Below are 60,948 nucleotides of genomic sequence, written 5' to 3'. Positions count from 1 at the left end.
CCTTTATTCTTCCTCTTTTTCCCTGGTGCTGTCCTACGGTAAGGGCAACTCAGTACCGATTGATGAGTTGGGTAAAATTGTTGGACAGAGAGGTTTTGCAGGGCTAATGCAAATGTGACGTTACAGGTTGGAAACCAGAGTGGCAACCGCTTCCCTAAATGGGGAATACAGAGGGGAAGATGGAGGTGTTGTCTACCTGGTATTGACAGCAATGCCTTTAGTGCAGTGTCTTCGACAGCAGTGAATACCTATCGTGCCGCAGTAGCACGGAGCTCGGCTTGTAGCCATCGCTTGTACTTACCTTCCTTCTCAGAGAGGTTTTGCAGCTGTCCCCAAGAGCTGCTCCTGTCATTGCCACCTGAACAGGCGAGCCTGGAGCTTGGCACCACGTTAGTGGCACCGCTGTGGTAACGAGGAGCCACGGGACACCACCAGCGGGTGTGCATCCGGCTGTTGTTGGCCACAAACACCACAAGCTGCTGAACCAGACATCGCAAAAAAAATCATCAAATATAATTCTTGAAAGTCACGGCGTTGCAGATAAAGGTTGCAATACAAAATCTTGGATTTCCACCCCTGTTTTCTGAGCTGCTAAAATCTACTTTCAGTCTTTCTCCGCTGGGGGCTAGGACATGAGAAGAGGTTCTGGTTTGAATCACCACCGGGGACTGTGGGGAAAAGGGCTGAGGTGACCGCGGAAGGCATGGAAGAAAAGAAAGCGCCTCCCCGCCGAGAGGGAGGCGGCAGCCCGCCCAAACATGCCGCAGCCAACGGCGGCCTCCGTGAGAAGAGCCGCCGCGCCTCAGCGTGCCCTGCCTCAAGATGGCGTCCAGCGCTTCACCTCCTCACCGCGCAGGCGCCGCGGCCCCAAAGCGGGTGTGACGACGCCGCTGCCGCCGGGCTGAGGCCGCCTCCGCAAGGCGCTGGCAGGGGGGAGGTAGTCGAGGCTGTCGCCTGGGCTCATGGTGCCTTCGCCCCTTCAGGCTGGAAGATGAGGCTGCTGACGGCCGGTCTGTTGCTGGTGGCACCGCTCTGCGCCGCTTTCTACCTGCCCGGCTTGGCGCCCGTCAGCTTCTGTGAGGAGGGAGAGGAAAGCGAGGGCTGCAAGGTGAGAGCCCTCATGGGAGGGCCCGACACGGGCGGTTCCCCCCCCCGCCACCCTCACCGCGGAAACCCCCTTTGGGTGTTTCCGCGGTGAGGGTGCCGGGGGGGAACCGCCGAGTATCCCCTAACCCCCTCCGTGCGGGCCCCGGGCGGTCTCCCTCAGGCGGCAACCTTTGCTCCGGGAAGCCAGCCACCCCCCGCTCCCTTTTTCTTTGCTGCACCTGGTGTTTTTATTACAGCGAAACCTTCCCTTTCCAGTCAGGGCCGGGAGGGTCCTTCCCCGGTGCTTGGTTCCGTGTTACACAGCCTCCCGTGGCGGCGGCGCTGCCGAGGGAGGGCGGCTCCGGCGTGGGCCAGCGGTCGGGGCCTGTCAGAAGTCTGTGGTAACTCTGCCGTGGCATAAAGAGCTCCGAAACTTGTGACAGTCCTTGGCGTGCGTTTCGCGTTGGCTGCATGTTTGGTTTCGCGAGTCTGTATTTTAATTCTGGTTTTGTGTTTGGTTTTTTTTTTTCTCCCCCTGCCCTTTCCCGTTTCAGTCGCTGATTGAGCTCTTCGTGAACAGACTGGACTCGGTGGAATCGGTTCTGCCGTACGAGTATGATGCGTAAGTACATCGCCACAGGCTTCTGGAAGCGATTGGGAAGCCTCTTTGCTTCTCTAGGTGCAGCACGCGTGTTTCTTAGTAAGCAGTGTTTTTGCTGTAGGGATGGAAGCGTAAATGCAGTGCTCAGCGGCAGGAATGAAATAAAAGAGGGTGGAAAGGATGAAGGCCACACCTGTGCCTCCTGACTGCCCTTGGTGGTTGTTAAAGACAAAGCTGTTAGCTTTCCAATGGGTGCATTTTTTTCAGCTGAGTACTGGATTTAGTGTTGATTTTGATACATTTGAAGGTTCTTCCTGTTAGTCAAATCTAAGAAGTCAGGAGCTTTGCGTTCCTTGTTTCTGGCAACTAAAAGAAATTGGAAGGAGCATCGTTGTTATTTTTACTTTTTTCACAAAAGCTCTGTATCTAATTCTTGGGGGTTTTATTTTAATTCTTGTCTGTGAAAACTTAGGACCTGCTTTTGCAGATATTTATAAGCCTGCTAAGCAATGATACACAATATGATTTGCAGTCTTGCTGTTGGGCGTGCAGAAAAGAGAAACTTGCTGGTGTTGTAGGTCTTACCCTGTGCAGTGCAACAGTAGCAGCAAGACCAGAGACTAGCTTGAAAAGCCCACAATGTCTCTCTTTGTATTAAACTTTATGGAAGCCAATGAATTTAGGACCACTTACTGACCAAAGATAAGTGACTTTTATTTTTTTTTTTTTTAAAACTTACTGCTATCAGTGTTTAAATAACGAAGATGCGGAATGGTTACATTCTCTCTCCTAGATTCAGCTGTTTCAGACTGTATGTAGTTGAAAAGAATTGGTGAATGGCATTTGGCAGTGTGGCACATTAATATTAAAACCACTTCCCTTCTCTGGAACATGTTTCACATTAAATGCTATTTGTAAAGACTCCTTTAAGGAAGGGGTGTAGTTATTTTTTCTGAAACTTTTTTTGCAAGAGAAATGCGTGGTCCGTAGCAGTCTTTTTCTTAATATGAAACATTCTATTGTTTGTTTAAGTTGTCATTTGAAAAGGGTGCTTGGACTATGCATCGTGCATTTTGTTAAAGATACTTCAGCCATGATATATCTTGGTTGAAATTGATATATAGAAATATTGCTATTTTGATAATATATACCAAATTTCTTTGCAAAGGCACTCAAATTTTCACGAACAGTGGCTGACCCACCAGAAGAAGCATGAAAGTGACCATGTTAAGGACGTAACTTAAGAAATTGTTTTAGGCTGATATTTACGGTTATATGTCAATTAAAAATTAAAGGTTATCTTTTCCACTTTTTTCCAGTTTTGACTTCTGTCAAGATACAGAAGAGAAAAGGCCATCAGAAAATCTTGGACAAGTGCTGTTTGGGGAGAGAATAGCATCGTCTCCATATAAGGTTAATTTATCCCTTGAAGTTGATCCTGTTCAAATTTGATAGCTGTCATTCTGATGGCTGTAATCCACAGATATAGCTGAAGATTTGATGACTGTGTCATTATTTTTATTTATTTTTTTTTAATGTAGGCTTTGTACTGTTTATGTAAAACAAACAAAACCCCTCCCAGTCGCAACTGATTCATATACTTGGTTGTACTATTGGGAACTCCCAGAGTGGGAAAGGGGAGCCAAGTTGGGGCTCACTTTCAGCTTTTCTCTGCTTGAACACGCTTGACGTCTGTTGTCTGAAACCAAATTTTTCATTGTTCATGCATGTCACTTGAAATCTTCTGTAAAATAAATGTATGGAAGCATTTTGTAGGTTAGATATGTAATATTTTTCTGTCTCATGCCCTGCATTAGCAATAACCAGATGTAGCATCTCTAAAAAGCTGCCCAGTCAACTTGGGAAAATGATTAGCGGTAAAGGGCATGTGGTCAAACACTGGATCTTAAAGCTTGAAAGCTGTATACAGTTCAAGTGCAGTTTGCAGACAGGAATTTGCTGGTGAAACTGAAACCTGGGCTATGTTTGTGTGTGAGGGTTGCTAGATAATCCAAATCCCTGTGAGAAAAAGAGGCAGCAGAGTTTGAGTCTGCTGCTGCTCAGTCATTAGGGACCCAGTCACATCTTTTCATAGTATTTTTAAAGAGATTATGCGTCTTCCCTTGTGTGAACCGCTCCTAGAAGTTTGTTTTTCTTGTACTCTAATTTTAAGTCTAAATTAAGACTGCTGGCCACAAGAAGCTAACATGATGGGTCATTTGGGCTGGATACCCATTGAATAAATTATTATAAGAATTACTTGTTTGAAATGACTGCCAGTACAGTAATTAGAACATGCTTTGTTATTGGTTAGCATTCAGGCCTTGATAACGTTAGAATTTTCAGTCGTGTTCTAAGTGTGTTAGCTCACTAACAGGTAAATCCTAACTGGGATAGAATAAAAGTTTGGTACGCAAATGTGAGCACATTTGTGTTTAGGTGGTATCTGCGCTTGAAGCATAGATACTGTGCAACTTGTTGCATTTTTGGCAGCTTTGTCTCAAAACTTAGTTATCATGGGGGAAACATATTAACTGAAACAATCAAACACATGTGTAGTTAAAAGTCTGGTTTAGCAGATGATGAAATTACTCAAATAAAACAAACTGGTGAAAGAAAAAAGGAATACCTTTTCGCTAATTTTCAAACTTCAGTCTTCAAGGTTTATCTGGAGGTAGTTTATCTGGGCTATTGAAAAGGTTTTTAGCAATGTGAAAGGGCATTACTGCTGCTGGATATACATAAATCTTGAGATTTGTTAAAGCTGTTGTATGGGAAATCCTTGCTATAAAAGTTTCTAAAGCCAGAAAGTGAAGTATCTCAATGTCAGATTTACATGGAGGAAAAAAAAAAAAAAGACAAAGATTTTTGAAGCAAAACTGAAATTACTCTTTGTGTGCTTCTTTAACAGTTCACTTTTAAAAAGCAAGAAACATGCAAGAAGGTTTGTACAAGATCATATGACCCAGGAAACAGTGCTGATAAAAGCAAACTGGCTTTTTTGAAGAAAGGAATGCAGTTGAATTATCAGCATCACTGGTAAGCTGAGATATGTGCTTGAGGCTAGGATTGTTGGGTTGTTTTTTTTTTTGCTGGCTTTTTACATTGTTATCTAAGTTTTAAGGGGTTGCTTTCTTCCTTCTTCTACGTGATGGTTGTCCTCTACTGTGCATCTTGTGCGTACTACTGAAAACTATGTGCATTACATGAAAGTTAAATGTCAATGTGATATAAGGTGCATCCCTTTCTGAGGATGTGTTCTTTGATGATTTCTGTCTAGGATTATCGATAACATGCCTGTAACATGGTGCTATGATGTGGAAGATGGACAAAAATACTGTAATCCAGGATTTCCAATAGGATGTTTTGTCACTCCAGATGGTAGAGTTAAAGATGCTTGTGTTATAAATGTAAGTGTTGGAACTTTTTTCGTTGGTATAGTAGTTGTAATTTCATTTACAGTTTTATTTTTAATCTTTCCTTTCCTAAGAAAGAACAGATACACTTGTAAACATGGTTAAGGTTCAGAACGTGGGCATTGACAAAGCTGAATGCTGCTTTGTATGCAGTGTCTTACTGGTACAATTGTCCAAAAAAAAAAATGTTCCTATTTTGACCAATATAGACAAAGCTACGAAAAAACTGTATTGGTGTCTAAAAGCCTTAGAAAATTGAGGGATTTGTTCTGAAATTTCTTGTATATCCATCCCTGTACCTAATCATTCTTTGTCCATGTCGTCTTTGTGTGCAAGATCTTCTATTGATTTCAGATAGAAGCTTTCTAGTGAAGACCTAGAAATGAGCACTGCGTTCTAGTTGCAAGAGTTATGTCTAGCACAGTTTACAAGTTAAATGTGTCAGGATTTTCCCAGATGGCTAGAAGATAACAAACACAGCTGTGACACAGAAAGAGTTACATTGACAACAATTTGAAATGTGTCAGTCGTCCTGGGAGTTCCATGGTGAACTAGTACAGTTACAGATAATAGTAAGACAGTTTTATCTCTCATGGGGTGAGGGACCGCACTCCTCTCAGTGAGAAGAGAGCTCTCTGCTACAAATCTGCTCTGCCATGTGACTTACCGCTTGTATACAGTGCAGTCTATTTATTTGTATTTGGCCGGTCTGATACTTTTTGGAAGTGATGCATTTATCATGCATGTTCAGTTTACTCTGTCTACAGTCACCTTCCAACTCGGTTACTCTTCAGGTTCCCTAGACTATTGAACACAGTCTGTGAATTAAATAACCTGTTCCAGATAGGCGTCCAACTTTATTACTTTGTATGTGAAGTTGGTTTTATGTTAAATTGATACTGGTGTATGTTGTGGTGGAAGCTATCTGGTGCACAGAAAATGGTTGTAGCAAAGTCAACAACTTGGATGAAACGTTGGTTGGTTGTTTTTTTGGGTGTACATAGGCAGCAATGGTTGAATTTCCTAGTGAGTGCTTAGGGAGCTTGTACTGTGTATCCATGAAGTGCTGTGCAAATTATGTGTGCTAGTTGTGGTGTGGATGCTCTGCCAGTGTAGCTGTTGTATCCAGTGTCAATTTTAGTCTGTAGATTCTAATTGCAATGAGAATGTTGTGTGGCATAGCACTAGTGGGATGATTGTTACATGGGCAAATAAGAATGTAGCACCATGGATATGACTGTAATCTCTGGTCTGAGTTGGCAAACGTCATTCTCTTTTAGAAGTATACCCAAATACCTATTCCGGCAGACATAATTATCTCTTTAAAAATGGGGCAGAAAAGGGGTTGTTATCATGCAGTGGCACAGCTGCAGTTCATCCTTGTGTTTATGCAGCTGATGAGCTATATTATTGCTTCAGCTGCTACTTTGGAAATGGAGGAAACAGGTACCTAAAGGTGGGATTATAGTATGACACAGGTATGATTCCAGTCTTCTCCCAATGGGAATCTTGATCATAGGTAAAGAGTCTAGATAAATTTAACACAAGACACCTTCATATTTTGCTGGGAGGGGGCAGGGGACAGAAGGTGTGTGGCAATTGGAAAATGGCTAATACACACAAAAAATAAAGGATTTTTTTTACTTTGAAACTCAATTAGCGGTCTGTCATCCTGGTCCCCTAATTCAAATTAAAGTTCAAGTTTTTTAAACAATGACAGTATTGAGGAGAAAAGGAAATCCAGGTCAACTTAGTTGACTCTGGTATCATCTGAGCTTTATATAGTTTATAATTCCAAATTCTGAAAGGATAGATATGACAAAGCAGAATAGCTACTGAAAGTGAAAAATAGTTTTTTGAAGCAGAACCTAGTTTGTGAGCTTCAGTAGCTGGAGTGTCTACCAGGGAGACTGCAGGGGGGCATGGAGAGAAACGGTGAATCTGAATTACTTGTACCTTGAATAAGTACATCTTTGAACTTGTTTTGTCAGCTTTTTGCAGTAAATACAAAAATGGGGCCAGTTTTACTAGTAACACAGATGTGATACTTTATTATGTGGATTTTATTTATATAATACAATATACTATACAGGAATATATTTAAATATTTGATGCAGGTATATTAAAAAATGTTACTGTTGAAGTATTTCCTTTTCTTGCTCCTTCATTGGACAGTAGTCTAATTGTAAAGTTCTTGACTGCTTGCGCCCTCTCCTGTTGAAGTTTCTCAATCTCTTGATGATATTTTGTAGTCTGAGTTTAACAAGAAGAACACTTTCTACCTCTTCAACCACGTTGACATAACAATCATGTACCATAGTGGGAAGGATGAAAACTGGCCTGGTGCAAGACTGGTGATGGCGAGGCTGAGACCGCAAAGGTAATTGTGCTTTAAAGCAGCTAGTTCTAGTAAAAGGGAGTCCTAACAGTAGTTGCAAACATAGAAATGATACCTGGTGTCAATATGGTGTCAATAAGTTCTGAGGAACTGGTTATTCTGAATTCTGTTAAAGCTTTCAGTATACTGGTTCAGGGCTGGGATTGTATTTACAAAGAGTAGTTCCACGACTGTAAATGCCATTTAACGTTGCTTTTAAAATGTTCTCCAAGGTCCTTCCTGATGGAAAAACTGCATATGCAGACTCTTAGAATCTGACACACACAATACAAGCTTTCTCAGGTTTTTTTATTGATTTGTGTTTGGGTGTGCATTATGTTCTTTTAAAAGACATATTTTCAGATACACTGAGAAACATCTTTTAGCTGAGTGATAGTTTCCTATGTCATCTCTCTTAATGTTGCTGCGTTGCCTCCAAAATGTACTTTGTATGAATGTACAGTATTTGCACAGGTGTACTTTCTCCTGTGTTAGTTTGGATACTGAGGTGTAGGTGAAATATCAGGTTAATACTGGTATTCAGAACAGCAGAAGGTGACGACTGATTTTCTAAGAACACTAACTTATTTTATTAAACAGTAGCTTCTGTGTTTCTGTGTTGACCAGGGAGGAGGCGCAGCAATTCAGAGGTCAGAAACAGACTGAAATGATTACTTTGCCCCTTGTTAGTCTGTTCATGCACAGTTTATACTTACCTATATTTGAAAACTGCAGTCCATTCATAAAATTGCAAAACAGGTTGGGTTTTTTAGCTAAACTCTTACCTCTTTTCTGTAGAGATTAGATACATTCCTAAATTATGCTACCACAGTTTCTCAAGTTATATAGCCATGTATGGTACAACATGACTTGGGTATACTTGTTTTTTCTGTTGCAATCGTATAGTGTGTTTTTAGTGAATTGTACTTGCTATGCAAGTTTATTCCTTCCGCTTACCTCTGTTCTGATATGGTAGCAAGAAGACTCTACCAAGCTTCTCCATTTTTGATTAAAGCTTTATCAGTTGCATGCTGAATGGCTGAAAAATGAGAATTTGTCTCCTTACCAGTAATGTAGACCACAAGGGGGCACAGTTAGGTTGCACATAACCTTAATTTTGTCATTCTCAGACCGGGTGTTTTACTTGGTGCTTTGCTTCAACCTTGAAGCTCTCCTGATCGGGAGTAATTGTGGTTGGAGCACCCTAGGCCTTTCATGAAAGTTTTTATTATCTTGTGGCTTGACTTAGTTGCTGACATATAATAATACATCTAAGGTAGAATTGCTTATCTAAATTGGATAAATACAACTTACCCAAGAGGGTGTAAGAGGGAAGCTATTTTCCAGTGTTAGTGGAGGTTTACAGGAGTGAATTCAAGCAAACCATAAGGTTTCTTTGACTTTGTGCTTCTATACCTGCAGTATCTCTTAAGGTAAGGCAGAGAAGGGTTTGCATATTTGGACTCTAGAACATGGAATGTTGTTCTGAGTTGTTCTATATTTTTCAGAGTACACAAGACTGGCGAGAGGTGAAATTATACCACTTGTATAGGAATGGAAAATGGAAAGGTTCCCACAGCCACTTCTTTTGCCCCAGTGTAAAAAAAAAAAAAATAATAATTGTAATAATAATAAAAAAGACACTCCCAAATCCACCAAAATAAAATTAAGTAAGCACCCTTCTCCTTTTGAAACTTGAGGGAAGGTGAGAACCTGTGGGAGATAGAGAATTTCTTAGCAATCTTCTTTACTGATGAGCACACGCTGAGGTTAGGTCCCTCACCAGTAATGCAGTCTCGTTAAACTATAGAGGGGAGGCATGATGGCAGAGTGGTATTTTGTGTTAAAACATAGTGTCTTACCAGGTAAAGATCTCCAGACTTCACAGCCTGCTTAAACAAGCAGCGTTTTATCTTAGGACTAGGACTTCATTCTGATCATGTCAGAAAAGTGGGTAGGGTGAAACCACACCTCATGACCTTTCAGAGGTCTGTGGTTCTAGTCTCCCACATGCTTAGCAAACAACTTTACTTACAATGCTTTCAAATGCCTATAAATGTGAACCGATTTTAACTGAACGTAGGATAGGCATCCAAGTTCTGAATAATGATACCTAATTATATATGGGATTTTATTTTTCTCATATTATCTCTAGCTACAAACATAAGTATTAATATAAATATATTTTAAGATCTTCAACCTTTGTTGGTAGGAGAACAGGAAAAACAGGTTCTCAAAGAAGTTGAATAGCTGGTACAAAATTATATGCGCAGCTCTCCTTGGTTGTGTTTTTTAAAATAAAAACTTGGTTTAGTTATCTTAGGAAAGAATTTGTGAAAATTCATCCTGTAAGGCATATGCAACTTTAAGTTGTTTTTTTGTTTTTTTTCCAACTTAGCTACAAACATACAGATGAAAACAACTTAAGTTGTGAAGGTCCACCTATGGAGATTCCTGGAGAATTCACCAATAAACTGAATTTGATTTACACTTACTCTGTGACATTTGAAGTAAGTATTGAATCTGTTACATGCATATGCAATTCCCCAAAAGAATGAAATTAAAACAGCTGTATAATTTGCTAATAGCCAAAACTGGATTAAAGCAGTGTAAATTCCATAAGGATGGTCTTGTGAAGCAGTTTTCCCAAAACTTATTACTTTTCCATTACTGTAGTTTAAGTGACACTTGGAATGTATAAATAAAGCCTTTTTTTCCCCGTTTTATTGCTAACAGAAAGGTAGTAGATTGAATAACTGCAAGAGTTGTCTTCCTTGAGGTATGCTTTATGTTTTCAGAGTTCAGTCAGGGTACTCAGTCTCATGTTGAAGGAATGTTTATATTATATTTGGAGATGCTTTTGTGTTAAATGTTAATTTTAGGATATAGTAAAGTTGTTTTTTTTTTTCTAAGGAAGTTGCAGGTTTTGTGTGATTTTTGTATTGCTTTTATTTTATTCACTAGCTTTTTTGAGTAGGTAGCCATTTATCTTTTAGAGTTAATACTCTAATGTTTACTAATACTTAAGTGCTTTATTCAGCCTGTTCTGATTTAGGAGGAAATTAGGCTTTCTTGCATCTGGGTCTTTACCCCAGCACAGAAAGTGAACCTCCTTTGGGGGTGAGAATAATTTGATTCAAGCTACTTCAAACCTTGGTACCTTGGTTCCAGTCTGTCCCGAAAGCATGGTTGTTTTTCTGATGTAAGGCACCAATCTTACAGGATTTGGCTTGAGACCTCCAGCTTGTTTTGTATAGGGAGTCAAGCAGCCGTCATATGGTAACAGCTTTCATGCTACCAAATTGAATTTGATTTGAACCAGTGACCTTGAGGTGCAAGGCTCTGTATCCTGTTACTTTTCCCTTGAGACACCCAGTCCTCCCTAGACTCTCTAATTTTACTACATGAATGAGCCTCCTGTCTGTTAACATTTTTGTTTAAATCTTGGTGATAAATTACAATTTAGAGTTGCAATGTGAACTTTGTCTGGTTATTCACACGATGTGTTACGCATTTGGGCTGCCTACTCCCTTTTTCTCAGGTGTGGAGCAGGTGAGGCTTAGCTGTCCTGGGTTCAGGCACTTCCAGCAGGTGGCACTCGGCACGTCTCAATTGCCAGGCACTTCCAAGCTGCTTATTTTCTCTGTTAGCCATTAGCTTTGATTTGAAATAATACCTGATACGTTTTATTTTTTATCAGTAGTTTCAAAGGGAGAAGTATCTTTAAATAGGAGACCATTAGTTTCAGTAAGCCTGAATACATAAACCAGTAAAATGTGTAACTGTTTTATGGTACTTTCTAATATGGCAGGTGACTTCTGATGAGAAAGCTGTGGTATCTGCTTTAATTCATTGAAATGGGCAAGGTATTTGGCTTTGTGTGTGTGAGAAGTATACATGATTGTGCCTCTAATGTGTAATACACAAGCATACAAAAATGTAAGCATGTGAGCAGTTTGATACTCAAGTAACACACTTTAGAACCACACTTCTGAAATTCTCTCCCAACTAGTGATTGGGCTGATACAGAGCAATTTAGGGCAGTGTCAGCCACCTTGTTGCGTTGGTGCAGTTCTTCATTGTTACATGTTCTTGATCCAGAACATGAATCAGAACTTAAAAATTCTAGGCTGGAGACATAGTCTAAATTTTGAGAATTAATTGTACAAACTTGCCACCTGGTGAATAAATGAAAAAGTTCAGCAGAACGTCATGCCAGTTGGGAGGTAGAATTTGGTAGCAAGACAGCAGGCGTATGTCGCATGAGACAAGCTGTATAGAGGTCAAGGCTTGGGGGTCAGAAAGAATCATCACTTGTGTAGCTCTCACATGAAGCATTTAGAGGAGGAGATAAAGAGAATGGAAGCATCTTGCAAAGGTGAAAACTGCTGAATGGTTTCTTCTTCTTAAATCCTTCACAGGGATATCTGGAAATGAAAGTTGTCTGCCAGGAATCAGAGTGGAAAATAGTCTTTATCAGACAGCATTATGGCAGGGAGCGAGGAAGCCTATACTAAATGCATTAAAGATGATGAGAGAGAAAAATTCCGGGGGAAACTAGAAACACAGAATATGTTTAACAAAGCTGAAGTTTCAAGATCAGTGTGCTATGCTGGGAGTATCTTGTACTGATGGCATGATTGTTTTTTCAGCATGCATTTGGGAGCTGCAGGCAGCTACATACCAAATCATGGAAAGATGAGGCTTAGTGAAGCCTCAGTTGAAGGTAGAAGACATGGATAGGAGATTTCAATGAACAAGATATTCTTTGAGAGGCTCAAGAGATAAAAAAAAAAAAAAAAATTAATGCAAGAGGGAGTTCTAACATCCAGGTTTGATACCAAGCTTAGATATTAATGCTGAATGGAAGGTTTGTGGAAGAGATTTGGTGTGCTTATTCCTTCTCAGAGACTGCAACAAACTTGTACTTGTTTCTATTAATTGCTATTTAATTTCTTTATAGGAAAAGAATAATATTAAGTGGGCTTCCAGATGGGACTACATTTTGGAGTCCATGCCACATACAAACATCCAGTGGTTTAGGTAAGATTTGCATTTATTCAGTGAATAACCTTGCGGGTGAGCACAAAGAGTTCTTATTTGTACTTCTAGGGACATATAACTTCTGCTGTGGTAGAACAAAGTCTGTTAGTTTTCAGGCAAGAAAACTTTCTTGTTTTCATATGTGAAGTAACTTTTATCAGTCTTGTGTCTCTTGGGAGCAACTGTAGTATTGTGTTTCACCAAAGGAATGCACTATTAGTGTCCGAAAGAAAAGCAGCTTCCATCATTTTACTTTTATCTTCTCCATTCTGTAGAACTTTTGAGATGTTGCTGCTCTGTAGTGTTCTTATTGTTACTGTCTTTCTCTTAACTGCCAAGTGAGAGGTGCATGTGTACTGCATGTTTTGTATGTGGCAGCTGCTTACAGTAAAAATAAGAGCTTTTTTTACGAGTAGAAGTTGTATATGAAAAGCTCTTAATTACTCCCCTCTGTACCACACAAATGATATCAAGTAAATATATAATTTATGTTGAAATGTTAATGTTTTGCAGCATAAAGTGTTTGAAAAGGCTAGTCTGATTAAATATGTCTCTACAGAATACTAAATGGCATGATGTAGATTCCATTGGCTGATAGATATAAAATCTGCTTGACAAAGTCTGCTTTAAGAGCTATTTCAGTAGGGAAATTACTTCTGAGCTATATTAGGAGGAAAATAAAGAAAAGCAATATGTAACTGTCTTAAGAATTAACAATATATCATAAAATGTTATTCTTCTCACTTCTGTCTCCTAAGAGATCATAAAGGTACACAACTTAAAACTGTGTATCTTCTATGGGCGGGAAAATACTAAAAGGTCTGAATGACTTAAAGTCTGGATATCTAAGGCTGTCCCTCGAACTTGAGCTGTGCATGTGGTATGAGTTGGAGTGCACAGCCTGAAACCTGAATAAAGTGTATTGAAAGTTTGACTTTTTCTTTTTCTACAGTATAATGAATTCCCTCGTAATTGTTCTCTTCTTATCTGGCATGGTGGCTATGATCATCCTGAGGACTCTTCATAAAGATATTGCAAGATACAACCAGATGGACTCTTCTGTGAGTAAGATTTACAGCTTTTACATGAGCACATTTTTCTGATGATGGTGATGTCTATCAATTAGTTTTGAATACAATCTAGAGAGATGTAAAACTATCAATAATTTGATACATGCTAGTATATCTGGGGTTAAAAATAGCTTTATTGCTATTTCATGTTTTCTAACAGCAGGAATACATAGGCAGATGTGACAGTCTTAATTTTGCTAGCATCATTTGACAAACTTGTAATATGCAAGGACAGACCAGGTTTTAGAAGTATGTGGACCGATTCACAGAAACTTTTTGGTAGTGAACAAACTCACATTTGAAATTTAAGTTCCTTTGTTCCAGTGTCTCAACCAAGGAAAGACTCTTTTTTTTTAATGAATACTTTCATGGTATACCAACAGCCACAATACACAGCGCAGACACTGAAAAGTGCTCTGGCGTTGGTTCACCATCACAACGTGGCCATTGCTCCTGAGTCCTGTGGTTGTATTACAGAGTCAGTCAGGACATGTAGCTGGTGGCATGACATTGACCGAAGCAGCTGGTGTATTATTTATAGAATCTCCATCCTCTGAGATATTCAAAAGCCATCTGGATATGGTTCTGGGTAACCTGCTTTAGGTCGCCGTGCTTGAGTAGGGGGTTTGGACAAGAGGACCTCTGGAGGTCCCTTCCAGCATCACCCATTGAATGATTCTTTGACTCTGACAACCTGGGAGTATACGTAAGATACTAAAGATGCACCTTGTCAGTGCATCTCTGTTTTAAGTCACGTTATGTGGCCTTAGCACAGGGCCTGCACTGTGTCTGTTGCAGAGACATCTGTAGCACAGAAGCGGAGACTTTGCTACCCACTCTGGCATATTTTCTCTTTAAAAATGTGTTTTATAGTCTGAACAACCAAACTTCTGTACTTTTGTTGATAATGGTCTTTTCCTCTCTTCAAGAGACCAGGCTTAAAACTACTGCAGCCAGGTATTGTCCCCATTGTAATAAATCTGCATTAGGAACCTCAATTGCTGTAATTTTTACAATTCCAAGGTGGTATTTCTTTATAATAGTTTGTAGTATAGCTTGTCCAGAAAGCAAGTGTGCTAGCACATGACTTGTGAAGTTTGGAAAGTTTGTGGTCTGAATTTCATGAGAAGTATGATGCTATGCAACTTCATAAAGCTAAGTATTTAAAAAAAAAAAAAATCTATCAGATGATTATTGCAAAAAGGATCAAAAACTAAACCAACAGCTAATAATGGAGTGAAATTAGTGTGAGGATCAGTAGCTGTCATGCCAAATGTTGTGGTAGAGATACTGATTAACATAGACTAATGTAAATTGACATTGCCTTTTGTGTGTGGCTAGAAAGGTGTGGTGGAATCACGTACTTTGTCTCCGGTTAGGAGATCATAATATTGCAATTCATGTGCAATGCAACTTCTGATCTCTAGCTCTGTTAGAACTCCTTGGTGCGTGCATAAATGATTTATTTGTTTTAATTCTGGTTGTCACTGTGCCAATCCAAGCCTGTTTTGTCTGACTTAAAGTATTGACTGGAGCTTGTTGCCATCCGACTGAACCTGTTGTGAGTTCTTTTGAAATATTTACTCCTTAAAACAGGAAAGGGGCAGGTCCCTATAGTGGCTTGCTGCCTTGGTGAAAGAGACTGTAACTGATAGCAAGTTAAAAAGACTTGACCAGTTTACTGTGAGTGAAAGGCTGAGTAAAAATTACTCTTTCTCATTGGTAAAAGTGGTATCTGCAAGTCAAAGATGAGAAATAATGTCAGCTACTACAAAGGTTTGAATTTTCACTGTTGTTGCTGTCTGTCTGGATAAAGAAATACTTTTAAAATGCACAAAAATGTTTCATATTGAAACTAAAACATCTGAAAGTACTTTTATTCTTCTTTGTGGTTTTGATATTTAATATCTTTTGTTAATGCAAATCCAGACAGTAATTAAAGTGGAAGAATTTTTCACATCCTTTAACTGATTGTTTTTGTGAAGCTCCTGTTTGATCTCTCAATTAAATTATGTTCAATATCTTATCCTGTCTTGTCTTTATTAGTTGGTCATTCTTAATGTGATAAAGAGCAAGACTTGTAGAAGCTTGATTAGTTTTTATGGATAACAGCAGGGATAGGTGTGACTTTCAAAAAAGCACAATTTTTTGTTTCCTTGCCAGTTGTAAGAGACTTAAAGATCAGTTGCAGTACAAGGAGCTGATTTAAAAAGGTGTGAAATAATTGTGCAAAAGAGGGCCTGGGCTGAGGAAGCTGCAGTGAAGTAAATTAGTATCTCACACTTTGGGAATGCTGGTGATTCTACTTGAAAAGAGTTAGATGCACAAACCAGTGATTGTGGTCTTAGTATGTGCATTTAAGGTTCAGCTAATACCAGGTGGCTTTTAGTGTGATGTAGATTTAGTGAGACATACATTAATGGAGTGTTTAGAAATCTTAGATTACTTTTAGGGTCTTATAACTCAGAGAAGATCCTGAGCTGAACTTAAGAGAATTCATGTCAATATCTTTTCAACAGTGAGAGGCAAAATTCTTGTATTGTTTTTTTTAAAATCTGTTTGATCATGACTGAGTGTAGGACACTTGCATCTTTGTTAGAATATTTTGAGAGTTAAGCTAAATTAATGGATAAGGTGAGGATTACTGCAGATATGCCGTAATTACTGGGTAGTTGGGTTTGGGTAACAAATGTGTAACATACTTTACTTTGAGAATTAAGCAACACTGATAAATTCATACAATTTGGTACTTGTATCTGCAAGGCTTTCATTATAAATGTTGCATTGGTCAGTTGCCCCAGTGAATTTACATTCTTTAAAAAAGTGTTAGCAAAACTTTTGTCATGTTACACTTAAATCTTTAAAAAGTGTGTGTCAGGTTGTCTTCCTGTTTACAAAATGGTATTCTTTATTTGCCTAGCTGGTAGTGGGAGCCAAAGTGAAGACAGAAGACAGAATGATGCAAAAGAAGCATTTTCAGTATGACCTCCTTCTGCTACAAAATATGCTTTAGTCATATAAAAGATCCTGGAGTCCTATCTTGGATCTTAGTCATATAAATGAAACTGGAGGTTTGAGGCTTTGTTTATAAACACTTTTTTAAAAAATTACAGTAATTTTTAGCATATTGGCCAAGATTCAGAAGTATCTTTTTAGATTTTGCTCAATTATTTTTTTTATAACTATAAAGTGTAGCTTCCTACTTGGATTAGTTGTACAATTCTTATCCTCATCTTTGAATGGTAAAAGTTAGCAGTGTACAATACTGCTGAATTCTTTAAACAACAGTCTGGAAAATACTCCAACTCATAGCTAATTGGCCTGTAATGGAAGACTTTTATTAAAAATTGGTCTTTGAGATGAACACTCTGGCCCATAGGCCCATACAAGGTATAAATCAGGAGTCTCAATCTGCCAAGCTTGGTTTCTCTTTATTTTTCGTAAAGCAAGATGTTTACCATGTAGCTATATGTTGTAAAGTTTGTATTAAAACCAGAGGGTAACTTTTGAGTGTATTTGCCAGATTAGGTGTTGATAAGAAATCTAATACCAGCCATTCCAAATTTGCACAACGTTTTCCTTGTTCTGTCAAGAACTAAAGTATTAAACATTTATCTCTACTTAGTGTTCACCATTTTGAAAACATAAAGATTTGTTTCGGATAGTAACCTTTTAAATTCTTCCATTCTTTACAACTATCTGGGAAAAGTGTTTCTTCTGTCTTACCGCAACAACTTTCTCATTGTCTGAGCTTGAACTAATTGTGATGACTTATAGGAAAGTGTGGTCTTCGTGCTTCTTTAACCAAACAAACCTTTCTCTACTGGAAGAGCACTGATGTTTTGGAATTATACCTAGGTACCTGGTATCATTTTCTTTGCAGGCATTCTTTTGTGTTTTGTTTTTTTTATCAAAGTGCTATCTTGCATTTAATAGTTTTCAGTTTTTATAGTAGTATATCAGACTTCTGAGAGTAATTTCTAGCCAACAAATGCAAGCAGAGGTATCAGTATGGGGAAGACAAAGGTAATCTTCCAAAAAAAAAAAAAAACCACACACACATAATCTGTCACAAGTTAAGATGTTCTGTGTCGTTGGCCAGTTTGGTCTGTATTTTTTCTTAGTCTGTTTTTTCTGTGTTGTAATTCGAGTGGTAAGCAGTCCATTGAGCTAAACTCAGTACTTCTAGGTTGAATGAAACCTGTAGCTTTTAACTTTGTGAGGGAGAGAGTGGTCTTCTTGAGGGTTGTTTTTTTTTTTTTTGTCATCGTGTCTGTTTGGCTTTTTTTGTGAGGGGAGGTGTTTGTTTTGTGTGACTTTATTGAAAAGTTTTATTCTTCAGCAGTGGTTCCTTAGAGTTGCTGGGCTGACGATCCTCCCTGTGCTATCCATCCATTTATCTCTGACAGTGGCACAAAGAATGTTGGTACTTGCCCCTAGTAATTCTAGGGAGCAGGCTTTCTTCTGGAGTATAGGGACCATTTAATTCTCTCCCAGTATTGTCATTGTCTGTTTGTCAATTGTCATATTGTCTGTTCAACGTCTTTGTCAGCGACATGGACAGTGGGGTCAAGTGTACCCTCAGCAAGTTTGCTGACGATACCAAGCTGTTTGGCGAGCTAGACACGCTGGAGTGGGGGGACGCCATCCAGAGGGACCTGGACAGGCTGGAGAGGTGGGCCCAAGCCAACCTCATGCAGGTTGAAACAAGGCCAAGTGCAAGGTCTTGCATCTGGGTCGGGGCAATCCCAAGCACAAATACAGGCTGGGTGAGTAATGGCTGGAGAGCAGCCCTGAGGAGAAGGACCTGGGGGTGCTGATTGACGAGAAGCTCAACATGAGCCAGCAATGTGCAATCACAGCCCAGAAGGCCAACCGTATCCTGGGCTGCATCACAAGAAGTGTGGCCAGCAGGTCAAGGGAGGGGATTCTGCCCCTCTACTCCACTGGACCCCATCTGGAGTACTGCATCCAGCTCTGGAGTCCCCAACATAAGAAGGACATGGACCTGCTGGAGCATGTCCAGAAGAGAGCCACGAGGATGATCTGAAAGCTGGAGCACCTCTCCTATGAGGAGAGGCTGAAAGAGTTGGGGCTGTTCAGCCTGGAGAAGAGAAGGCTCCGGGGAGATCTTATTGCAGCCTTCCAGTCCCTAAAGGGGACCAACAGGAGAGCTGGGGAAGGATTTTTTACTAGGGCATGTAGTGATAGGATGAGGGGGAATGGCTTTAAACTGGAAGAGGGCAGGTTCAGATTGAACATTGGGAAGAAGTTTTTCACTTTGAGGGTGGTAAGGCACTGGAACGGGTTGCCCAGAGAGATTGTTGAGGCCCCATCCCTGGAGGTGTTCAAGGCCAGGCTGGACGTGGCCTTGGGCAACCTGGTCTAGTGGGAGGTGTCCCTGCCTATGGCAGGGGGTTGGAACTCGATGATCTTCAAGGTCCTTTCCAACCTAAACCATTCTGTGATTCTATGATTGAGACAGATGTGCTTTGTAATGGAAGCAAAAAAAAGTTAAATGGGTGAACTAGATTGAAATGCTATAATCCAAGTTAAATTAAATGGAATGCTTTGTTTTAGTTTAAATTTAGAATGATGTTATATGGCTTGGCTAATTACATTTTGTTTTTTCTTGCTCTAAGAGATGAGGATTTTCTTGATAAATCCTGCCTTTTTCTTTCACTGAACCATTAGGGGGTTATAAAATCAATGCGTGATGAATCAGATGCAATTAGTCTGTCTTTGGATCTAAACTGGAAGTTAATCTAACTTTAAATATGTATTTTGTATCTTGTTTGTGTTAATTCACTACTGCATTATGTATCTTTGCTAAAGACATTGTTGATTTTATACAGGAAGATGCCCAAGAGGAATTTGGCTGGAAGCTGGTTCATGGAGATGTGTTTAGACCTCCAAGAAAGGGAATGTTACTGTCTGTCTTCTTGGGCCAAGGAACGCAAATTTTCATTATGACATTTATTACTTTATGTAAGTAACTTTGTGAAAGCGATGTGTTGGTAGTGCAGTAGTATAAGAAAGATGTAATATTATTAAACAAATGACAGATGCCACCTTTGGAAATGAAGTCCGTCCTTTAGTAAAATAAAATATTAATGCTGTTTCATAACACTAGTCCAGATATCTTCAGTAACGCTGTTGTAGGCAGAGTTGTTCAAAGCGTTGTGGTATCTGGGCTAATTCAGATTCTTCATGATTGCAGAAATGAAGCTTCCTTGTTACAAGTTTCTTAAAAAACAAAAACAGTTTGTCATGGTGTAAATTATCCAAGGATCCAGTAATGCAAGTTCAAAGACATGTAATCAAAGCTTTAATGTTCTCAGAACACTTTCTAATATGTTTGACACAACAGCCTGCAGCCATGCAGAAATAAGAGCAAGAATGCATGCCAATGAAATAATACTGACACAATATTGAGATAATATGAGAGCCTACCATAAATAGCTATATATACATGTGATGATGTAACCTGTCACAAGTTGGTGTTTTATTATACGTTATCTATAAATTCTGCTTTCCAGGTTTTATTCAGATTTTTTTCTCTTTCATATAGGAGCTGTTTTTTTTTTTCTATTCATTACGTGATGCTATAAGATTAATAGAATTTTCTTGATGGGCTTCTCTTTCATTGTTGATCCCAGCTCTTTGTAACTTAATTGCAATAAATTCCTGTGCAACTAGTGTAGTATAGAAATAAATTGGGGGGGAAATAACCCTTTTTATGTTTAAAAACAAAAATTCCCACTAGAGATCACTGACAAACTCCTTTTTGGAGAATATCTCTGGGCTGGCCTCTACAATTAGTTCAGATGCAGGCAACCTTCTTCTATTAAAGAGGCTTATTTTTAAGATAGCACATTCTGGAGTAAAGTTTTGTCCATCATGGTGGCTACTAAGATCTTCTATCTTCACACTTATTTCTACCTTAAAAAAAAAAAAAAAAAAACCAACCAAAAAAAAACCCAACCAAGCCCAAAAAGCCCCACCAAAACCAAACCTAAAAAAACCCGACAGCTTCCTCCCCCAGCAAAACCCCTTAGCTCTATCAAAGTTTTTGGCTTCTCTATTCCTACTCTTCTCGGATGTCCTTTATGCCATATATTAGATGTCTCTTGTTACTTGGAATGCATAAGTGTTGGCCATATGTTTACAGGAGGACTATAGGATTTTGGAAGCAAGCTGAAATTTGGTTTGGGTTCATTGTTCATCTCTGTGTGGCATTTTATTTTTCAGCCTTTTGTCTATGAGAAACTATCTATTTAAAAGATGAGGTGGAAATAATGCATTATTATGAATGAAACAGTGACATTAGAGCTATGGTCATGTGATGGGGATATGGGAGAGCTTATGCACATAGTCTTCATTTAACTATCTGGTAGTGAAAGGGATAAACCTGTACAGTGATACATGTTACAAGGGAATTTTGACGTGTGTCCACAAATAAGTAAATCTTTTTCTCTCTTTAGTCCTAGCTTGCCTTGGTTTTCTTTCTCCTGCCAACCGTGGTGCTTTGATGACCTGTGCAGTTGTATTGTGGGTCTTACTGGGAACTCCAGCTGGTTACGTGTCTGCTAGAATGTACAAGAGTAAGTACATGTGTTTGTTTAATGTGACGCAGCAGATTAAATTCAGAATTGCTGGGCTTAATATAAAACTCAGACTGGAGCTGATGTCTCGGACAACAAATCTGCTTCTTGCTGCTGTACTGCAGAACAGTTGGGAAAAGCCTTGAACTTGAAATTGTTTTTACTTATTCCCTCAGCATTTAGAGGCGAGAAGTGGAAGACAAATGTTTTGCTGACAGCTCTGCTTTGCCCTGGGTTAGTATTGTTTCTTCTCATGCTTTCCTTTATTCTTAAGTATAAATGAATCTGAGGTGGGAAGGAGTAGGGGAAAAAATTAATTGTTATGATGTTTGTTTGTGTGATTATTTTCTTTGTTGTACTCCGAGTTGCTGTTCCTTTGGTATATTGCCTATCTGTGACTATAAAGAAAAGTGAATTCTGGGGAGCTGGAGCCTAGTACTCTAGAACACAGCTTCTTAACATCTTGATTTGTAATCAGCTGTGAGGCAGGAGAGCCACATCGTTCCTCCTATCAAGGTAGTGTCGCAGCCTTTGGGAATCCCTGCACCAGAACGTGAGGCGTAGTGGTGGGATAATTCCAATTTGGTACCACAGCACTTGGTGTGTTCCAGATAATCCTGTCTTACCTGGTAATAGGTGTGATCACTTCGTTAGGAAGTACGTGGTTTTGTGATAACTGTGGAGTGTCTGTAGTGCTCTTCTGTAAACAGGGAGAGACAGCCCTTTAGACAGAACTTCTGTTACCTTAGTTAGAGTATTGGTGTCTTCCTGTAACTGTGTTATAGGAAAGGACACAGGAAATACAATTTAGATTATTTTTCTTTTTTAAGTAAATAGCTATATACTGCTATACTAAGCAGTAGATGTTTAGTATGCTTCTGGGTGATAATAATGCAGAGAGTCTCTTAAATGGGTTATAATCTTTTATATAAATGTAGGTAGTGTCCAGTTTCAGATATGGCTGTAGTGTGTATCATATTATGGCCAGTACTGTCATGCTTGGGAAGGGTGATGGCTCTCCTACTTTTTGTTTTCTCAGAGCTATCAAGGCCTTCTGTGAGAATTAGGGCAGTGAAGAAAGGGAACAGAAACTGATTTCTTCTGCAAGTCTTCCATATTTCTTGGTTGCAACTTTGGGTACATGAAGCTACACTTTGCCAAATGTCCTTGGCAAAAGTTGAGGAAAAGGTTATAAATAATTTCTTAAGGTATTTCTTCCCCTCAAAGAAAAAAAAAAAAAAAAACAGAATGAATAAAAGATGACTTGGTTTTGAGTATAGTAGAATTTCATCAAATGAAACGTAATGCATTCAGTAACAACTGAGGGTAGTGTTTCTATGAGGAAATCTTATTTCTAAACAAATGTGCTTCAGTATCCCTGCTGTCATTTAGATATTATCTTGAGAGAGAAGAAAATATTTATCGGTGGCAGAAATATTGTGCTGATCATTTAAACTCCCAAATAAATTAAGTTTCACAGAGGAAGTAAAATGATTGGGGATGGTAGAATAGGAACAGATGTCTTGATTATGCTATGCTAGTTCAGTGAATTTGCATAATATCATAAACAGCCTAAGGCCATTATAGTCTCAGTAGACTGATGTGAGTTCATATTTACAATAGTGTTTTTTTTTTTAACTTTGGAGCGGGTAAGTGGGGTCTGTGTTATGAGCTTGAGCAGATGATGAAGATTAGCAAGGCTCCTAAACTGGATTTGATTTTTATTTTTTGTTCAACAAGATGCTTACACCAGGGGTTGCATGGGTGTGCTTACTGAACAAATCTAGTCCCCCAAACAGTTTTGGCAAGTGTAAGGCCTCTCCTAGGAAAAAAGGAGCCTGTCTATTGCTCTAATCCTTCCTTTTCAAATTAAATAGGAGTGGAGGATGCATGTTGACTTCAAGGCAGTTTAAATTCAGCCTCGGGAACACTTTTTTAACAAACCCCAGACAATGGTGCACTTTGCAGGGGCCCTTCCTCAGGCTGAATTTTCCATGATGCATCTCTGAATCCATGAATGATGGCAATTCAAGCAGGCTTTTATATGGGGTTCCTTTGCAGTATGTTTTGCTTGTTTTCAGAATGGAATGTTTGAAATCATCCGATGTCTTGGCATTGTTTTCTAGTGTTTTCCCATGATGTTTACAAAATGAGGCAGATGCACTTAACTGGGGAGGGAAGAACAGGTCTGGAGACATGTCATGACTGATGCAGCCTTTATTTAAATTCTCTGAAGGTGTGGACTACTTAGCTGTGTAACTCCATGAGGTGTTAATTCTTGTAGGGAAGAGCCCTCTTTAACCCATCCTTCCACGCATGCTGTGGCAGGGTATACATTTGTTGTGTGACTTCCCAAATAAGAGATTTTGCTCTCACTGTGATTTCTTCAGAGGGAATTTACTGGTTATAAAGGACCTAAATAAAGGTATTAAATGACTAGCAAAAACAGGAAAGGTGATTCAGATAAGAGGGTCTTTTATTTATTTTATCTTCTTTGCATTCTTTGTATGAATTTTTACAATGGAATGTTTCTGTTAATTTTTGGTTTTATGAGCAGGGTCTTTATTTAAATAATGAGTTTACCATAGATACTTGCATTAGAAGCATTGGATGTTGCAAGCATTTTTGCATTAACTGCACTATTGCTGAAAGTAACTGGGACTGTTAGGGAATGAAAGATTGGAAGAAGATACATTTTTCTGATGCAGACTTTTAACAGGTTTATGGTTTTTAATACTAACTGATATTTATTCTTTCCTGAATATTTTAATATCTCTTCTGATCTTTTTTCAGGATTGTCTTTGCTGATTTCTTCATTATGAATCTCATTCTGTGGGTGAAAGGATCCTCAGCCGCCATTCCTTTTGGCACTTTGGTTGCTATCCTAGCTATGTGGTTTGGCATTTCAGTCCCACTAACCTTTGTTGGTGCATATTTTGGCTTCAAAGAGAAGGTGGGGCTCTCTGAATACAGATTGGAAATACACCTGTCCTCTGTAGTTCAGCCATTGAATCCCTAAGCATACAAGAACTGGTTGGATTGAAACATCTATGGCCCTATGATTGTAAAATGATGTTTCACTTTGTCATGATTTTGAAACTGAGTATATGCTTGTAATGTCACACTAAACTTTTTTTTCTGTCCATTCGCTAGAATCAGAATGTAATAGCACTCTTGGAGGTCTTGCTTGCCTTTTGTACTTCAGCAATACCTCAGCAGTTTCATTTTTGAAGTAGTACTTCAGAAGAACTGCAATTTGTACTTCACTAGTTTGAGATAATGCCAGACAACTAAGAAAAAGGTGTTTGTTTTTTTTACCCTTTTTTCGTTAAGAACTGAATAGATTTCTTTCCCTCATGTTCTGACTTGCTTTACTGACCAATAGTGGGAATGTCTAAAGCATATGTGTTTTCCTCGCCCTGGATATCAAATTTGTAGGTTTTTTGGTTTGGTAACTTGTGATGACTTATGGATGAAAATGAAGTTATATTATCAAATCTTTAGATGCTAGTATTGGGGAAAAGTAATCTTATTTATGATGTAACAACTTATTTTTTAATTATATTTATTTCTTCTGAAGCCTATTGAACATCCAGTTCGTACAAACCAGATTCCCCGTCAAATTCCGGAACAGTCCTTTTTCACAAAGCCATTGCCTGGTATCATAATGGGTGGTATCTTGCCCTTTGGCTGCATTTTTATTCAACTTTTTTTCATTCTGAATAGCATTTGGTGAGTATCGCTTTTTGTTGTTGTTCTAGTTTTGCTGGTTTGATAATAAGCACACAGTGAGTTTTGAGCATCCCAAACCAATTAATATAAGGAATAAACCAATTTTTAGAATTTTTGATCTGCTTGCAAACTTTTGTGGAATTTCTGGAATCTGCATATTTATTCATGTGCTTAGAACTTATAAAGCTAGTTGTTCTTATTAACAACTGCAAAGTGTAAATTTAGAGACCTGTTTCCTTGTTTTAACTTTCTGGCTCTGAACAGCGCAAACATGGTTTCATGCTGTTGTGGTTAGGTGGAGCCTAAACTGTTGTGTAACTAGGTTGTGATTTATGAAACTAACATGATCTAGCAATTTCAGCTGTTAAATCAGAATCAGGTCAAGATCTTGGGATTCCATGTTCTGCAAGACAAAGACTCCTCCCTGTGAAACATCCACACTTAAATCATGTCAAAACCTAGTCAAGCAAGTGCATGGAAAAACAGTGCAGTCTGTCTTAACTTTGGCAATGAAAACATGAAATGTTTTCAGAATTGTTTCTCATTACTTATCCTACAGAAGGGAAGCATGGAAGGAATATGCAACTAATACTTCCTCTGTCAAATCTTATACTGCAGTAGTTGTCACCATCACTCAATAAAGTTGATTTGGTTACTTCCCTTACCTGAAAGACATCAGAATAAAGGAAACAAACATAATTCCCTTGCATTTATTTTTGTGAGCATTTTTGTGTTTGGTTAGCCCCTGGATTGGAGTCTGGTCCAAGCCTGGTCTGGGGCTAGACTGGGAGTGGAGGAGCATCCGGTTGGATGTAGTGAGGAGATGCAGAGACACCTGGAAAACTTAGCTGCAGCGGAAGGAGGGAAGTGGATATTGTAACTAGGAAAGAGTACAGGTGATGCAGGGATCAGGGAAGTTAAAGGTCCTCTCAACAGAGACCTGAAGTGGTAAACATTTCTGGTGGAAATTGTCCATAATGGTTCTTTGTGAAAGTTTATAGATGCTAATTTCAGGGGAAGCATAGTTGAAGACTCTGAGCATTGCTCTGTAAGGCAGTGGTTTTATTACTGCTAGCTTAAATGAATGCATATTTACAGACTACGTTCAGGTAAAGAAAACTTTTTATGAATCAGCCAATAGTAGTATAGACAAAGTTACTCCAGTGGTGTGGGGTTTGGGGGATTTGGGGTTGGTTTTTTTTGGTTTGTTTTTTGATTAGCTTAGCGCCTGGCAATGTGACACGGTACATTAACTGAGAACTTCAACCAAAAATGAGACTCTTGTTCCTATTCTTTTAATTTTAGGTCTCATCAGATGTATTACATGTTTGGATTCCTGTTCCTAGTTTTTATAATTCTTCTAATTACGTGTTCAGAAGCTACAGTTTTGCTGTGCTACTTCCATCTGTGTGCAGAGGTAAAAAGTGCAGTTTTGATGTAGATACTGCTTTTAGCTGGAAGATGTTAGATGTAGACTTGAGGTATTCGCGTATACTGTGATGTCCTGGACACTGTGAATGGATTGTACTGTCAGCCCTTGACATGGCTATCTTAGCCGCTCTTCTGGAATGTGCCTTTTGCTTCAAAATCCACCACTTGCAGCAGATAAGCAAAAATAAACAGCTGTAATCTTAGAATAATTTCATGTTTGTAGTGGAGGCAATACAGCTGACTTTGAGAAAGAAGAGAGCTATGTGCTATATTGGAATTTTTCTTTTTTTGAGATAAATTTTGAAGAATTAAATGTATCTCATAAGACAATGTTATTTTTTTAGCCAGTTTATTTATGTTCTGTTGTCTATGTGATATCTTTTACTGAATGGTTTCTTGGTTCTTTCAGGATTATCATTGGTGGTGGCGATCATTCTTGACGAGCAGCTTTACAGCAGTTTATCTCTTTATCTATGCAGTTCATTACTTCTTCTCTAAACTCCAGATAACAGGAACCGCTAGTACCATTTTATACTTCGGTTACACTATGATCATGGTCTTGATTTTTTTCCTTTTCACAGGTAAGTACAGTGTTCAAACTAAAATGAATGCAGGGGTTTCCATTTTTTAAATGAGAAACATTGAGTGAAATTTAGCCTATCTGAAACAGGAAATACAATTTATGACTCTTTAGCAGTGCTACTTTTGTGGTTTGTGACACCACACATCACAGTAAGGTATTCTTTAAGTTTTTTTTTTCCCTAACTTGAAATTACACTTATTTATAGTTTAATTAATTTTCCTTTGTTGCATATTATATTAGCAGTGAGTTCAAACCATTAGATTTTCAAAGTGCCATTCCTGTTCACTTTGATATCAGGTGTTTAACTTGATTCTGGAATTCATAATTGGTTCTAGATGTTCTATAGTTAGAGATAATTATGCTCTGCATATGGAGAATAAAAGATGTTTTCAGCTTCCACTATTAGCAAGTGAAGCGGGCTGGTGCTGGGAATAACGTGAATGTTGACAATAGAGAGTTCTAGTAATATTAAAGGTGGTCTTACCTGCTCATTAAGCACCACTTCTTAATGACAGGAATGTACCCTAACTGGAGGAACCTATTTGAAATTTGGCGCTCTGTTTTTAGTAGTCCAACTTTTCTGATGTTACTCATGCAGACTGTCTTCTACAGAATTCTTCTAATGTTCATAGTCACTTAACTCAAACTATAATTTCAAGGTTGATTTGATGAGAAAGCTGTGCCAGATTTACCATGTGTTAGATGAAATTAGAAGCTCTTTGAAGGGTATTGGCCCTTAAAAATAGCCAGGACCATTTTATATTGGTGTTCATCATACTGCTGCTGTTGTGTATGTAGTTTTAACCCATAAAGTCAGATCTTTTATGTGTCACTCTGCTTAGCATCATGAAGTACTGCAGTGGTAGAACTAGAGAAAATGCTGGTTTGTAAAACCAACCTCTATATTCCTTCCTAAGATTTGTAATAGAGGATCTCTTTGTGGATGGCGTGATGGTTCATATTGTTATTCTTAACATCTTCTGCCTGATTATTGAAACCTGCTGTAATTACTTTGTGTTGGCTTTATGAAATGCATCACTAGACTCCCTTGATGCAGTTAAAAACAGTGGCTAAAATAAGTAATGAAAGTATGTCTTAGTATCTGACTTCAAGTTTGTCAGTTTAGCAGTGAGAACGAACTCTTTCATCTTTATAGCCTCTAATACTGGTTAATATGAGGCAAAAACCCCACTGTTCATAAGAAAACACTGAAGAAAATTACTGTATGTGTTTGAACAAAGCAATTACCCTGTAAAAATTATATTTAATAACATTAGTTGGCACTTACTGCTAGATTTTTTTTTTTGTTATTTAGACCCATGTCTTCAAAAGAAAGTAAAAAAAAAAAAAAAGTGAGGGGAAAAAAGGGGAGCATTTAATTCTTCTAATTTTTAATTGTTAGAAGGCAAACAAAAGTTGGCATATTGCCAGTTAAACCCCTGCTTAAATCCTGGTGAAACAGACAAGCTCCAGATGTCCTCTATAGTAGATATCTATATATATTTAAAAAAAACCCCAAACTATAGTCTAAAATGTTTTAATTACTTTTAAACTGAAGCAATATGTTAATGTGTGTCTGGGTTTTAGCCTAGATTAGTTGCTATTCTGCCAATTTCAATTTCACTTACAAGATGCAAATTGGTAGAATTAAAAATATCCCTTTCATATAGAAAATGATAATTGAAATTGTCATGGCAGCTGCTGAAATGATATTAAAAGCTTCAGATGTGCTGATCCTGGAGTTCTTGATGTGGAGACCAGTGAGGCCTCAAAAGTACAATAGTAAACTGTGCTGCTGTTACTTTTGCAGTGTCTCTGCACAATAGCGATGGCTATGCTGCATTTATAGTTCATCAGGAAAGCTTACTATATGGTCCCTTTGGTCTTTTTTAACATTTAATAGCACAGCTAGTCACTAGACAGGTAATGGGGGTAATAAGTATATGGAGTGTGTAATAAACCCTTACTAATGTAAAGTGCTGTGATAAATTTCCATAATTAGTTTGTTTGATATTTGGGCTGAAATGTAAGCTATTCTAGATAGATAACTCAAGCAGAAGACACCTAACTTTGCTTTATTTTGTAAAGTATTATGATATAGAACTTGCTTTGGAAAACAAGGGCTCAGTCCTTCGCAAGTTTAAGGAGGTGAGGGATTTTGCTAACATAACTTCACATGCTGTTTGCATTAATAGTAGTGTTCTTGTGTGTGTGTTCCCAAATGGGACCTTGATCTGTTCCACTTAACTTAGCACTAGGTATTTTGGTTTTCTCTATTCTTGCTTATTAGGTCTCAGCAACTGTGACAGAAATATAAAGGGCATCGTTAATACCTCCTACGTGGCAGTGTGGTGTGGTACTGTGGACATTACAAAAGAGATCATAATGAATAAGTAAATAGGAACTGAATGCTTGTATGGCTACAACAGCAATAATATAATCTGATCGGTGAAATCTAACAATTAATGTGCACACCCAAACAAGACAATTTTATTTTAATATACAAAGTGTATCTAATCTTTCAAGAAATAATAAGTGTGGTTGAATTGGGGGTAGCTACGTGATTACATGCATTTTATGCTAGGAGACGAAAAAATTCTGAACATAGTCAAAGCATGTTGCTTTACAGTGACCTCTATTTTTGAACATCATTTTCACTTGTGAATTAATGCCATTTTCAAAATTGAGTTTTGATCTTCTGGGTAGATTGTGTTTAGAATCTGAGATTCTGAAGCACCCACCACTGTGCGGTGATTGAAACCAGTATGATACAGAGAGCTTTTAAGGTACATAAGAAGTATCAGCCAAGTGCAGAGTGCTTTTCTATTTGCTTTCTTACAATCTGTTCGTGCTTTGAATTCTTTTTTCTCCATTAAACAATAAAGCTAGAAGAAACGAATAGAGCACAACAGTCTGCTTAATGCACTTTGGCATTATTCTGTGCAATAATCCTTGTTTTTAATTTTGAATTTAAACTAGTTTACTAATAACTTTCCCTTGCCCAGTTAGACGCTAGCTTTCTGCGTATAAGATCATCTTTCTGTGTGTAAGAAAACTGTTGCTGGGTGGTAGTATACATTGTATACATATACATGTATACATTGCAGACCAGAGTAAGCAACAGTATATAAACTGGAGGACAAAAAGATAAAAAACAACTGTGGTGTCAGTGTCTCCCTCGTAAGTATAAATGGATGTATTGGACATATTTTGCTTCTTGGCTAGAGAAATGACTTGAGACATCACAGCTGGGCTCTTGAATTTTAAATAGCTCCCACAAAAATGATCTTCTAGCTGTACCTCCCCAGGATGATCAATGATGTACAGTGGGCTGCAGTGCAGTAGGATGGCATCGGTTTCCTAGACTAGTAAAGGTTATTTAGAAAGGCAGAATCTTAAAATGTGAAGGTCACCCACGTGGGGGAAAAATAAAGGTCTACCCCACAAGAGTAAGTTCTGAAATGCATCCCCCTTGAGATGCTTTTTCGTTTAATTTAAGCTGGTGAGTGGTTAAGATTGGGTAAACATTAGTAAGTAACATTACATTACATAAGTAAACATTAGCCACAAAACTAATTTCTAATATTAGCTTAAAACAAACAAACAGATTTTACAGTCTCATTGGGGGAATTGGTGTCAGGCTCGGCATCTTTGTGCTGTGTCATTTGATAGAGATGTGCATATGAAAGCTGTAAAAACCTTACAATGGAAAGGAGTTTAGACCAATCAGAAAATAATTTTAGAGGTCTCAACTCTTAGAACGAGTGAGGTTTTTTGTGTATTTGTTTGGGGGTTTTGAGTTTGGGGGGTGGGGTGGGGTGTGTGTCTCTTTTTTTTTTTTTTTTTTAATGGCTTTAAAAAAATCACCTTTAGGTATCTGTTTTCTGTCACATTTTCATTGACGTCTGTCAGCAAAGCAGTAAGCTGAAGAGGTATGCTCCTTGTTGATAGTGCTTCAAAACTTTGGTTTCAGTTTGAATGTGTTTTGAAAGAAACAAATATAAGCCAGATCCTTGGGTGGTCTTATCTGAAGCTTACCTAAATAGTCCTACTATTCTAGCAAGAGGCATATTTTATATAAGGGATATGAGTAATTTTGGAGCAAGATGTGCTTGGAAAAATACTCAAGATTGAAAAGCTGAGTATGCTTTTCAAGAAGACAGGTTTCAAGCCACGCCACTTGAGCTGGCGAGGCTGTGTTTTAACTAGGGCAACTAATAAAGGCAATTTTATGGGGTAGAGCTACAGTTGTAGGAAACTGATCGTGCACTTGTCTGTATTTTAAGATTGGCCCTCGTCAAAGTACTTAAAAGGGGAATCTGAGGACCTGTTATACTAGTCAGCAGTGGCCTAAAGATCCACTATGTTGATGCTTTTCAGTATAAAGTGCTAAAATTTGGAACAAGTGGCAAACTTGTGAAATGGGCAGAAAATATATTCTAGCTAGAAATTTCCAACAAGCCAAACTTGTTCAGAGTTATTTTTCTTCCGCAATCATTATGCATTTGCAGATCCCTTTCTGATGGGGATATTTACTCCTCTATAGAAAATTGGTAGCTTTTTGACTGAATTACCTTTTGATGACCTCTTAGCGGTTCATGGAATCACAAGTACCCCCAGGTCTAAGGTGGAAAAAAACACTGAATTTTTGGAATTTGCCTTTGGAATGAGGCACTGTACTGCTTATATTCTTCAAGAAACAGTTAAGCTTTTTGCTGCAGTACCATAAGCAATCCTGTAGGTAAAGCAGCTGTACAACTTAAAGCAGCTTATAAGTAATATTAGTTTACTTTACTTACATTAATTTCTGTCTATTAATGCTGATTTTATAGTATCAATGCAACTCTTTGCTGACCTGAGATTTTGGAAGTTTCTAATCTGAGTGTTTGGCCCACGTTACTTAAAAAAACAAACAAACCAAAAAAAAGTACTAAAAATGCCTAGTTGATATGCTGTGATTAATTCCCAGTTTTAATCTGCAGTTGGATTCTTGAGGTGGATTTTCAACCTAGTTGTGATTCTGCCAGCACCTTTGAACCATTCTGATCTTTGACTGTCATGTATGCTATTTGGGAGAGATGATTTTGACAGATGATGAGGTCCCTAGTTTGATGCTCTTTTTTGAAGTTTCTGGTCTGTAGAGCTATCCACATCTGGAATTTGTAGGATAAATTTGTTCATGGGAGGGAAGAAGAAATTACAGTACTGGTAAGGCCAAATTAATGGTATCTTGGTGATGAGTCTAGCCCTTCTCTCCTGAGCTTTTAAGTTCATGGTTCAAAGCTGGTGTCTGACACACATTACCACTTACTGTTTGTATTAGAAAACATAATCTTACTCTAGTTCCAGTACTTTGGCAACATTTCTGATAAAGTTTAAAAAAGGAGAAGGAGGTACTTGGTCTTTGATTTGCCAAACTTTTTTTAGGAGGGGAGTTGAAAATCAATGTTACTGAAACCTGTGAAAATCTGTTTATAGATGAAATGCTTGTTCACAGTGTGAAGTCTTTGGATTCTGCTTTGGATGAGGCCATGTTTTGTAGAAAGCTAGTGTATCAGAAAGATTTGGAGTGACAAGGATTGGAGGCAAATACCATGGATTTAGAGTATGTTCCCATATTCTGTTATGGCATGCTCAGAAAGCTGTGTGGAAAATCTCATTCTTATGTTAAAGTTATATATTTTTGTTATGATGTTACAATTTTGTTCTAGAACAGCAGATTTTTTTTTTTTTTTTAAGATATCTCATCTGTTAAACATTTGGAAGAAACATTTCTTTCAAGCCCATAAAAGGCTCAAAGTGGGCTATATTATAAAAACAGCTAGAAAGCAGATGCAGAGAACCATTATTAAGAAAAAACCATGAGGGTAAGACTGAGAGTAACAATGCTGATATTGGAGTATTGGACACAGTAGGAAGGAGTGAGAATTGACCATAAACTGAAAAGACTTAGTGATGTCAAACCTACAAAGGAATTAAATTCCTTCTGTGGTTGGTGTCTGATCTCCTATCAACAGCAGTAAATCTGCCGTCTCCTACTGTTTCGGAGGATGATAACTGCAAACTTGGAGGGAATGGGTAATCTGTGGCATATAATAGTAGGCTGTCAAAAAGCCTTTAACTGCAAATATACATGGTAGCACAAAGAACACGAGAATTGGCATATAGGTAATAAGCATCCAAAGACAGGTTCCTCACTTATCAAATGTGTAAATGTGGTCTGAAAGACAGAAATGTAATGAATGTAGAAAAGACAAGCGCTTAATAAAGAATCTCCTAGTTAGTAAACCAGTTAGAATGAAATAGTGAAATAAGTTGGAGCTGATGTTAAACACGGGCTGTACAAACAGAAAAGGATGAATGTAACATTGGAGGAGCTGAGTGCATGATCTCGCAAGTGCCTGTAGTGCAGCTGGTAAGGGCTGTCACGGGGCTGGCATGTCGCTGTGTCTTTGAGAGTGAATTCAAACAAAACAGACTTTCCCTGTTTTTAGTTGGTAAGGCTTAATGTCTGTGTGGCAGTTTACTTGTAGGTAAAAGCATGAAGAACAATGCATTGCTTCTCTCAGAGGCTTAAGACTTAATTGTGTGAGAATCAATGTCTCTTTGGATACTAAGTTCTTAAAGTAATTTTAAAATAAACGTGATGGCAATGTCTTTGCAGTTGCCCCATAATAGTGACTGTGGGGTGAAAATTACAGATTTGTTCTCCAGCTTAAAAATAGAAAATTGGTATAGACTAATCTCATCCAGTGTCATCTCCTCTCTCTGTCATCTTACTCTGCACTGTGCTAACTCGAGCCACAGGACTTGAGAAGTGGTCCACAGTGCCTCCAGAAGGTAGTTGTGGTGTTTGGGTTTTTTTTACTACTACTGTTGAGTTGAATGACTAAAGAACAGGATTGATTAAAAAATCAAGGAAGGCTGTGCCAAACCAGACCACGGGTCTGCTACCTGAGTGCCCTAACAGCAGTAGTCCCAGGAAGCGGTATGTGCACAGGGCAAGCATGTACTGGTACTTTCTCCCACCCTCCCATCAGCTGTGGCTCGGGGGCTTTTTTAGCACTTGAAGTGGTGTTTCTGTGACTAACAGCCTTTGGATTTCTTCATTCGTGAATTTCTTCAGTTGTCCAAACTAGTGTATATTCTTATCTGTAGTGACCTATGACAAGAAAATCTGCAGCTTCAATAAATGTTACACAAAATTATGTGTTTTGGTTTGTGTCACCGCTAGTTTCATTTGATGCGTGCTCCCAGCTGCTGTAGCACTCAGAGCATTGCTTTAGCAGAAGAAACTAACAGGATGGAGAGAGTAAGAAGTTCCCTGTTCTTGACTATAAATAGAGCACAATGAACAGAAAACTGGGCCAGGTGATTTTTCCCAAGGCCTTGTTTGTGGCATAATTCATAGGTGGCTGTGAACTCTCATAGACCTAAAAAACCCAGGTAGGTGTTGACTTTGTGTGCGTATAACAGTCAGTTTCTTAAATGGCGCTTGTGTGCCTGCTAGTGATGATAATAGCATCACCTTCAGTGGTTTAAATGAACATCAAGCAGCCTGCTCCTAAAAAGTTATCTTTGCTCCAAATCAATAACTTGGCCTAGGGATGAATGTGTGTTGTTAAATTTAACAAGTGCTGTTATTCTGGATAGTTAGCTGGATTACAATGTTACATTCTGTCCTGCTGGGAAGTACTTGTCAGATTTTTCTCTGAGAGCAAACTGGAAGATAAACTAACCATTTTCACTTTCTCGTTTTAGGGACTATTGGATTTTTTGCCTGCTTCTGGTTTGTAAGTAAGATTTACAGTGTTGTGAAAGTGGACTGAAAAGCTTCAAAGTGTCTTTTGAACATATCTCCCTGGCTGTTTGATAATTTTTACCGTGTATTGAAAAACATCCTGTGTAATTATTCTAATTTGTAAAAGCTGAAGAGCACACTAGGGCATAAAATACAGATTTTTATGGAAGAAAATGGCACCATTGGAAAAACGTTTACATCAGTATGCTCATTGAACATGCTAATTTTAAGAATTAAAAAAATTATATCCAAAATCTGGTTTAGGACAAATAAAAATTCCGGGAACTAGTTTATTTGGAAAATGAGTGCATTATACAGTCCTCCAGCTGAAATTCATTGTGATTTTTTTTTTTTTTTGTTACCTCTTTTGATTACCATTTATATACCATGAAAGCATAGGACTGTCAAGTAAATCTATGTAAAATGTGAATTTTTTTAACTTAACTATGATTGTACATATTATCCTGCACCTTCTTTACAACTAGATATCTTCTTACAAATGTACATGCATTTAGTGTCATGTAGACTTTATTAAAAATATCGACACTGGTTTTTGTTCAAATAAAACTGCACAACTCTAGCTAAATTGTTTCCTTTGTTGTTCATTCAGCCTTCGCTACTTCACTACAGATCAGATTAGTTTGTCCAGTTAATAGCACCCGAGTTTTGGATTGTTTATAAGCAGTTTGGCTGTGACTTTGGCTGCAAATTATGTATGCAAGCAGAAGGACTGGTAGGTCACTTGACTCTGTGGCTGTAGGATGGACAGGGGCTTCTGACACTGCTGCTGCCATTACCTGTGCTTCAGCTCTGCGCTCTAACTTTCCCCAAAATATTTTTCGCTGGGCAAACCATTACTTTCTGTCAAAGAGCAAAAACCTCTCCCTCCTTTTAGCCCTCAGAAACACACGTCTCGTATTTCTTCATCCCGCAAAGTCTGTGTGCAGGTTGTTGGGAAGTTTAGCCATGAATCCAGTGGCCTTGGGAATGGGTTATTCTTAAAGGTGAGGCCTTTCTTCCTGCTCTGCAGACCTTGGGTTTAAATGCTGCATTACATGAGTTAGAGTATCTTAATAGCCTCTTCAGTTATAGGATTGCTGGCATTCTTCTCTCGGGAATGTCAAGGTTTTAAAGAGGCTCCCCGAAATCTTGAATTGCACTTGAACCTGAGCAGAGAGTCACTGCAGACACGCAATTCAAATGGCTGTGTTACTGACCCCGCTGGAGATGAATGAGGGATGTTCACTCAGATTAATGGGGGGAAATACTCAAAGCTTATTAACTGGCATATGGAAACATTCATCGCTGGAAGCTGCTTTTCAATGTCTAAGCCTGCAATTTAACAAGATCCAAAATGACTCCATATCTTTTCGTCGTCATACAAATACCTGGTAATTGTAGTTAACGTTTAATATCCTTTCCAAAATGTAATCTTTGGTACGAGGGTTTAAAGGCTCACCTCTACATGTAATTGTTCCTCCCAGGTTACTTAAGCGTGGGATGGATCACCTGGCTAAGCCGGGATGAGTGCCAGGCTACATCTTCCGAACAGTGCCTGGGGCATAAAAATGAGCCTTTAGACAACTGAATAGAAAGAGCAGAGCATTAGTGTACCAGGAGGAGCTGGCTACAAAAAAGTTTTTCATGTGAGGTTCAGGTACACTCTTGATGGCAGTTCGGCCTCCCAAATGTTTTCCCCTCCTGCTGCCAAAATCTCCCTTTCTGTTCCCTCCCAGAAGGGGGAAAACTACAGAGCTGCCATTAGAGAAATCAGCTTGTGGTTATCTGCTGGTTCAAGAGCACCAGATTTCGTGCTCATTGAAATTGGTGCTGCTTTGTTTCAGAAGGTCCTTCCTATTAAATCTTACACTTAAAGTTTGGGGTTTTTTTTTTATGGGATACTTTAAAAAAAGAAAAGAGAACTGTTGGCTGAAGCTGCTTTTGAATTTCACATGTTCAAAGGGAAACAAACTCATGAGAGAATTTGGAGCTACGATTGGCATAAAATCCCAGCAGGAAAATTTACCAGATTAACAAATATGCATTTCACAAGAGGCAAAGTAAAATGAGTTGTAAAATTGTATTTACTGTGCTTTCTCTTCTTTTACTGTGACTACTAGTGAGCTAAAAAGTAGAAACTGGGTTAAGCGAGTTTCTGAAGCTTGCCTGCAGCCTAGAGCCAAAGCCAGAAAAGTAAAATCAGTCATTCTTATGCAGTTCTCATCACAGAACTCAGTTTGGTTTTTGTAATAGGCCCCATTCATGCAAATCTGGCCTAATTCATAATTCAGCAGTCTTTGTGGTGGATACACTCTTATTCCTGCGTGACATTTTGTGTCTAAAACAGGCATGAGTTTTGGTCTCATTTCGTCAAAATAGGTGGATGCTGGCAAAGGCAATTATTCTGGTCTGTCGTGGGTTGCATGTTTGAGTATAATGAAGCTGAATTTTAAGGATGCTCTTTAATTTACACGCTACAGGAATGATCTGCTGCAGGCAGTATCCTGACTGACTTGATAGCTGAGTGGTGGCATGTTTTAAAATATTGTCCCATCCATGGACACCTGTGAGACTGCATTCCCCTTCCCGAAGAGTCAATTACCCATCTCTTCTCTTGAAGTCCTCTATTCTAAATATTTTTGCTGGCCCCAGATGGGAGGTTTGTGCTGTTTGCAGGGAATCTGGACAGAAGCCCTCGGAAAGAATTTTCTGCCATCTTTTTTTGTTTGGTTGGGGTTTTTTTGCGAAGGAAAAGCTTCGAGGTGTCTTTTGGCACCTCTAGAGAAAGCCACTGGGCTGTAAGTGAAATATGCATTGTTACGAGTATGTATCAGTGTAAAGGTGCTGGAAGCCTTAGCCACGAAGCTGTAGACAAACTTCTTGGGTTTAATTTTATTGGGCACAGAACAGGCTGTAGTAAGGTGGTTCTCCCATGACTCTCGGGGCTCTTTTGGGAGTTTTTAAGCTATGGAAGAAGACTTTGTCTTCTCTGTTGAATCAGCCGTGGGTTTTGAAGGTGAAATGGTCAGTATGGGGACATGGATGTTTTAAGTACTTAGGTGACCAGTAACTGGTGTCTGATCCATTTTATATTAACTTATGAAAAATAGCTGTCACATGGAAATAGCGGTTATTCATCTACTCCCATTAGAGCAATGGGCTTAGTAAAACATTCCCTATTCTGTTGCAGATACTGAAGCCTTCCTGCCCTCTTTAAAAAAAGAAAGAAATAGGGCCATTTAGCTTTTTTGAAGTGCGTGTATAGGCATCTACGTTGCATTTTCACAATGCTCCCAGTAACGGACTCACAGCAGACGAAGTAAAGCATCTCCCGTGTAAGACTCTTGTTGTAACAACCACCCCAATCCAGCAGACTTTGTAGAATGTCACGTTTGTCACATTTTAAGTAAAACTTGACAAGTTACAAGAGAACCTCAAAGGAAGGGGGAATTTCAGCGCTGATGTTTTACATTTCATTCCGCTCGCTCGAACAGGGTTGAACAGGTACCGCCTCATCGTCACTGCTGAATGTAAATGATGTATAGCGAGGGAATGTGTACGGGATTGCTGTCCCTGCAGCAGTAAACCTCCTTGAGGACTGTAAACGGTGCTGCTGTGGGGGCGCTGGGAACACGTGGCCTGTTCATGATTAATTGTGATGGAAGGGTGTTTGATGAACAGCAATAAACTTGCCTTCAGCGGCTTGCTTAATGTTCCCTATCCCGGCTGTGCTTTCGTATTTGATAACGCATTCCAAGTTCATATTTAAAAATCTGTCTCAGGATTAAGTCTGCTTCGCCAGTAGCTCGAATATTTACAAAGAGGTGTTGCGAAGGGGCTGGGGGAGAGGAAATTTCAACCCAACTTTGCCTGCAGTTAAGTGCTAGCGTAGATACGGGATCTCTTCTGGAACCTGCGGGTGAGATCTTTAACAACACTTGCCACATGAAGATCCAGCTGTGAAAATCACGCATAAAAGAAGGAATATTAGGTGTTTTGCATCCTAAGAATCAGGGCCAAAGCAAATGGCTGCTGAAGGGGATGGGGAGAGGTTAGGGCATGCTGGTCAGGAGCTGCCAGGAAAGGGTGACTCTTAGACCTGTGATTTCCTGGTGGAGATCTGTAAGACTGTGGTCTTACACCAGATGTGCAGTTCCCTTCCCATGAGCTGTATCACCGAAAACAATGGAAATAACGGGATAAAGTTCAGCAAAGGTGTCACCGTTCCTGTGACAGCTCTTATGTTACTTTGCGTTTTCACTCACAAGCAGGAATGAAATCACTGCATCTCTCCAGAACAGCTGCCGGTGTTTCCAGGCTTGAGACTTGGGAGATGAAGGTGCTGTGCTCTTCACCTGCAACTTGGGCTTGTTTAATTTGACTAAACCCGGGTCCGAGTCTTAAAAACAGTGTCTGCTGAACTCAGGTCATGGGGCTGAGTTATTGCAATATTCCTGTTTTTATTAAAAGTGAACTGTGTGTACTAACCAGTCATGATTTTTAGAAAAGGCACTTGGAGTGGTGCGGGTGTCTTTGGGTTATGTGGCCTTTGTTTTTTCCCTTTCTCTTTCATGTCCGAGGCCACCATTTTGCCCTGAGCAGAGCTCCTCCTGCCAGAGGAGTGCAAAAAAGAGGGTCTGGTCCCATTTCCCAGAGCTTTCCAGTGCACTCCTGCAGCGACAGAGACCAGGAGGGTGTCCCGGAGGGTACCATGTACACGAGATGAGATCAAACAGTTCTCTTCATTAAGGCCAAAATCTTAATGATTCACTTGTTGGGGAACAGAGTTTTTATAGCAAAGAACGGGTGAGAAAGGGCTTAACACCAGCCTGGGCTTTCCCTTAAGATAATAACCAGCGATGCAGCTCTCCTGGAGACACAGCACGTCCTTCTGAGTACGGTTTCTTTGCAGCCGGGTGGGGTGTCTTTGACTTTTCTGGGATAAAAGCGGGCTGGAAGTCTTTCATGTTCTGTTGAGATGCTGCAAGCCTGTACCCAAAAACTTCAGGTCGGGGTCACCGTCTATTTTGGTATCCAAAGTAAGTACAGTTAGGGAGTTCACAGTACGGTACTTTATCTTCCTAATCTAGACGCCTCTTAGTTACAGGCTGCACACACTAATTAGCTTTGCTCGTACAAACCGGGAAGCCCTTAGACTTTCTGTGAAGTTATTAGCACCAGGATTTTTATAGATAACGCTAGCGTCTGCGGACTTTACCCAAGGTAATTTACATTCTGTTTGCAACTCGGGGAAAACTCTTAGATGTTTGACATCATAAAACAGTAAAACCGGGAGATTTATTACAGGGGCAGAGAGAACAGGGCCCTCGAGCTGCTTTGTTTACCGTAAGAAGTCGGGTTAAGCAGATGTGCACATGTGCCTCCCATATTTTCTGGTTTCGTTCCCCTCCTGTGCTGCTCCTTGACAGGCTCTGCAGTGGACGAAAAAGCGTGCGAGCCCTGGCAAAAATCCCCTGGACTCTGCAGGATGAGCATTATATTTGTACATCCAGAGGATGTTTATCTCCCTCTTGAGCTACCATTGGTAGAGAAGAGCACCCGAGCTCTCGGTGGGGCTGTAACTCCTCCCGGAGAAGGGCAATATAGGAAATCCCAGTGGGTTGGTGGGTGGATGGAGAGCCGATGCTCCCGCACTGCGCCAGAGCTCCCGGTGCGATGTCAGCACCTCAAAACCGCTCATCCCAAAGGGTAACGGCTGCAGGCAAAAAGAGACATAGTAAAGATACATCTTGGGTGGCATGGGCGGACCGATGCCAGTGGGCAGGGCTGTGGCCACCGCAGCATCCTCGGTCCAGGGGGTGTCTGCGATACCGATGTAATACCTGGGTGATTTGGGAGGGTTTGCAGGGAAACACTGTCACCTTGGAGGTGCTGCGACCAGCAGGAGAGAAAGGGGTTTCCCCGAACCGTGCAGAAGCTGCGGCTGCGTTTGGCTGGGCACATCCGGCAGATGCTGCTCGTGCCTTTACGTTCGCGGGTCCTCACCTTGTCCGGCCCGGTCACACGCCTGGGGTCGGACTTAATCCCGATTAAGAGACAATCCATCGGATTGGCAGGGGCCGGTGTGGAGTTTCCCCTGCGGGTTAGCGTGGGGTACTTTTTCCAACAAATTTCCTACCGACGCTGGCACTGGGCATCTCGGGATGACCCCCATCCCGCCTGCCATAGCTGCTCAGCTCTTGGTCTTTCTTGGCCGGTCTGATGTTTGCCGTGGAGATGTGGGGTGCATCCAGTAGATGTTCACAGCAACGGGAGACACCCTCTGGGTGTCTGGCTGCTCTGTGAGCAGGAGGAGAAGCGTTGTGAGCGTCGGGTGGGTCCTGTGGGGGTGCAGCAGCCGCGGGTGGCCAGGCGTCCCTCGGGGGGTGCGGATGGGGCGGCAGCGGGGGGCTCCTGGCCAGGCTGGGGGGAATGGGGTCGGGCGCAGGTGGTTGTGAATCCTCAGGCTCCACACAGGCTCCCAGCTTTCTCCCACCTCTCCTCTCCAAACACCACCTTCGGGGGTTGCAGCAGCAGGGAAATTTTGATTAAGAGGGAGAGAAAAAACCCAAAAAGGCAGATAATTTAGTTGAAACAACTGCCTGTCATCCTTCAGGCATTGCGGGATGAACTTGGGCTGCAGGAAGAAGTCCCATGGGAATTAGGGAAGCCAAAGCAGAGGAAAAGCGGGTAAAATGGTCTGGTGGGTGTTTTGGGGAGGGCGGGGTGAGCAGCTGTGTGCTGGGGGGGGGCTGAGCGAGCTCCAGCATCGCAGGGGGAAAGCAGTAAACTGGTATTAATTGCACAGCTGAGGGTGGTTAAGCAGCAGAACCCATAAGACCCTGTGACTCTCTGAAGTTCTTAGGGCTTTCAGGTGTGGTGAGGAGTGGAGCTGGGGAAGGAGGGGAGTGCTGGGCTGGTGGTCAGTGTGTCTGCTGGTCCTCTATCCCTGGCAGCAGGACAAGAGGTGAGTTAAACTTCTCGCTGAAGGGAGTTGGGGGGGGGGAAGGGGTGTTTGTGGCAGTACTGGTGGTGACATTGCTTTGGGATGGGGGTTTCCTGGACAGGAGTGGGCTGCGTGGTCAGCTGGGAGCTGGTTTCTGAGGCTCTGGGCAGGAGGGTGGCTGTGGTGTGTCCCAGCAGGGTGTCCCCAAGCTGCAATGCCACCTTCACAGCAACCTTGAGGACCCCCAGGCCAGGTGCCCCCCCCAGGAGCTGGCAAACAAACAAAAGCTGTCTGGAATGCAGCAGGACCCTGGTGCTGGAGAACCTCAAGGTGGGGCCAAGGGTTGTCCTGGGCTTAACTGAGACCAAATGGCTTCTTGCTGAAGCATCCAAATTGGGAAATTTCAAGCAGGGAATGAAACCCTACCAGCTCCTTCTGTCAGACGGGGGCTTTCTGTGTCTTTGGTATAAAACCAGGAGGGTGCCACTTGTCGCGTGTTGGCAACGGGCAAAGGTGTGTGGCCCTCAGAGATGGCAGGACAGGCTGTCCCTGCCACAGGTGGCTAAATATTGGAGGTGGCACCAGCCTTTGTTGCACAGGGGAGGCCCTCAGGGCATGTGTTGTGCTTGGATCCTGTCCTGTCACGCTGTGGTCCGTGCTGTGGCTGGTGAGATACGTCTGTAACGTGTTTAGGGCTTGGACTTTGCGAAAGGGACGACTGACATGGCTGTGGGTACAGAGAGCTGCAGATATTATAGGACAATGTTGTGTTGGGAGAAGTAGAGCAGAGGATACCTTTTACCTCCCAAACTTCTGACTTGACCCCAAACCAGCCTGAAAGGAGATCCCTTTGAGGTCCGTAGCCCACGGATCAAACCCAGCAGGTGGCTGTTATCTCCAGCTCCCTCTCCGCATGGCAGACGCTGCAGCTTGTGCTTTGCAGGAGCAGCCGTGCTTTCCTGGCCTGATGCAGGTATCCCTCGGGAAGCACAGGATGCCTTCCCACACACCACATAGGATCACAGAATTGCTTAGTTTGGAAAGGACCCTGAAGATCACCCAGTCCCAGCCCTGGGCAGGGCCACCTCCCCCCAGCCCAGGTTGCTCCAAGCCCCGTCCAACCTGGCCTTGAACACCTCCAGGGATGGGGCAGCCACAGCTTCTCGGGGCACCCTGTGCCAGGGGCTCACCGCCCGCACGGGGAAACGTTTCTTCCTGATAGCTCAACTAAATTTCCCCTCTTCCAGTTTGAAGCCATTCCCCCTCATCCTATCAAATCATCACCATTATCAATAAATTTAAAGCTCCGTTCCTGCATACTGTATGTAATTCTCTCTACCTCCCGACTAGGGTTGTCCAGGCTTCACAAACGTGCTCGCTGCGAACGAAATCCCACGCGGGCGCTGATCTAATTAGCCAGCTCCTTGGGATCTTGCCGCGGGGCGCGTGGGACCGGGCCTCTTTATTTCCCCCTTCTTCCACCTCTGAATGACTCCCAAGTTTCCTCCTGCCTTTTCCCTTAATGAGTCGTGCCGCGCTGGGACAGATCTCTCGGTTGAAAGGGTCTAATTGCTGGAGTAAGGATGAAATAGCCATTAGAGTGTTTGCTACTAATTAATGATTGTGTGTCGCTGCTCAGAAGTGGAAGGGTACAATTGCAACGTAACAGGCTTACTGGTGCTAAATAACTCCTGTTTACAGCTACGGGGACCCGAAGGCTGATGGCTACTCGCCGCCTGTAGCGCCGGTCTTCTGGGGACGTGGGGAGGGCTGAGCCCTCCGTCAGTGTCACTTTTTGGGGGGCAAAATCTTGTGTTTTCTTGCTCGTCCTGAACGCCTCTCGTTGGTTTAAAACGGATGGCGTCTCCCTTACCAGTCAGACATTGCACTCCAGGAAACATCAAAGAACTAATTAACCTGCCAGATCGCTTAACAACATTACAAAAAGATTTCTTGTAACTAAATACAGGACATATCTGCCGTCTACTTCGCTCGTTCTTAATTTAGAAAAGGTGGGAAGCTGGTGGGGAGAAGAGGAGGAATCCGCGCCTCCAAGGGGAGGACTGATGGTTGACAACGGAGCGGCGGTGATTAATGGGTGGGTAATTTTCCAGCTGCCATAGTTTGTGTTAGCGCAAATGAGAATTGATGGCAGTTTGAGTTAATAGGCGATGCAGTGAGGAGCTGGCACATGCTGGCTTTGATCTCCTCTGCCACGGGAGCAGCCGCTTCTCCAACCACCCAGGCTCGTCTGCCGAGACTCGGAGGGGTGGATGCCTGGGAGAAAGGGGGGAAGGCCCCACTGGATTGGGGCAAGCCCTGGAAAGGGCTGGGAGCCAGGCAGTGCTGTGGGAGCAGAGCCCAGTGCGCGTACAGGATGGTTGGGAGGAAATTTGGGGTTTCCCTCTGCTCACCCTTGCCAACACCTTGCTCCCCTGCTGTCCAGGGCACCCTAAACTCATTCTGCCCTGTGCCCGCCCTTAAGCATCTCGTGCTGCTCCTCCAAGCACTGGTGAAACAGCTGAGGACAGTACTCATCTACCAAGGTGTGATGGGCCACATCACTGAGCATCACGGTGATGCCGAGACCACTGGTGTGCTGAGTTCCTACGCTTCAAACTGCAGAACTTCTACATCTGCAGGAGGCCACAGGCTAGGTGGCGAGGGACAAATCATCAAGCTGAGTGAGGATTAATCCTCGGGTCATAGGAGCCAAGAGGGATACACCAGTGAAATACCCCAAAGGAATTAAGGGATGTTCCCCTACGAAGGTGACGTGGCTGGCAGCCCAGCCAAAGTGCCTCTACACCCGTGCACGCAGCGTGGGCAGCACGCAGGAGGAGCTGGAAGCCACCGTGCTGCTAGAAAGCCATGACGTGGTTGCCATTACTGAAACCTGGTGGGACAAATCCTGTGACTGGAGTGTGGCTATCGATGGCTACGGGCTGTTCGGAAGGGACAGGGGAGGAAGGAGGGGCGGAGGGGTTGCCAGGCTGTTTGAGCATGATTTAAAAAAGAAAAGAAAACAAAACAAACAAAAAAAAAAAAAACAAAACCCAAAAAACACAAAAAACAAACCAAAAAAACAACAACCCAGAAGGTTTCCCCTCCTCTCCCTTGCTAATGCATGGGGGATATTTGGGATCCCTCTACCCAGCGCAGTCTCCATCACAGCCCTCTCCAGAGGATCGCGGAGGCTGGGGCGGGAGCACCGTGCCTGTGGAGCGGGAGCAGGACCGGAGCAGGATGTCAGCGTCACGGCAGGGGCAGGACCGGTGCTGCCATCACGGTGGTGCCCACCCGGCGTGTGCGGGGCTTGCCCAGCCCCGGGGAAATGCCAGTGGCCATCGGAGAGGCGGTCAGTGGAGCAGTAACGCGGTGCCTGGAGAGAGCCTTCGCCCAACACGAAGACCCTTTGGGCTGTCCCGTGCCGGAGCAGCCCCCGGTGGCAGCACCACGGCCCCAAGCTTGCGCGAACACATCGGGGCGTGCGGTCCCCGAACCAGGCGCTACGTTCTCCGTAAGGCACTTTTAATTTTTCACTGAATTATTTTCTCAGCCCTAGCAGCGATAGAAGGAGGGTTTTATCGCGATGTGGTTTATTTTCAATAATTAAGGGGGATATTAAGACAATTGCTGGCAAAGTGCATCGCTTATAGCACAAATAGTCTCTGTTTTAAGGTTTTCCCCCAGTGTCAAAGTTCTTCAGTGGCTCTCATCAGGAAATAAAACACACGTCAGTCTTTGACAAGCGGCAGAGAGAGGAGTGTAGCCGAGCAGGAAGAGTCGAAAATATTGAAATATACATTATTTACCTCTGGAGTTGACTCTCTGACTGTTTCTTGCCACAATACCTGACTAATTATCATGTTATCAAAGGAGTGTGCAAACCTGTAAGCCTTGGCATTTGGAGCGGTTTAGACAGATAAGCCTTCCTGATGGGAATACATGTAACTTCCCTGTTATCAGTCTGGTTCGCTTTTGGATTTTGAATTACTTTTTTTTTTTTTATTTAAACTAATAGTCTGTTTTATGTAACCGCTCAGAGATTAGGAGTTGATTTCAAAGATCATCCTCCATAAAGTCTCTTGATCATATTTTATGGTTCCTGTGACTCATGGGTGTAATCTTGTATCCCTGGGATATTCATGACATGTTCGCCTAATTCCCCACGGTAGCTAATCTCACTTCTGTACCTTAAAAAAAAAAAAAAAAAAAAAAAAATTAAAATATCTTTAAAGCAGGAGTGGTAAAAAGGCAACTTTTACAGCCAATCTTCAGCTCCAATTGCTCCTGCTGGGGAAGTCATAATGATGAATTTATGACATAATTTCTGCGGCAACATGCTGGGATTTCATAAATGGGGATGGTGATTATAGAGCAGGATCAGGTGAAGCTGGATTGTGATGGAAAAAGCCCCGATTCAAATGCAAATTGTTCAATAATGGCATAGGGGATACCAGAAATTACAGGCAATTTATTTTATTTGGGTTAAGCTCCTCATTCAGTCTTCTCCAGTTGGAAAGTCACTCTTTTTAAGGAAGCGAGCAAAAGAAATGGCTGGAAAACATATTTTTCTCTTCTCAAGAGAACAAAATTGGCCTAATTTAATAATAATTAATCAGTGTAATTAATAACAATGTTCTGTATTTCTGTGATTCCTCCTATTCAGGACTCTCCAAGTGCTTCCCAAACCCTAATTGATTCCACCTTACCCCTCCCTGTAGCACAACCACATCATTTACCCCATTTTCCGGAGCTGGGGAGGCGTGTGTGAGCCAGGCAAAACATTTTAACCGGGTTAAATGATTTGCCCGAGGTCAGCCGAGGAGCCGAAGTCAGGACAGATCTGCATTTCAAAGATCGGCCTCTACCTGGCTGGGTTTTGGCTACGGGACCACGTGTGCAGGTATTGCGTGGCCACGTGAGTGGTCACCACCCAGTTCCAGCCTCGGAATCAATCCGGTATTTTTTTGGTGCCCAACATGTGGAATTGAGAATGGGAACAAGTCCTGTGTGTGCGCATTGGTGGTGAAACCAGCAGAATTGGCTTTTATTTTGTTATTTTCAGTTATTCTCTCTGAATTGTGAGTGAGTTGGTTTGTTTTGGGGGGTTTTCTCCCCCCCCCCCCCCCCCCAAATCGCTTGGAATTTAAACTGTTTAGCCAAGGATTAAACTAATTGCTTCTGTAAAATGCTGTTCCCACACCATCTAGTGTACATCTGTTAACTGGGGAGGGATAACTGAACCAGTTGCCAGATGGTCTCTTGGATTTGGGTGGCCGGGAGCCAAGGAGCTGCCAGTTGGCGGTTTGGGGGGGGGATTCTAGCAAAGAAGTCACGCTACGTGCACATTCCCCTCGGTTACTCTTCTCTGCCTTAATGAAGATACTGTCTAATGCAATAAAGCAGCCATTAGCCCCCTCCCCGCGCTCCCCCCTTCCCCAAAAAGGACGAGTTTACAAGTCTGATTTGCCTGGGTGAAGCAGGCTTTCCCGGGAGCTCGGGTTCTCCGCACGCTATGTGTGCGGAGGCACTTTCTCGAATACGCGGGTTATTTGCTTCCCTGCCCGCCAGCTGCCTCCCTCTTGCCACGTGGCAGCGGAAAGATGCGGCTGCGACAAGACTGCTGTTTGAAAGGCTTTCTCACCTCTGTTGCCCGCAACTCGTTGGACTTTGAATTCTCAGCCTCGGTTATTGAGTGACGCGTCCGTAATGAGTCTCGGCTCGCATCGCACCGTTCCGTTTTAAAAACGCCAACCTGAGGGCGAGACACCGCGCTTTGTATTTAAAAAAAGCGTGGAGTATTTACCCACGCTTGGAGGAGGACGCAGCCCTGCGCTGCTGGAAAGGAGGGTCATAGACTTCCCATAGTAGGGTAACGCAGGTGCCCTTGGCCAAAACTCGGAGCGTCTTTCCCAAGATTGGGTCAGCGCTTGGGATCCTCAGAGGTGACAAGCAGGTGGCGTGTTTTGCACGGGACTGCTGATGGGGGACCGCCATGGCATCCAGAACCCAACCTAGGCATGGGCCTTGCTCGGTTCCTGACCGTGCAGTGCCAGACAGGGGTGGGAATTGTGTCCGGTGGGTGGTGGGGTTGCTCCCGGGTATGGGACAGCCACAGCTCGGGGTGGTTTGCAGTGGGAAGGGACACCCCGTGCAGGCACAGCTCAGAGGAGGCAGAGAGCAGTACCTGAGCTGGTGGCCAGTGTGGACTGTATTCCCACTTAGACTTCATGCTGGTGAGGTTTCCTCTTCAGGGTGTGTGTCTTTGTCTGAAAGCCACGAGAAGCCGAAGCTGCCTGCTGGGGTAGGGGAGGACAGAGCCGGGGGCGAATCCAGTTTTATAGCAGTGTTTTCTTTTTAGCAGAGAGTGGATTTACTGAGAAATATGAGGCTTAGGCGTCTTACGCTGGATGCTGCAGCATCAATACTCAGCTGGATGCCCTGCGGTATAAGCACTTCCTAAGCCGTGGTGCCGTTACTCTCCTACCCGGGCTGGAGCTCGCATGCCCTAAGGTGCAAGCGGCCGTCCAGGTGATGCGCTGCTCAGTAAAAATAACTGATACAAGCAATGGATGCGCTTGGAGGTGATGATACAACTAAAGCCAACTGCTCTTGACAGCCAGAACCTCATCCAGAGCCTTCTGTAGTCTGGGGGAAGATTCCCACCCAGAGTGGGTTCGGAGGTGGAAATTTCCTGCATCTGGGGGGGGCGGGGGGGGGTTATCTGGGGGTTGCACCTCTGGCTCTGCATCGCCTGGAGGGTGACCAAGCCTACTTCCATTAATTTCTGGAAGTTTATTTTTTTCTTAGTTGTTAGACTTAAAAGCAACTTCCCATAGTCAATAACTGCCAACTTAGTGAGTCTTTCTGCTGCGCAGCACAAAGCAAATAACACAAAGTCTAATGAGTCCTGTCGGCTGCCTCGTCCGCGCGCTTCTCTGCCCGGGGTAGAATGAACCCTTTGGCTCCCTTAATGATGCTGTTAAACGGACTGCTTAGCAATTGCTCTTGCCTTGAGAGGTGAATTTATTTTTTTTCTTAAAAGGAGGAGTTTGGCAAGGGCCAGAAGTGGTGTGTGCCCCCAGTGCTGGTCTTGCACAGCTTGCAGACCTCCCCAGGGTGGAGGATCTCCTGACATCGCAAAGCAGTGGTTGTTTCCAGATGTGGTTTGTGGCGATGGGGAGAGATGATATGCTCTCTGTGGAGAGCTGAGAGCTGCCCTGGGCACAGGCAGGTCAAAAAGCCCTTTGCTCTGTGCCTGGAGAGATGCTTGGTCAAGTTGGGCCCAACTTTTGGTGGGGCATTGCCCGTGTGGAGTCGCTTTCAGGGTTTGGTGAACATTTGCAGAGCTCCTGGTGGAAACAGGGCTGGGATCCGTGAGGCACCCTGCGTAGGCATGGAAAACAGCCCTGGCCCTGTGGAGCTTTCTCCCAGCTTGCCGTGGTGCTCTGTGGCACCCTCCTGGCGAGCTCCTGACGGTGCCTCTCGTGCAGCACGCCGGCACGGGTCAGGCGGGGGCCGTCTGTCCTGAGAACAGCACACAGCTGTATACGGAGATCTCGGTGCCGCCATTCAGACCCACACATCCTTTTATTCCTCGTCTGGGGGAACTGCCAGAGCGCCTCCATTCCCTGGAGGAACGACACCCTGTCCTGGAAGCCCCATGCCAGGAGCAGAGCCTCGGGAGATGTGGGGCACCCATGCCTTTTCCTTTTGCGCCAGCTTCAGTGTGAAAAGTCTTCTAGAAAAAAAAATGCGCCTGAACGCCTGGGGTTTGGGCAGGGACCCGGGCCAGAGCAGGGGAGGGAGGAGAGGGGTCTCTGATGGGTATTTGTTGTCATCTGGGGATGCTCCTGCTCCCTTTGAGCTCCTTCATCTGCCCCAGCCCTGTGAGTCCCACGGAGTCAGCTTACGGATGCAACCACCGCCGTTGTTGTTGTGCTACAGGTTTCCCTCCCCAGCAGCCCTGCATGGTGCCGGGTCTGTCCCTGGACCTCTTGGCAACTCATGGTTTATGCAATCAATGATGCAGCTTGATGGTGAGGAAACAAAATAAAGAGGCATTTCTATTCCTGGCAGAGGCTGCTGGGAGGTTGGGGATGCCTTGATACTTTCTTTGCAAAGCTTGTGTTCCCATGGGTGTTTTCTATGGGAGCAGGGGGCTCCCATAGAAGGGAGGGAAGGTTGGAAGGGACCTTGAAGATTATCTGGTTCCAACCCTCCTGCCCTGGGCAGGAACACCTCCCCCCAGCCCAGGTTGCCCCAAGCCCCATCCAACCTGGCATTGAACACCTCCAGGGATGGGGCAGCCACAGCTTCTCGGGGCAACCTGCGCCAGGGGCTCACCGCCCTCACAGGGAAACATTTCTTCCTAATATCTAATCTAAATCTCCCCTCTTCCAGTTTGAAGCCATTGCCCCTTGTCCTATCACTACATGCCCTTGGAAAAAGTCCTTCCCCAGCTCTCCTGTAGCCCCTTTGGGGACTGGAAGGAGTAAGTAGTGGTAGGGACTGGACGCAGGAGAGTTGTTGGGGCTGGGACCCCTCCTGTGGCTGCCTGGGCTGGGGGCAGGCGGGAGAGCGCCGTTTCAGTTGGCCTCTTCAGATGTCCCAGCCAGGAAGGGTGTTAGATGGGTGCGTGACGGCGTTGAGGAGACAGATGATTTGAGTTGCTTTTCTTCTCCTCTGGCTGCAAGCCTCTGGCGGTGGGTTGGGGCTGGCCTGCAGCAGGAGCTGCCAGATCATAGAATTGCTGAGGTCGGAAGGGATCTTTAAGATCATCAGGTCCAACCATTAACCTGCCCTGACAAAACTACTTCTAAACCATGTCCTCAAGTACCACATCTACCCTTTTTTTAAACACCTCCAGGGATGGCGAACCCACCACCTCTCTGGGCAGCCTCTTCCAATGTTTGATAACCCTTTCAGTGAAAAATCATGCCCGTGGCTGTGCTGCAGCTCTCCTGGGACCATGCTGTGTCAGCCCTGCTCGCAGCCTTCCTGCTGAGCTCCACCTTCCCTGTTCGTCTTGTGCCTGCTCGGCTTCTCCTGCCTGCTGCTCCCACACGTGCAACACCGAGGGAGGACAAAATGGGCATGTGGCACTGGAGGAAGGAGGTGATGAATGGAGATTTGGGCTCGGAAGGGAATTTTGTCTGTTGTCTACATACGGGAATGTAGGTAATGCCTCGTCTGAGATTCCCGAGGGTTGTAAAGGAGAAAATAGCACCTTTTCTTGGAAGTGGAGAAAGCAAAGCAAAACATCCTGAACAGAACCCATCGAGAGTGTAGTGTTGCTGCTTGGGTGTTCAAAGGGCAGAGCCCAGAGGCTGCCCTTGGAGCAATATTGGACATATCACCAAGTGAAGATAGGTGGATGTACCAACTCCATCAGCGCAGTCGCGCTCTGCCCTGCCCATCCCTGAGAACGGAGCTGGTGCAGCTCTGTCCCTGGAAGTCACTTCTGAGAAATAGAGGATGAAATGTTGAAGCAAGCCTTTATGGCTGTTTTTAAGGATGAATCAAAGAGATAAAGGCAAACCAAGATGCTGAGAAGGTGCACATATGGAAGAAGCTCCTTTATTGAAATTACAGGCACACAAATCCAGAAAAGCCTCGTGGGTTGGGTCTAAGAAGCTTACCAAAATCGGCACCTAATCAGCATGATCCCTCCTTGCCCGGGCTATGGGGAAACTGACCTTCAGAAACCCGGGTCCGGGATGAGCATGGCAATCCCTGAGGCTGTGTGGTGGCACGCGAGGGGCCCCCGCTCCATGGGGCTGTGACACGGGGCAGAAGAGTGAAGGAAATGGTCAAGGGCAGAGGACAAGCCTCAACAATGCCGAGCTGCGATGCTTAGAGAGGGCCCTTTGGAAATGACTGATGGTGGAATGTTAGCTTTGGTTCTTGTACCCACCTTTGCATTTTTAGGAAGGTTGCTTTTTCATCTGGTCCAGAATCATAGAATGGTTTGGGTTGGAAGGGACCTTGAAGATCATCTATTTCCAACCCTCTGTCATGGGCAGGGACAATTCCCACCAGTCCAGGTTGCTCCAAGCCCTGTCCAATCTGGCCTTGAACACCTCCAGGGATGGGGCAGCCACAGCTTCTCGGGGCAATCTATGCCAGGGGCTCACCACCCTCACAGGAAAGAGTTTCTTCCTAATATCTCATCTAAATCTCCCCTCTTTCAGTGTAAAAACTGTTCCCCCTCGTCCCATGGCTCCCCTTCCTGATCCAGAGTCCCTCCCCAGCTCTCCTGGAGCCCCTTTAGGCACTGGAAGGGGCTCTAAGGTCTCCCCGGAGCCTTCTCTTCTCCAGGCTGAACCCCCCCAACTGTCTCAGCCTGTCCTCACAGGAGAGGTGCAGAAGCTCAGGTTTACCATATCCCTTGGGTGGAGAGGATCCTTGGAGGCTGCAAAAGCCATGGGCAGCCTGGAAACACCAGCCTGGCTTCAGGATGGTGCGTGGCTTTGCAGGGAGCCACCCTGCCGCACTAAGCTGCGTCACTCCTTCGCCCCTCCAAGTCATTAACGTGCAAGGAAATTTAGGAGGTCATCATTCAAAACTCCGTGTCTTCCACATAATGGCCTCCATTTCTCTGAGCTCATTCGGAACGTGTTTGGGGGTCGGATGAGAAATGAAGCGGGATCAGAGTTAGCCTGAGGGAAGCTCCCATTTACGTGCATTTCTCTCTTTCCAAAAAAGAGGTCTCCCGCAGATGCGTGTGCAGCAGAGAGTGGTCTGGGCAAAGAACGCGCCCTCAAAGCAATTCCAGTTCTGTCTTGGGGCTGTGCCTTGTGTTTCGCAGAAACTGAACACGGTCCAATATGCTCTGCATGTTAGATTACGGCTTCGTGAGCACGTTCAAATGCGAGACGAGTATTAGTAGGCACTTGCGCTTCAATTTATGCTAAAAGCCAACAGATGGGGAAAGTAGATGCCAGGAAACCAGGCCCCGGTCAGGTGGCTCGAGCTGTGCTCATACTGTATTTAGACAATAGGCTGTACTGCATATTTGGAGGCTGATCTTGTGAAAATGAAACCCTGCTGGTGCTAACCCGTGGAGGCTTTGCACACTGGGAAAATGGCCAAATTCCTCTGGAAAATGGTGAACCTCCAGCTGGGGGAATTAATGAAAATTCACTTTTGCCAAAAAGCAGAATTTCATCTTTTTGCATGACAAAGATTGGCTCTCACTGATGGAGATTCCCTCTCTCCTGCCACCCCACCTCGCACGCGCGCAGGAGGAAACATGTGGCAGTCAAATACCCCAAACTGCTGCAGGGAGCACGAGCAACGTGTTCCCCGTATCTGCTAGGGCTAAGGCAAGAAGTCGGGGCTTTGGGCTGCAGCAGGGATGAGTAGGGTCCATGCTCGGAAACCCTTCCTAGATGGAAGGAGTCACCAGGGACGGGATGGCCCAGGGCATCTGTGGCACCAGAGGGTTTGCGAACAGCATGGTAAGTGTGTTTGCAGTTGTGCAGGCTTATACAGTCTGTCTCGGACCGGGGGAATGGAGTAGGGAATGTCTTTCTAGCTCCATTTCCTATGATTTCCGACACCTGCTCCTCAAGCTAGCTATTGGGCAACTTGGGGTCAGTTGGTAGAGGAGGTTGGCCAGCTGCACAGCTCTCCTGCTCCCAGCACCGGCCTTGGCCTGGAATCTCCTTGCTTTCTGGAGAGCTTTGTAGCGGTTTGGCTGTTCACCGGTTGAATCTGGCTTCCCTGGGATGCTTCCCTAACTCTTTCTCTCTGTCTGAAGTAGACTAGGCTTTTGCTCTTTGTACCAGCTGTGTAAGCGAGCCCCCCAAAATCCTTGGCTCTGTCCCATCCCCTTGCCCAGGCTGACTTCAAGGAGACCAAATTCACAAGGACCATGTGCTTGAGGCAAGGTCTCCAGAGGGCAACAGCTCCTCAGTCCTCCCTGGGTGAAGACTTTCAGGGAATTTTGGCCGAGATAACTTTCCCAGACCAGTTCTCTCAAGTTTTCTTCTGTGATTTCCAGCACCGGGTTTCTGAGGTGGGCGTGCGGTTCCCCTCCATTAGCTCGGTTCCAGCCTGTGCCAGGGAAGGAGATGTCTGCTGGTAGCACAGGCAGGGTAACCAAGCACCTCGTACAGACACCGACGCAGGCAGTATTTTAGTTTGCAAAGTGCAGTAAAGAGCATTTCATGGATTTTGCTCTTCTAGCAGAGCTGTCTGCCTGTTCCTGGGCAGAAACCTGATCCAAGTGCTCCTGTAAAGCCTCGTGCCGTTTCCTTCAATAGCTCAGTTGTTAAGTTCCTGGATGGTATCTCTTACCCAAACTGCCTGATAATCACAAACGGAGTAAGCCGGAAGGCCAGTTCATCTTCAAGTGCAGTAATAACACGTGAAAGAAAAATAACTCGGCATGTTGTTGTGGGGCATCTTGCTGCCCTGCCTCAGGAGAACGGGCAGCAGAATGCCCTGGGTGCTGCTGCCTTGAGGGGGGCTGGCTTTCCTCTTTCACCTTGCCACTGGGTTTTAGCTTACCATGAGGAAAAACTGGAAATTCAAGATCTTTTGTCATTTCTAATGCGAAGGGGAACAAAATGATCTGGGATCACTGATCACAACTGTCTTGGAGGACCTACGATGGGTTGTGTTTGGGGAAATCTGCCTAACTTTAAAAAAAAAAAAAAAAAAAAAAACCACAACAAACAAAATCTGGGCCTAAACTTGAACAACATTGCTGTGCTCCCTGAAAAATAACCTGCAGGAAGATCTTTTTTCTTTAGAGAAAGGCACATCGCAGTGCTGTTGTAGCCAGGGGTAAATGAATTTGTTGCTTCTAGTGCAGGTACATAGTCATCGCCCACTCCTTGCGTGGCTCCAGCAGGTGAGTTTGCTCAGCTACGTGGGTTTTGCTCACTGTCATGCAAGTCTGTCTCCTCCTCCTGAAAGTCAAAGGCTGGGGACTTCAGGCAAGTGATGGAAAGGACTTATTTTGGAGCTTGGTACCCTTCGGCATGCAGAGAAACGGAGGGGGTGGGGGCAGCGTTCTTGGGGTGGCCAGGTGGCATCTCCCTCTGCGTGGAAGGGGCTTCCCTGCTGCTGGCTGGGTGGCCTGCGGGGGACATACAGCACCTTGCCCCGGGGTCCCCTTGCAGGTCCCCAGACAGGGAGAGCTTTGGAGGGGTCATGGCGTGAGCCTAGCTGCTCCCCAGGGACCGGCACCCCGCTTGCAGCTGCAGCAGTGCCCTTGGGAACCATCTCCTCATGCCTCAGGAATATGGGCTTGTAGGGAGAGATGAGAACATCTTTAACCACCCTGGGAGAGATTTGGGGCGTGCTTATGACTTGAATGTTTACTTGATGAAGGGTGAATTGATGCAGTCCCGTCCCCCCCCCCCCCCGCCCCCTTGCAGCCCTTGGGAACCACTTGTGAAATGAATAGCAATTGTTCTCTGCTCAATTAGTCATATATAAGTGAATGCCTCGTGGTGGCCGTCCCCAGAATGGTGCGTAATTGATGCATTTCACCGACGGTTACACCAGAAGGATCTCACTTTCTTTGCATGGCAAAGGATGGGGAAAAGATACAATGACGGCCGAGTTGTCCTCGGCCTCTCGAGGGGAAGCGTGCGGGCGCTGTATGGGACGCTATTGAGCCCAGCGCGGCGCGCTCGAGAACATATTGAGCTTATTAGAAGTGCATGTTGACTCTGGGACTTCAGTCTGACTGCGTGGCAAAACAGTTAGGCCAAGGAATATGTGATAATGTTTTTTATAAATGTGATAATTAGATAAAAGAGGGGGGAGTTGGAGTTTAGACTCGAAGACGCTAATTAAATTCACATCGACAAATCAACATATTGGTCTCGTATGGATTAAAGCAGCCCTGAAATGCTTCTTTTGTTTAGATTACGCTAATTAAATTCACACATTTTGCCAATCCACAACAGTTACCTTGAAACGCAGAAGGCTGAAGCTAAAGCTTCGAAATGCCTCTCGGTGAACGTGCTGAAGCCGGAGCGTTTTTGCAGAGCTAATAGCCGGGAATTTTTCAGAAATTTTGGGGCTATGGTTTGTGAATTTGTTATACCCTCGCAACCAAACGCTGTCAGAATGATGCATGCTTTTACTTAAACGCTGAGTGCTTAACTGCAGTTTTAAATTATGCTCAGTGATGAGGTAATAAAGTATTTCAGTAAATATGTCTCGGAGGAGAACTTGGGAAGGAAAAAACACATCTATTCCCAGTAGCCAGTCTGTTCAGGTCAGTATTTAAAAACCATAGGTCACACGTCAGAGAATTATGGCCTGCTGCTGGCAATATTTTTGGAAGTTAAGACTTCATAAATATATCAACTACTCGACGCAGGGCTGCCCCACAGCAGCTGCTGCCAAGCAAAAGCCAGGAAATAAGGAAAAAAAAGCTAGTATTTGTGTTCAGTAGTGAGTCTCTGTTGGGTTAAATCTTAAAAACTGAGCCCAGTGGTGTGTGCATCGCCCAGAAATGGGAGAGGCGGTGTCAAACTGGGAGCACCCCGGGTTGAGCTACTGGTGACCTTGTCCCTGCAGGGCAGGTAGGTGCTTTGGGGTGATGCTTTTAGGGTTGCAGGTCGTCTTTCCATCCTCCCCCCCACCTGCAGGGGACCCCAGCAGCACTGCAGGGTTGTGTTTTGTGCTGTACGGTCTGGGCAAACCCCGTCTTTCATCTTTTAAGGACAAAAATCCTGGCACAAACGTTACCACCTCACCTCCAAAGCCTTAGGTGTGAGACACCCCCACCCCCAAATAATTCTGAGTCATCACCATCCAGTCATTAGCGAATATTCTATTTTCTGTCAGTAAACACAATTTAAGCACTTAGCAGTTAAGCTTCTTAAGATTCATAGCTGATGAGGGAGCAATTAGGACAGGATTTTAATGAATACATACAAACTGGGGGGTTCCCGCCGGGGGAAAGGAGAGGTTCGAGCTCGGTCTAGAAAAGCGTTCAGACACATGGCTGTAAAACACGTTTAAATGGGAACTCTTTACTTTGGGGCTAATTATACAAATCTTTGCCACGTTACCCGTTTAAAATCTGGCTGTCCAACAGGTCCTGTTGCTGTCTGAGTTGGGGGGGGGGGGGGGTCCACTGGTGTTGCACTATTGCAATAATTTACTATATTTCCATGATTTAGAAGAACGCTTTTTGCCTGTGTTCCTCCCGGAAGGTTTGCTAGTTAAGGGTTGGGTCGCTGGGACAGGGGAGAGATTTGGGCTTTATTTCGGTCCAGGCTGTGCTTTAAATTTAAGCATTTCCAGGTGCGGGTGGCAGGTGAGCGTGCGTGGGAAAGCAAAGGCAAAGGGCTCTGCGGGGGGGGGGGGGGGGGGGGGGGGGGCTGCGAATGGGGGGCAGAGCTCTTCACCAGTGGTTTTTCATCTCTGCTGTGTGTTGTTGTTTGGTTGGTTTTTTTCTGTTTTATAAATCAAAGCATTTTGATGCTGGTGGATGGAGAGCGCTATATAAATGCAAATTTTGTTCCGGTCAGCTGAGGCGCAGGTGAACCGCCGTCCCCGGGCTCGGGAGCGATGCGGGCGCGTGGGGGTCAATGAGCATTGTGGGGTATAACGTCAGCATCTCTGGGGCTCTGCTGTCCCCGCTCTGGTTGAAACAACCATGGGGATGGCTGGGCAAAGGGGTGGCACCGTGCCCCTGGAGCCCCCCCGGCTTGGCTCGTACCCGCAGGAGGGAAAGGGGATGGTGTGGCGGCTTTCCATGTAGTGACCTCGAAGGTGCACTGGAGTCCAACACAGAGCAACTACAAATCCTTGTCCTTTTCAAACTCCTTTACGGATGCTTAATTAATTAATCCTGCCTAATTTGATCTGTTCGTCAGTGACTTGCACTTGAGCCACGTTGAGGAGCGGTTGGTTGCTGCTGCGTGGGTGAGGTGGAGGCCGGCAGCCGCGAGGGCTGGTTACTGGGAATTGTCTGAGAGCAGTCATCTTTTTTGGGGGGGAGGGGGTGAAAATACTGGTTTATTGCAATATAAGGTTTCTGCTGTCCATCTTTGCCCGAGGTGGGTTGCTCCTGCCCTGCAGCTGGGATGCGTGCGGAGGCTCCGGCTTGCGGGGCGCCCGACGGGCAGGTGGCACCGTGTCCCCGAGCTGGACCCAAGCAGGGGACAGTCCCAGCGCGCAGCTCTCACTTCTCTGGGGTGGGTGAAAGTTTCCGTTTGAGCGCTGAAAGCTCCTTAAAGCCTCCGGCTTTGTCTCTGCGCGCCGCGGGGGTTACTGCTGCTGAAGCTGCAGTTCTTGCTCAGCTCTGCTGGTGACAGTGTCGTCTGAGTAAAAAAAGCGCTGCGGCTCTCGAGGGTGGCTCTCAAGGAGTGCTCGGTCTCTCTGTCCCAGCTCCGCTGGCATGCGGGGGCCCGGCTGGGTCCCTGGGACGCGTGCGGCTGTGGGCAGACGGGTGGCGAGGGTGGTGGGTGCCCAGGATGTGGGAGCAGGAGAGGAGGTTGGGTTGGGGATGGGAGGAAGCAGGTGAGGAGGAGGAGGAGGGATGAAGTGCAGGAGGCTCAGCTAAGTATCCGGATGCTAGATTTGCTCAGGCTAGCCAAAGTTCAGACTAATACTGGTGGGACTGGTTTAAAAACGCCCATTGCCCTGGAGGGTCCTTAGCCCATGCCCAGTGAGGTCCCCTGGGAGCTGGGTTGGCTCAGACCTCTCCTCGCAGGGATTTTTGGGGGGGTGCACCAAACAGCCACCTAGAGATGGTCATACGGTCATGTGGAAATAGGAGGTGGCAACCGGCCAAGGCAGCTGGAGGCCTGGAGCCATCCAAATTCTGGAGAGCACAAAAGCAATTTTGGTTTTTCTGTTGGGTCACAGCAGGTACAGAGCCCTGTACAAAATAAGGTGCTCGGGTGAGTCCGCACCTTCCCCGTGCCTTGCCATGCCCGCGCGCCCCAGCTGTGGAATTACGCTTTGCTGAGGATCTCTCGGCTGCCACATCCCCAACCTGTAGGCAGTCTATATGAGACTGCATTTCTCTGCCGCTGGAGAAACGAGCTGTGCTTTTAGGTCCGTGGTGGCCAGTGTCCTTGAGAGGAGAAATGCTCAGCTGTGTATAAGGTCCATCAGAAAATGGCACAATAAATGAAGCCGAGCGGAAACTATTGGATGGGAAGGGATTAGTTGATGAACTAAATAACAGCGCGCTGCCCGTCTCCCTTCACATGAGTGTAATGAGTGGGTAACTCGGTAACGAGCAGAAGCCAAGGGCCCACCCTGCCTACTGGTGGGCTGCAAGAGCACGGGAGTCCTGGGGACTCAGTCTGACCCCGGTGTAATTCAGATTGTCGGTGTCACCCGGTGCTTCCAGTCCTTTGGAAGATCAGCTGCTCTTAATTGTTACCTGCACCATCCCAGGGCAAGCGCCTCCTCCTGCTGGGTAACCCCCCATTTTAAAATTAAAGAGCACCCACTGTTTGACGTGAGGATGATGGGCCTTGTCACACCTCCAACCTCCGCTGCTCTTGGTGAACAGCTCGCACCTTGTGGACACCCTGTGGCCGTGATGTCCCCAGGCTGCAAGGTGGCACCTCGCAGGGATGCCACCTACTGCACGAGCCCCTGCTGATGGAGAGGGATGCATGCTTATGTGCAAAACTTGTTTTTCCTGGGGCTTTTCAGCTTCAACAGGGCTCTAAAATAAGTTTTCCCACCTAAGGAGCCTGGCAGGTATCTCGGATGTCTTCTGCGGGGCATAGCAACCCTTTTTTTGGGGAGGGCTTCTTGCATGCTTCCAGTCCCCAAGCTGTCCTTTCTTTTCAGAACAAGCTATTCTGTGAAGAAGAAAAAAAAAGAGACCAACAGAATAATTTGCTTAAGACTCAGATTCACAGCAGCAAGTAAGATATAATTGCACCCTTTGATCTTCAAAGATCTCATCCAGTGTCTGCTGAAGTCAGTGAAAGCCACTCTGTTTGACTTCAATGAACATTTTATAATATACAACTCAGAAATATCCTTCCATTTTTATCTATACATGTCTGATGCCTCTCTGGTGAAAACAAACTTCAGTGTGTAAGTTTGGGCATTTTAACATAATTTTATGTGGCATGAAAGTGTTTCATATTTGAACATGAAAGGAATAAAATTTGTTTGCCCAAAAAAACACAACTGCTATTAAAGAAGCGCGCGTGGCATCAAGCCCAGATCACCTAATAGGAGTTCATGCAACACTTGTAGCTGCATCAGCACTGCCGAAACAAGCGCTCGGTTGCTAATGAGCTGCCAGCCAAGCAGCGATGCTGCCATCTGACAAACCTTTCCGGTCCTTGGCACCTGAAAATTATCTTCATTACGCCAGATTAATTCCGCACATAGTCCGGGGTTTTAGCCCACTGTAAAACTGGAGCTATCTCTATGTAAACGCACTAAATAATTATCTGAGATTTGCCTCTATGTGGGGGTTTGGTGTTTTCTATCTATCCTATGTACATCCTCAGCAGCAAATGTTATGGACGAGTCTGGAGGGGAAGGTTTTAGCAGCATGAGGAATTTGTAATAGAAATCAAATATTAGTACAAGCAAGATGATATCTTGCCCAAATGAGACTTGATTACATAATTAATCTTGATAGTTATACACGATTTTGTACGTGTGTGATTTGAATACTGGATTAAAAAGCCAGGAGATGAGTCACCGAGACGATCTGGTTTCTTGGGGAAATCCAAGCAAAAAGGTGGATTTACCACTGAGCAAAATTTGCGTGGGCTCTGGGATAAGTTTGCAGGATTTTATCCTGCTTAGATGCTGGTGGAGGCCTTTCCCTGCGGAAATCCCGGACCAGAGCTACCCACCGTACAGGTCAGAAGCAGCAAAGCAGTTCAGCACGTGCTCGAGCACCCCGGGGCCACCGAGGGGAACTGAGCCCTCCGTTATAGTTAAGCGGGTGCTTGTGACAAACAGGAATGGCTTTGATGAGGCACTAATGACTGCCAGCATCCAGGCGTCAATGCGTGTTCTTCAAACATGTCACCACCTAATGGGACGTACCCTCCTGTGCCCAGCCATGGCTGCGGTACCTTATCTTCTCTTCTTTCCAGTCTAGCTTGTGTCTCATCCTCTTTCTCTGCCGTTACTGCTTTGTTATGCCCCTCTCCGTCGCCCAGCGTTTTCGGGCAGGGGAGCAGCAAACGGCGGTCCCGCTCCCGGGGTGAGGCACCCCTTGGGGTGGGTGTTGTGGGAAGGTGCTCTCACCGACACTGGGCGCTGCAAGCTCGGTCAG

General features: G+C 43.6%; 1 protein-coding gene across 2 annotated transcripts; it reads left to right on the top strand.

Moving 5' to 3' along the window:
* Positions 1 to 893: 893 nt before the first annotated feature.
* Positions 894 to 35,324, top strand: LOC309675684 (transmembrane 9 superfamily member 2-like). Of its 2 annotated transcripts, none has more exons than XM_082488028.1 (17): positions 894 to 1,108; positions 1,641 to 1,708; positions 3,007 to 3,100; positions 4,599 to 4,726; positions 4,968 to 5,097; positions 7,356 to 7,483; positions 9,879 to 9,990; positions 12,444 to 12,523; positions 13,476 to 13,584; positions 19,449 to 19,581; positions 21,078 to 21,197; positions 21,374 to 21,431; positions 23,991 to 24,150; positions 24,778 to 24,929; positions 26,235 to 26,346; positions 26,770 to 26,941; positions 34,705 to 35,324. In XM_082488028.1, exons 1-17 carry the CDS (start codon positions 992 to 994, stop codon positions 34,770 to 34,772), a joined length of 1,941 nt encoding a protein of 646 aa, XP_082344154.1. In that variant the 5' UTR covers positions 894 to 991; the 3' UTR covers positions 34,773 to 35,324. The 2 variants fall into 2 exon arrangements, with proteins under 2 accessions (XP_082344154.1, XP_082344155.1); XM_082488029.1 differs by lacking the exon at positions 34,705 to 35,324 and adding an exon at positions 30,817 to 31,327.
* The last annotated feature ends 25,624 nt before the right edge of the window (positions 35,325 to 60,948 follow it).

This window comes from Vanellus vanellus, assembly GCF_965231255.1.
Source record: "Vanellus vanellus genome assembly, chromosome: 10".
NCBI lineage: Eukaryota > Metazoa > Chordata > Aves > Charadriiformes > Charadriidae > Vanellus > Vanellus vanellus.
This window is presented reverse-complemented; position numbering and strand designations above follow the sequence as displayed.

Coding starts and splice junctions, on each gene's coding strand:
- LOC309675684 (XM_082488028.1), top strand. CDS start 992: ATGAGGCTGCTGACGGCCGGTCTGTTGCTGGTGGCACCGCTCTGCGCC. Junction 12,524..13,475: donor ACAAACATCCAGTGGTTTAG/GTAAGATTTGCA, acceptor CTTTTTCTACAG/TATAATGAATTCCCTCGTAA. Junction 13,585..19,448: donor ACAACCAGATGGACTCTTCT/GTGAGTAAGATT, acceptor GATTTTATACAG/GAAGATGCCCAAGAGGAATT.